The sequence below is a fragment of the Neovison vison genome, chromosome 12 (assembly GCF_020171115.1).
Source record: "Neovison vison isolate M4711 chromosome 12, ASM_NN_V1, whole genome shotgun sequence".
NCBI classification, from domain to species: Eukaryota; Metazoa; Chordata; class Mammalia; order Carnivora; family Mustelidae; genus Neogale; species Neogale vison.
In genome coordinates, this window is record NC_058102.1 from 53,969,203 (window position 1) to 54,020,740 (window position 51,538).

Consider the following 51,538-nt stretch of genomic DNA (forward strand, 5'->3'; position numbering starts at 1 on the left):
GATGGAGAATAACAAGGTCAAGAATAGCAAAAATATCAAACAAATTCTATTTTTTCCCCTTGTCATCCAATCTGCCCTACACTGCACTTATATAGGATGCCAGGGGTCAACACAATGTGTGTCATGTCCCTATTTACAACTTAGTCCACAAAGTCATTTGACTTTCCTCTGGTTAACCACATTTTCTTCCTGTTGTAACAAGACTTACATTACATTTAACTGCTTAGCTGAAGTCCTCATCCACACTTCCTATTACATCCTTATTATATTAACTTGCATCCATTAAATATTTGTACTGACTATAGAAAATATTTGGTAATATCCACAGCCTTCCAATGTAAATGCCTCTTTACAATTTACTAAAGAATACAGGTCTCTAAAAAAAAGGTTGTTTTTGTTTGTTTGTGTTCCCCTATTAAAAAAATTACTAAATCCTTTTTTTACATATTTTTAATATCTTTTACATTTTATATTGCAATTTGGATTATAAAACTAATTTCACATTTACTTCATTTCAGCTAACAACAGCACCATGAGAAAATTATGAACATTTACACTTTATACTTAATGAAATAAGCTTAGTGAAATAAAGTGATTCACCCAATAATAGATCAAAACATGAGATTTAAAACTCTTATGACCACAAAGACAGTCTTTGTGCATGACACAATGAATCAACACAAAATCTGTTCAACACTGAAGAAATTTCATAATCAACAGAAAATCAAAAGGAAAATTCATAAGGAAGAAATGCGCAAGTAGTGATTGCTAAGTAACACAGTCTTATGAAAATGAATACAGAAATGTTCTTATCATATGTTTGCTAACTTAATGTCATTTCACCGTGTGATAGGTGTTTACTGAAAATAAAACCGAAGCACCCTAGTTTTCATTGCTGAAAGATATAAAGATTTATACTAGATGATCCTCACTAGCATTAAACCCCTGAAACTCATTTATCTATAAATCAACAAACTCACTGGATGTGATGGTGTTATTGGCAGTAACCCCTATTCAAATTGTGCATATTGGCATCATGAGCAAAGGGGCACAACACAATAAACCAATGATGTGTGCAGATGTCACAGTCTCTCTTCCATTTTCCATGCCCTTATTGGATAGTTCACCCTACTGAGATTTTATTTACTCATCTTTAGCTATGTGTTGATGGCAAACTAGCCTCAAAGGATTTCATCTCAGGAAACTGTTAAAATCATCATCTTGAAGACAGCAAGTCTTTCTTAAAGATTTATCTTCCTCAAGTAATCAGTACTGTTGTAGAATCCCTACAAATTCTCTGTAAGGCACAAACAACCAAAACACAGATTGCTATCATTTTTGAAAAGCATCTCTACGCTGAAATTGTCCCCAAATCACAAATCTATTCTCCAATCACACACATTTCACATTATTTACATTTATTATTATTAAATATCCAGTACCTGAAAGGCATAAACACGGATCAAATGGAAAAAAAAAAATAGGAGCTGAAACCAAACTATTATAGACCCACATAAAGAGACTGACTTTTGCTCTGGTCTTCAATCTTTCTGAAGGAAACATCAGGGACAGTAATTTGGATATGGAACTGAGATGAGGATATTTATTTCCTGGAAGAATTTCCTAGGGAAAGGACAGAATCATTGGAGTACTTTTTTTTTTTTTTTTTTTTTTTCTTTTGAGCAAGAGGTCATGAGTGGGGAGGGGCAGAGAAAGAGGGAGAGGGAGAGAAGAAATCTTAAGCAAGTTCCACTCAGCAAAGAGCCTAATACAGGGTTTGATTCCAGAACCCTCAGGTCATGACCTGAAACTGAAATCAAGAATCGACGCCTGACTGAGCCACCTAGGTGCCCCAGCTGTTGGATTCTTCAATGGATATGGGGAGGTAAGTTTAGAAGAAGTTAAGATTTTAATAAAGAGAATTATCCCAGTAGGAAGCAGGTCATAGACATTGCAGATAGGGGCTTTATTGAGAGACTGGAAAGGAAAAGTATGGTGTGAGGCAAACAAAGAATTAATTATGTATTTAGGATCATGGTATAGAAAATGATTGTTAATTTCTTACAGACTACTTGACATTTGGGGCAAACAATGTTATGCACATTTATTTCCCCTACTTCAATAAGTTTCTCCCTTCTCCATATATGAAGGAAGACATGGAAACAGGAAGATGATACTAGATATTGAGAAGGAAGAACACTAGAAAGTGTTCTAGAACACTAGAAAGTCAAGAAAGTGAATTACAATTTTGCAAGATTCTGGGACTGGTTGTTGGCACATGGAATTTCTTTGTGACTAAATACATGCATGAACCCAAGCTCAGAAGTGCTGGGGATCATGGAAATCCCTCTTGCACCAGTCAGAAAAATTGCCTTTCCTATTTTTTTTTCCATGTTCCAAGATCTCAAATATCATTTGCATTGACTTTGCTTGACTCAACCTTTTTGTTGAATTGTATAAATATGAACCACATGGGAGAAAATAGGAACTGAAACCAAACTCTTAGAGTTGCACGTAAACAGACTGACTTCTGTTCTGATCTTCCGTCTCCTTGAAGGGACCTTGGCGTTGCAATTATGGTGGGAGAGTCCATGGCTCAGGGAAGCTAATGGAAGCTCTCGGGCTTCACTATGGCCGCCTTTCTTTCACAGGCACATCGCCTCAACTCTTTGCAGTCCTTCGAGAAAGCCTTTCCATTGAGGATGGTCATACAGTCTCTGCTTCTTAGGCTGGTAAAATCTACTATAATCTCAAACCTTAAAGAAAAAAAAAGTTTCACTGAATCATAATTTACTTCTAAAATGAAATGTTAAATACCCTGAAAGTACATAGGGAGTACTCCTAATGTGATAAAATTATAGACTAGATACACAGAATGAATTTACTGGAGAGATGGAGTCACCAAGCTCTTTCTTTTCAGTCCCTCAATTTTCATACTTGTTCCTAGAAGCATCAGCTCATCTAAAACAAAAAAACTGTTTGTAACTAAAACTAAGATACATACTATAATCCAAATTTGTTATATTTTGTCATCATCTGAAAAATCAGCTACTTTCTCAGTGACTCCATTTAATTAACTATAAAATAAAAATGATTACATTGATTATGTCTTATCTCTTGGGAGAATAAATCCCATATAATTTATATAGAGAGAGAAGAAAGATGTCTGTCCAAACATGGTTTCAAATTGTAATATATTTTACAACAGATATTATATTGACCTATTTCAAAAGATATCATGCACAATCTCATCTAATACTCACATAAGTAAAACCAATTTTTGGATAATTTTGCTCCTTATAGCCTCAGTCAATCTATTCTCAAGACTGTATTTTTAAAAATTTTATTTATTCATTTATTTGAGAGAGAAAGAGAGAGAGCATAAGTGGGGGCAGGAATGGAGGGAGAGGGACAAGGAGACTCCACACTGAGTACAGGACCATTAGATCCTAACCTGAGCCAAAACCAAGAGTCAGATGCTTAACTGACTGGACCACCCAGGTGCCCCTCAGAAACTGTACTTTTAAAAATGTGCTCCCTATTACACTGCACAGAAAGCCAAGAATTCTGAGGTCTTATATTATCTCTGGGTATTGATAAGTTGTGAGGTTGTGTGGTCTTAGCCAAGTTACCATCTTAACCTGGGTTTCAGCTTATTCATACATAAAATCTCTCTTCCCCTCTTCCTCTTCTTCCTCCTCTTCCTTCTTTTCTCTCTCTGTGTCTCTGTCTCTCTCTCCCCCACTCAGCGAATCCCAAATACTTAATAATGCTCCAAGATATATCAGAGGCTGAAATGAAAACTCTGAAAGCATCCAGACAGAGAACTGTCCTTACTATTTTACTAACATTTTGTATGTCTCCTTTACTGGTTTATAAGTCAGTCTAAAGCAAGCACTATGCTTTATTGTTATACATCCCTGTACATCCTCCTACAAACATAGTATCCAATACAAAGTGGAGGTTTGATTTATGCTTATTGAAGCAAGTTTCTGAACTGGGTCACTCAAGCTAAGTTCTCTACTAAATTCTTTTCCCACCAAATGTTCTGAAGTCTTACAGTTCGGGGGAGTAAAGGGCTCCATCAGTCCACAGCCAGACTTTGCCACTGCCGTTGCGAGATAGCCCTGTCCAATAAGAGTAGAAAAACTCAGAGTAGCTCTGAGGCATGGCAAACTCCTGTGAAGGCACACAAGAAGATCTTTAGCTTTAGAGATGTTATACCGTGTAGATAGAGAGATGCGTAGGGCCAGCAAGCACTTTTAATAGGAAAATAGGACAAGAGTCCTGCCCCACGTAGGTGATAGTATACTTGAGGGAAAAAGTGTCCATGCTCAGGTCAGTTTGTTCAAGCTGAAGAATTTATCTTGTCTTACTAAGCCTGAATATATACTAAAACCAAGAATATATTCTAAATAAATATAAATATCTTCTAAAACCAAGAATCACATCAACGAAAATTTATAAATGACCTATTATTTTCAAGTCACAGGTAAATGCTAAGACTTATATAAAAAAAGACGGGGGCGGATTTACAAAGAGATGTGAGTTGACTATGAAATGGGAGAATATGGAAAGAAAAGTGTAAAAATGGATAAAGTAATCTTTATAAATACCTGCAAAGGGACTGACCAGGAAGAAGAGAACAATGAATATAATTTAATGCAAAAAGAGGTAAGAGAAAATTTGGAGGGATGACTTATGTCTCAGACAAGGAACAAAAAAAGAGAAAAAATTTTTTCATATATATATGTGTATTTATATTTTTGTATAGTATTTATATACACACATATATATAATTCCTTTTCTAATATTTATATTGAAATTTTTTTGAAAAATTTTAAAGATTTTATTATTTATTTATTTATTTATTTGAGGTGGGGAAGAGGGACAAGCAGACTCTATGCTGAGCAGGGAGCCCAACTTGGGGCTTGATCTCATGACCCTGAGATCTGACCTGAGCTGAAATCAAGAGTGAGACACAGGGCACCTGGGTAGCTCAGTGGGTTAAGCCACTGCCTTCGCCTCAGGTCATGATCTCAGGGTCCTGGGATCGAGTCCCGCATCAGGCTCTCTGCTCGACAGGGAGCCTGCTTCCTCCTCTCTCTCTGCCTGCCTCTCTGACTACTTGTGATCTCTCTCTGTCAAATAAATAAATAAAATCTTTTTAAAAAAGAAAAAAAAAGCGTGAGACACAACTGACTCTTCGCTATACTATAAGTTCTTTAAGGATACATACCTTGTTTTATGTCCTCAACCCTTCAGATAATTATTGAACCCTAGTTTGGTTCAATAAAAGATCTTTGGAAGTAGATATGAAACTATCACTAAGCAATAGTCATCTCTTAGACATATCAAAGGAAGTGCAGTTGAAAATACTTCCGGTTTATGGTAGACACCTCAAATTAAAAGTTCTAAAAATAAGTCATGTGAAAATGACTTAAATGTATATAAATCTTTGAAGTGCATGAGACAAAAGCACTATATAACTTTTACAATATCTCCTACCATTGTATATAGTACAATTCAATTATAATAAACCTGTGTCCTTGGTTTGTGCTAGAGGTGGAGGAAAAGAAGAGAATAAGAAAAATTAGGTGGGCTTACAGTAGGACACATTGTCTCAGTCAAATAAATTACCTCCTTTTCTGCCTAAATTGAGCTGCTGAGAAAGGATAAAAAATGTTATTTTAGTAGAGAGACATTTCAGAGTTACATTCACCACAGATTTCAGAAAAGTGGGTAGGAATTCCGATGTAACTAGAAGAATGACAAGAATTTGCATAGTGAGCTAAGCATTTATTTCAATTAAATAATCCTTTGTTGATAAATTACTCTGTGCCAAGACTTCTGCTAAAACAGTGATAAATAAAAAGTGGTCACAATGCTTAAGGGATTAAATACAAAGGCAATAATAAATATTTTTTTAAAGAGTGGGAAAAATTACATGATTTTACAGTTTGTCTTAGTTGCATATACTTAATACATGTTATTTATAATTTTACTTTCATATTTGCCTCAACTAGTCTATTTTAGGTTATAATTTCTGGAGGACAAGATATTTATCTGCAGATTATAGTAATGATTTAATTAAATGTTTTTTCAATTAAAAGCTTTGTCCTTTTATAACAAAAGAACAGGAAATGCTATTTTCATCTTTCTAACATTGCCTCAATATAGTGCCCTTCTTGCCCAAAACAAAAAAGGTAAGAAATTAAGGAATTTTTAATTTGATTCCTGACTGGTAGGGATTTTGAAGAACTTCCTCTTATGGGTTTTTGTTTTGGTTTGGTTTGGTTTGTTTTATTTTGTTTGTGGAGAGCAGAACAGTTTTTATATACTCAAAGAATCACTCAAAACAATAGGAGTAAGAGATTGCAGTAAGGGCAAAAGTCTGGGGACACTGACTCCTTAATACTCTTGTATAGCTCTTTTAAGGACCTCGTTTTAAGAATAATTCAAGCACTGATCAGGATCTTACCAGCACTTCCTGTGTGTTTATTTTCAGCATGGTCGCATTCTCGGAAATGCAGAAATATTCACAGTCTTGCCAATTCTTGCTCTCTCTATAGAATCGGTAGCATTTGTCCCCATGCCACTTCCATTCTTCTGGACAAGGGCTGCATCTGTGCTCTTGGAAAGAAAACAATTTTAATACTATTTTCTATCCAGGTCTGCCATTATTCCTGTCCTAGAATTATACAGTATTTGATGACTCAAGTATTCTTAATATTTAGAGTACTTTCTTTTAGATATTTAATTGCCCAGGAATGGTAATGACAAATGCTTATAAAATACTCTCCATATGCCAGAAACTATAATTAATACTGAGTGTATGGTAAAAATTAAAACAGATACTACCTGCTTTCATGGAATTTGGAATCTAGCAATGAATGATTAGAACTTCCTTGATTCTTGCCCTATATAATTCAACCCACAGAGGATATTCAATTTCATAAAGAACTTCTCATATGTTCAAAAACTCATTATGGCTTATATTTAAGAAAGAACTGAAGCTTCCACAATTTTCTTCTTCAAAATCCTCTTATATAATTATAAAAGGATTTCTGTAATTCAACATATACCAATAAGATATGGTCCTTTTTCTTATTCTAAACACAAATAAATAAAATTATAGAAGAAAAAGACACAAATACTAAGCAAAGTATGATTTAGAATGATAAATCTCCATTGTCAGAAATTAAGGTGGTCACCAAAGTCAGCAAAGTAAGTGCAGAAGTCAAGGGTGAGATGGACTACCGAGGTAGAGGTCATAAGTATAAGAACTAGTCCCTGAGAGCCATGGTTTTAACTTTGATGAGGATACTTGAGCCCTTGAGAGTTGTCACTTGTAATCAGCTCCCTGATGGTGGGATGGGAACTCAATCATTCCATAAAAACGTCTTTATTTTAAGAACAATCCAGTGTCAAAATGTTAACATGCTAAAAGTTGAATGGTCAACATGCACTTGGATATTACGTTATTGTTTTCATTTTTTCTGTATATTGGAAATCTTCCTTAAGGTAAAACAGTTTAAAATAAATAAATAATTGAGGAGATGCCTTTGTATGTCAGTTCATATTTCTGGCCCAGACCTTATACCAAACTACTTATTCAGATCTCTACTTAAACATGCCCCAAATAGCACTCCTGCTCCCTAAATGTCCCCATTCATAACCACAGAATTCTTCCCCATTTCATTTGATCACATCTCTCTAATTGCTTTGCCCCAAAACTCTGGAACCATCCTTGACCCCTTTATTTCTCTCATGTCCCCTTTTATTCCATCATGCATTCATCTCCTCTGATAATATCCTAGTTTGAGGCACCATCAGCTCTCTCCTGGGTTACTGACAAAAGCCATCTCTTAGGTGATTTCTCTGTTTTCACTCTTCCTCATTCCAGGGTATTTTCAACATATTTGCAGTATGAGCCTTAAAATGCTCATGTCAGATCTATTATTTCTTCTGCTCAAGATCCTGTAATGAATCCTTACTTTGCTCAAAATAGAAGCCAAATCCCTGGTAACGTCACCTAATGCTATATATAATCACTACCACATCTGTTAGTCCTCCCCTCCCTCCCTCTGCTCCAGGCACACAGACGCCATATTGTTCCCTGAATATGCACCTCCATTCACACTTCAGGGCACTTCTTGTTTTCTCTACCTGGCTTATTCTTTCTCCATATGCTTACATAGCTAACTCCCCTAACTCTTCAAATCTTTGCTCCTATACCCTTATCTTAATTAGGAATTTATGGTATCCCTATGTAATTAGCAACCCACCATCCCAGAATCCTGATGCCTCGTACTTTATCTACTTCATTTTCCGTAGGATTGATTACCTTCTTATATATTATATTTAGTTTGGCCAACCATTCTTGCATGCCTGAAACCTAGGCTTTCCCAAATTGCAGGACTTTTAATACTAAAACTGGAGAAGATTTGAGCAAACTGGGACGAGTTGATCATCTTATTTTACCTTTTTAAATTGATTTTTACCATCAAAGTAATAGAATAAGAGGTCTATGAGGGCAGAAATCTGTATATGTTTTGCATGATATGCAACAGTATGTGCTCAGTAAATCTTACCTTGTGTGGCAGAGTAGATGGATGTTTGGATAATGGGAAAGAAATGGAGAGCAGAAGAATAACACTGAGAACTAACATCAAACCAAAGCTTTATGAACATTTTCATGGGAACAGGAATATCATGAATACATTTGCATAGATTTTATATTAAAACAAAATATAGTTTATTTGTATACACAGTTTTCTTTTTGTCTTTATGCAGCTAGACGTAAATTCCCAAGGCCACTGGTTTCAGAGAAACTTGGATTATCTTTTGATGACATGGCCCCCAACAAACACACAGTGGGTTTTCAGAAACATAAGAAGAGAAAACAAAACTATGCAAAGTGGTAGATATATTAATTATCTTGAACTTGATAATCATTGTATAATGTGTTTGTATGTCAAATCATCACGTTGTACATTTTAAATACATTCAATTCCGTGTGTCCATCCTCACTAAAGTTAAAAAAGAAAAGAAAAAAAAACTGTGACCGATGAGATCCTTAATCATGTGGGGAAGAATCACTTAGAGAAGTGGTAATGTGCTTGTGGGTGTTATTTCACTGGGTAACCACGCAATCTGGCCTTCTGGTTAGTGTGGGAAGTGGAAGAGGAAGACGTCATCCTAATTTAAAGTCCCCAAAAGAAAAATAAAAAGTCGTGACTTAGAATGTATATTGTTTCCTATACATGCAAGATGAGTGGAAGAGAAGGGAAGGCTAACTTGAAGAGTTAGAAGCTACAAAACCCCAAAAAAGATGGGAGGGAAAGGTACAAGAATGAAGTGATGCTTCCTGTCTTGTCCAGACATGATTATCAAAGCATGGTTCATCCCCACTGGCATTGTCATTATTACTGAAATGCTGAATTATGGTACCCAGACAAGGCGCAGTGGATTTAAATAACTGTAATTTGATTCCGCCCTTCAACATTTTTAAACTGATCCCCGTATGATTCTTGAAATGTGAGAAATTTTATGAGCTTGTTAAATTCTTAAGGAGAAAAATGTATAAACACATTATGAAATGTAGACTACTGGTAGGTCTTTAGGTGCTGAGGTAAACTGAGGAATAACGCTGTGTTATATATTTGCTGTGTTATTTTGGTTATTGGACATTAATTGCTTTTATTGTTTAAAATATCTGAGTTTGAAGAATCCCTTTATGTATTACAACACAGACGTATCCAAACTACACAATCCCAATGGTGGGGGATGACCCAGGTGCCTAAATTCTTCATGAAGCTTACCAGACAATTAACTATATGACACGTGACTCCCAGGCACCCGGATAGGAAGGTCAGCTGTGTAATGACAACTAGCCTGAGGGAGCCAACTGGCAGAGGGAGCTTAGCGATCCCTACTCACCTCCACTTTTGTTATAGAGCTCACGACACAGTTTTTCAGCCACACGCTGCAGGATTTCCGCAAGCTTCCTGTTCCTGGTTTGGAGAGACTGCAGCTGTCGGGAGAGATTCCCCAATCGTTCTTCCTTGTGAGAAATGCTGTCTTGCTGGGAATTGGAAAGCTGGTAGAACTGAAAAACTAACCCAAGTTACCAAGTCAGACTGGACAGGCCACTTTTTCATTTCTATTTCTACTTTTTCATGTGGGGAAGACAAAACGTCGCATTGTTTAGATCTCATGCTCTGAGATTTCATATTGCCTGTGTTCAAGTGGAACTGTAGCACATGATAAACTGCATCGTCTCAGACAAATTAACATCTCTGAATCCATCTTTTTATCTGAAAATGTAGAATCATAGTAACAGTTTCTAACTTCAGGACTCAATTCCTTAACCATATCTATTGCTCAATAAATAGTATGTATATACTCTTAAACCACTGCTCAAACTAAAACCACAAATCCATTTATCTATTGATTATTATATTGAGTATTGAGAATGTACCACATATAGTTATCTCATTCATTCATAAAATAGTCATATCATCATTTCCATTATCTTATAGCTTCCAACCAGGATCAGTGAGGACAAGCAACTTCCTTAGTATCACTTGGCTAGAAAATTTCAACACTTAGGTATAAACTCCAGATTTCTAAATCTAAGTAGAGAAATCCTTCATCAATTCTAAATCTAAGTAGAGAAATCCTTCATCAATCATGAGAGTTGCTTTACATCCCTAAAAAGAATGGTGATTGTGAAACAAATTATATCAAAATGAAGTAATAATTGGGGGGCCATGAAAGAAACACTAAGAAATATATATTTTTTTTAATTTTAAAAAGCTACAATAATGAAGGAAAGTTCAAACATTTCTTAGAAAAAACAAATGTTTGACCTGCTCTTCAATGTAACCTTTTACCTTAAGCCACCTTCTTCAACTGATCAGGAAACATTACGGTAGGGTTTCAATCTCATGAAGCAAGTTCACCCACTTTCTCTCTCTCTCTCTCTATCTCTCTCTCTCTTTTTTATTTTTTTTTTTACTTTTTGAGCTTGTCTTCAATGTTTGAAAATAAAAGATTTTTTCATATGCATTTTTCCTTTTTCAGTTTTCACAAGATTTTGCAAAATGATTCTATAATTTCCTGAATTTATTCTTCTCTCCTTATAGGAGGAGAGGAGTAGCTCTAAGTAAAATCTCCTCTCTGTTTTAGCTGCTGAGCCATGCATACTAAGAGCAAAAACCACAGCCTGTACTGTTTAGTAGAATGAAATAGAGCTAAATCATACATTCATTAAAAATTGTTGATTTTGGAGGCTCAGTCGGTTGAGCATGGGACTCTGGATCTCGCCTCAGGTCGTGATCTCAGGGTCAAGACCCTGGTGCAGCTCTGCCCTCATCCTGATGCCTGCTTAAGATTTTCTCTCTCCCACTCCCTCTGCTCCTCCCCATCTAGAGACCTCCCCTGCCCCACTCAAAAAAAAAAAAAAAAAATTGCTGATTTTAAATATTGGCATGTAGACAAACAGATAAAACCTGCTTATCTCAAACAGAATGTAAAAGTCTAGCTGTCGAGTGATTGCTATATTTTAATGCTGCTTTCGCTGCTCATCATCTCAATGAGCGCTTTAGAAAAAGGTACATTGAGGGGCGCCTGGGTGGCTCAGTCTCTAAGTATCTGCCTTCGGCTCAGGTCCTGATCCCAGGGTCTTGGGATGCCGTCCCTCATTAGGCTCCTTGCTCAGTGGAGAGTCTGCTTCTCCCTCTTCCACTTACCCTGCTTGTGTTCCCTCTCTCCATGTCTCTCTCTATGTCAAATAAATAAATAAAATCTTTAAAAAAAAATAGAATAAGATGCATTGAATTATCCACAGGCTCCAGAATTAAAGTAAAAAAAAAAAAAAATCCTTAACAAATATTTCTCATCCTAGACAAACCTTAGAACCACCGTCCTCCCCCTAGTCAGAGCACAGACTTACACACAAGCCCCAGGGCTAACAGGCCAATCAGCAGCACCAAACACAAAGTCAGCAGGGTCAGGGCCACTGGACGCCAAACTGAAGAGGGAGGCCAGCGCCCTGCAGGGAACAGAGAGGAAAAGGCAGGATTTCGATTTGTCTTTCTCTTGGATTCATTCCACCAGCAAGTCAGAAGAGCTGGTTCTGGAGAAGAGCAACAGTAAGCAGAGGCTGGATAACACTCCCTCTGTCCTCGGAACCGCTGTCAGAAGGCTCAGTGCCAAGCCTCCCTTCCACAGCAGGGTTCCCTCACGCACCCTGCCCATTTCCATGACCCTGACACCCTCATTTCTACTTAGCACCAAGTCAAGTTATGCATTGCCCTTATCATTATAAGGTTGTGTGCATTACCTTCTTTTTGTCAAAATTCGAGTTTTGAAAGACATGTGAATGCCTGAACAGGGAACAATTTTTCACATCATCAGAGAAGAGATGAAATTAATTTGTTGTTACTTTTGCAAAACACCTTGCCACTGAGTTCCATCTGTGCTTCCACTGAAAAGAAAATTGCATATCGGTAATGAGAAATGATCATTTTACTCTTTCCCTTTTGGGATTTCTTTATTGAAAGTCTCTCTTTTAGTTCATTGGATTTCTGTCTCTGGAAAAATAGATTATAAAGAGACATGATCATCAGTTTATCGAGGACGGATCTAAGCTAACTCAATTTTGAGCAGTTAAATAATAAATACTATGCCTCCACCGGTTTGCCTGCTGTTAATTACAGTTCTACTGAGTCAACAGTAAATTCATTATCTAGTGAAGTTAGCCATTATTCTAAAAGACCTGTGATATCACACAAGGAAGACCCTCCCATCCCCCAACCTCTTAGTTACATGTAGCATCTAGCATTGTGATTAAAATGAAACAAAGGGAGAGCCACAACCCCAATAAAACTTCCATCAGTCTCCAAGACCTGTGTTTCCCTTCATTAGGACTTGAATTTAAAGACATACAAATTCATTTCATTTTTAGCAAAGTCCTCTGCATAATGTAGTCTAGGTATAGAGATTTGTGTTACACATTATTTTCAAGTGGGGAATGATAAGTGGGAAAGATAGAAATGGAAAATGTGATTACTTTCCTTTGGAATTTACAGTCTAGTAGAAAGATAAAGAAAAATCATGGAGCAGACACTGAGATTGATATATTTTAAAAAGTGAATCTTATTTTCCCTTAATAATCATGTCTGTGAAAAATTTTCAGTGGAGGGGCGCCTGGGTGGCTCAGTGGGTTAAAGCCTCTGCCTTCGGCTGGGGTCATGATCCCAGAGTCCTGGGATCAAGCCCCGCATCCCGATCTCTGCTCAGCAGGGAGCCTGCTTCCTCCCCTTTCCCACCCCCGCCTGTCTCTCTGCCTAATACTTGTGGTCTCTGTCTGTCAAATAAATACATAAAAATCTTAAAAAAAAAAATTCAGTGGATTGCATTACAGTTAGAATAAAATCCAAATCACTCCTCATGAAGATTCAGATTTCTCTTTTTAACAAAATTGAAATTTGATTATGTTAGTTCCCAACTTAAAAACTTCCAATAACTTAAAATTCTACAAGAGTCTTTTTCTTCTGGACCCCATCTATTTCTTCCATCCTTTCCTGAACTACTCTCCCTTCATTCAAGTGTTCTACATACAATGGCCTCTGTTTGTCCTTGAAACAAACAAGCTTGTCTCAGTTCTAGTACCTTTGGAGTTAGGGCTGCCTCTGCTCACTGTTAATTAAGCTTCAACAAGTTGTTGGTAGGTTTTTTTCCCCTGCTACTCAGCTTTCCATTTAACTGTGCATCCTTTAAAAAAATAAAAATTAAAAAAAAAAATGTGCATCCTTGGAAGAGCTCCATGAGTTCATTTTTAATACTAACCCCATTACATATGTTTCTTAAAAATGAGATTATTAATATTTTCATGGTTTTCATGTGTTTGTTTTCCTCTATATCCTCCCTCTTGTGGAAGGTACATTCCATGAAAATGGTAACCTTTTATTTTTTTAAGGTTTTATTTATTTATTTGACAGAAAGAGACATAGTGAGAGAGGGAACACAACCAATGGAAGTGGGAGAGGGAGAAGCAAGGAGCCTGATGCGGGGCTAGATCCCAAGACCTTGGGATCATGACCTGAGCCAAAGGCAGACGCTTAACAACTGAGCCACCCAGGTGCCCCTGAAAACAGTAATTTTGTCTGTCTTGTTCACAGTGTATTTCCAGTACTGAAAGTAGTACCCGCCACGTAAGGGCTAAATATGTACTTGAATGAGTAAATGGGCTTAAGTGGGTAGGAGAAGAATCCATGAAACAAGATGGGATAGGGAGGGAGAGAAACCATAAGTGACTCTTAATCTCACGAAACAAACTATGGGTTGCTGGGGGGAGGGGGGTTGGGAGAAGGGGGGTAGGGTTATGGACATTGGGGAGGGTATGTGCTTTTGGGTAAATTGGAAGGGGAGGTGAACCATGAGAGACTATGGACTCTGAAAAACAATCTGAGGGGTTTGAAGTGGCGGGGGGGTGGGAGGTTGGGGTACCAGGTGGTGGGTATTATAGAGGGCACAGCTTGCATGGAGCACTGGGTGTGGTGAAAAAATAATGAATACTGTTTTTCTGAAAATAAATAAATTGGAAAAAAAAAAAGAATGAAACTGTAAAAACTTAATATGACTTTAACTATGTAATTTTTATAGAGGCACAGAGGATTATCTAAAGTTACACTTCACTGATTTTTTTTTAAAACTCTGTTGACTCTTTAGCAGTATTCTGACAGCAGAAGTTGGATTCCACTAAATTCATCTTCTAGCCCTACTGGTCTCTATTCAGACTTGTGTGAGATTCTGAAACATGAACAGATATTGGAGAGGTTTGTTTTCTTTTGTATTTCCTTCAATTAGCTTGCCTAAGTAGATTGGTCTAAATTTTCCTGGAAATTGTTGGCTTCTCAATGCATTGACCTTAAGAGTATCTCAAGTCACCAGAACATAAAAGAACCAGATCAGAGGACAGAATACAGTTTAAGCTAAACATCCTCTCCAAACCCTAAGTCTCTTGAAAGTTCTGTGTAACTCAAGAAGCTTAAGTAGGTAGATAGTTCTAGATTTCAGAAATACCGGCGATGGCTTTATCTTTCTCCATAAATCTTATTACCATCAAGAATATGATATACCTTATTCATTTCTTTTGGTTTATAGTTGTAGAAAGTAAGCTCCTTTTGGAAAGGGTTATTATAGTCTGTTTATTCACTAGAAGAACATCAATTTTAGCACCTAGAACATCAGATGGGAGAAGCCCAATTAACATTGAATGAATGAGTGAGTCACTTATATATAAATATCTGTTATATGCCTGTCTATCCCTGCTCAAACCTATTTCTATTAGTACACATCTGAAAGGCATAAACTATTTTTAGAAGTATTTTATTTATTTATTTATTTATTTATCTGAGAGAGAGAGCAACCATGAGCAGGAGGGGCAGAGGGAGAGGGAAAGAGAGAATCTCGAGCAGACTCTATGCTGAGCAGAGCCAGACACGGGGCTTGATCTCAAGACCCTGAGAGCATGACACGAACTGACAGCAAGAATCTGTCACTTAACCAACTGAGCCAACCAGGCGCCCCAGGCATAAACTATTTTTTAAATGTTGTTCCTTCTTATAGTTGATATTTCCCTGGCCAAAATTATCTTACTATTTAATAAGAGGGTAAATGAAAAGAGCAACTGTGGAAATCAACCAAATGATCCCTTAAGAACCTATTATTCCTTGTATAATACTCAGGCACCAGAAGTGCTGATCTTCTGCCCAAAGGATCAAAAAGAATAATCTTAAATCCTTACTGTAGAATGAGGGCATGGACTTAAGGATTAGAATATTATTTAATAATAGTTATATCTGTGTAAACAGATCATCCTTCCTAAGGTTGTCTCTAAGACAGAAGATGAAAGTATAAGGTATCTTCTGCTAAGGAACAAAGTTTTAAGAATTCTCTTCCAATGAGTCATCTCTCCCTGGTCATTTGGAAATGTTTCTACTCCTGATTCTTATCTCTCTCTTTCTTTCTCTCCCTTCCTCCTCCTTCCTTTTTTTTTTTTTTTTCTCCTTGCCTCCCTTTCTCAACATTCACAATCTCTTTGTTTTATCTCAGGATCGAGAAAAACACAACCCCAGGGAGTTTCTATAGCGCACATGGCAATTTCCTAGGAACCTGGCTTCCATGATGGAAAGACCATGGAGCTGAAAGTTTCATTTTTATTTTTAAGATTTTATTTATTTATTTGACACAGAGAGAGGGAACATAGGCAGGGGCAGGAGGAGAGGAGAAGCAGGCTTCCCCCTGAGCAGGGAGTCTCATGCCATGCTTCATCCAGGACTCTGGGATCATGACCTGAGCCACCCAGGCGCTCCTTCATTTTTTTTTTTTTTTTTTTAAACTATGGAGAAGAAATTGAGGATTGTTGGAGGGGAGTAGAGTGGAGGGATGGGCTAAGTGCGTGATGAGGAGGGCTCTTGTGATGAGCACTGGATGGTATATGGAAGTGATGAATCACTAAATTCTATACCCGAAACAAAAGAAAAAAAAAAGTGAAACATTTTTATGCCATTTTTCTCTCTATTTTTCTAACTTTAGGTTTAATATCCCTAAATTTTATCCCAATTGCCTTGATCAGAATGAGGTCTCTCTCTAGGGACCACACCCACCTTAAAAGAAGAAAAATAAACTGCCTGGGAGGTGCTTCAGTTTGGCTTGGCTTTATTGTGGTTTATTTTTTGGAAGAGAACCCCTATTCTGTCTCCTGAGGCATGTTTAGAAAAAGGTGTGGACAGGGCAAGGAATGATATAAACATCCTTAGGAATAATAAAATATATATAGAAAAAAAAAACAAAAACCCTTTCCTGTATCCTTTTACTATAACTATACTATAAAAGGCTACAGTGCTAAGGTCAAGTTTTGAACACAACTTCCTTTGTAAATATAAGAAACTTTGGTAGATGAAGAGCTTTCATACTTGACCAGTTACTCTTCCACAAGCATCAGAAAGGGGACATTTTATACACCTCCATTCCCAGAGCTTACAAGAAATGAAACATATATTGCCAGATGTAATCTATTAGCATGACTCTGAAATAGAAAGCATAATAAAATCTGGGAAAGACACAGAGGCTTTTTTTTTTTTTTTTTTAAGATTTTATTTGTTTATTTGACAGAGATCACAAATAGGCAGAGAGGCAGGCAGAGAGAGAGGAGGAAGCAGGCTCCACACAGAGCAGAGAGCCCGATTCGGGGCTCGATCCCACGACCTGGGATCATGACCTGAGCCGAAGGCAGAGGCTTTAACCCACTGAGCCACCCAGGCGCCCCAATTTTTTTTTAATATTTTCTTTATTTGGCAGTGAGCGAGAGAAAGCCTACAAACATGGGGGAGGGGCAGAGGGAGAGAGAGATGCAGACTCCCTGCTAATCAGAGAGCCTGCTGGGGGACTCCATCCTAGGACTAGGACCCCAGGATAATGACCTGAGTCATCCAGGTGCCCTAGGAAAAACAAAGGGACTTTAAATAATTTGTGCAAAACTACAAGGCAATCCAGGGGCGGAACCAGGATTAAATTGTCGTGCTTAACCTCACACATTGTATATTTCCTCTTGACCACAACTCACAGACAAATGGGGAATACACTGGTGACAAAGTGCATAATATTTCAGAAATTACTTTTAATATATTTTAATCATGAGAATTGCTCATTGGATATCTGACTTTTGGATATATTTTTAAAATTGTAAATGTTGTCTTTTTAGCAACTTCTTTTTGTTTCCTTAAGCACGTACAGCACATAATAGATCTCATCATGGGAGAATGGTCAAGGTTCCATGAGTTAAGAGTATTTTTCAGTGTTTTTGAAAATGCATATTTTCTTTATCTTATGAGTCTATTTCAAATATTCGATATTTTCATTCTTTCTAAAAGTAAATGGGTGTTGGTCTTCCTATAATTTCAAAGGAATATACATCCAAAAATGTATAAACTATTTCCAGATTATCATCAAGTTTTCAACTCACGGCAATTAGAAAGTCAAATATAGATAGATAGATAGATAGAGATTGGTATATATACTAAAATTTAGCTGAGTCAATTTTATATCCCAGTTAAGGACTTTCACTTATGAAATATAATTTAAAAATAGCATCACTATTAATAACAATTGCTAACACTCCTGGAGTTACTAAGATAAAGGCTTTGAATGCATTATTTCATATCATATAACAGCTTATGAATAGATACTATTATGGACTCCATTTTATACGTAGGTAACTGAGTCCTAGGGAGGTGAGTTATCTTACTCACGGACACACAGCTTCTGAGAACAACTCCTGAGTATATTATGTATGCTGTAATGTTTCATTTGGCTCATCCAAATATTTTTTAAGATGGAACAATTCTTAACCCTTATTTGGATTTTTAGTATTTAAGAATTGCCTAATCTGCTTTAGTCTGCACAGGTGTTAAGTGATGGAGCCAGAAGTACTAATACTCTCCCTCCAGATTTGAATATTTTAAATCATTTTCTTATTCTCCCAACAAATCCCACATTAATCTTTGTGCTTATATGGCAGTTCCTTATGAAATGGTAGAAAGACTCTACTGCTTACTACTTTTCACTTCTTTATTATGAAATATCTCAGGAATAGCCACCTTAAATTATACATTCTCCACTCTACCCCCAAGGAGAACTTTCTCAAATATAAATTTAATCTCTTCCTTAAAGGAAAAAAAAAAGTTTCTTAGCATGCTATATAAAACCCTGCATAGTAGAATCTCGTCCTACTTTTTAGCCTCATCTGACCACATGCCCCCTCATATACCCTCCCTTTGAGGACTAACCATTCCTCTACCCAATAATCTACCTTGTCACTGTGTTTGAATCATTTGCTGATGATTCCCGAATGATCATATCCTGTTCTAAATTCCAAGCCAAAAATCAAAAAATTCAAAAATTCATAATCTCTGCACATGTAGTCCTCGCAACTAGTTTCCATCTTGCTCTACCTGGAAAACTTGGATTCTGCCTTACAGACAAGAGCAAATGTCATCTCATTCAAAAATACCCACATGAGGGGAGCCTGGGTGGCTCAGTGGGTTAAAGCCTTTGCCTTTGGCTCAGTTCAAGATCTCAGGGTCCTAGGATTGAGTCCCGAATCGGGCTCTCTGCTCTGTGTGGAGCCTGCTTCCTCCTCTCTCTCTGCCTACTTGTGATCTCACTCTGTCAAATAAATAAATAATATCTTAAAAAAAAAATACCCACATGAGTAAATGCAATCAGTAACTTATTCATCCCTATTGACTTCTGCGGTCTCCTACATATATCCAATAGCACTACATAACGTTTCCTTATAATTGATTCAAATTGTTCCTTCCACTTCTTCAAGCACCTAAAAATAGGGTCTCCCCATAAATACAGAAAACAAATGGATGGTTGCAAAGAGGAGGCAGGTTGGAGGATGGACAAAATGAGTGAAGGGGAGTGGGAAGTACAGACTTCCAGCTACGGAATGAATAAGTCAAGGGAAAGAAGGAACAGCATAAGAAATGTAATGGATGGTATTGTAATAGTGCTGTATGGTGGTAGATGGTAGCTCCTCTTGTGCAAAATGTAATGCATGAACTTGTCAAACCACTTTACTGCACGCCTGAAACTAATGTAGCATTTTTCCTCAAATATACTTCAACAGGAAAAAAAAAAAAGGGTGTCCTATGCCTACCAATCACACCACTTGATATTAAGTATATGTGCACTAAAGATTTGTAGAATCAATTAGATGTGATGTGAATCAATTTATGCTTTGACACTTCAATGAAGATTTATGCTTTAGCTGGGGAAATGAAGCTAAAAAGCTAGAGAATTTTGAGAATATTATAATTAATATCGGTAGGGGAAAGTAGAACTTGAATTTATCACTAAAGTGTTTTTATTTTTTTCTTAAATCCAAATAAGTTATCATATTCTTTTGATAAGTTTATATTTAATCTTATGTAAGAATTCTAGTTCATCAGTGATTTTATTCTCTCCCTGGTATATTAGAACTGTGATTTGCTTTTGCTGCACTTCTTTTCAAGCTACAATTGAGTTAGAATCTCCCATCTTTAAAAAAAAAATAAATTTAAAATGCATTCATGCAAACTCATGATACCTCAGATCTCACACTTTATCTTTTCTCTTTATAGCTGGCTTCTCCGAAAAGAGAGAAATTTTTAAAAAAAGCAAAGTGACAAAGTATTTATTTTCCTGTTTAACTATGGTCCTTTTAAACCCCTGCTATTAAAAATTACCAATAATCTATTTTTCTCCTTACTGCTGAAACAACAAATTGTTTTTAACCTTCCATTTACTTGAACTTTCTGCAGTATTTATTGCTTATTATTTTTTATATTTACTATTTATTACCATTGACTTTGCTGTCTTGCAGGAGGGTATTGTTTTGTGGCTTCCTTAATGTCTCTCTCTCTCCACTTCTACTGCTGCCTATCATTCATTTTTAGTACTTTTATTGAAATCTCTCAGTCATCCCTCCCCTCACTTGGTATATTGCCCAAGATTCTCTCCTTGGTACTCTATTCCTTTGGGCTTTTCATCTTTTCATTTTCCTTTCTCATCCTCAGTGATATAGCTCATCCTCAGAAAGTTTAGTTCCTACCAAAATGTTGACAATTCTCACATACAAATGGAGCTCAGAATCCTTATTTGGCACCCTCCATGCAGCATATACAAGGGTCTTTGGGCAACTCCAACCGCATGTTCTTTCTCTCCCAGCCATCTTGAACTCAAATTGGATTCAACATCATTCCTATTCCTCCTGTAGCTTCTATCTTAGTTATCAGCAGCACCATTTACATAACATCCGACGGGACCTATGCTCTTTCTTTCCTTGTCTTCCCACTCAGAACCAGTCATCAAGTCTTTAAACTCTACCTCCTCAGCTTCTGATTCCTCCTCCTCATTCTCATGCTACTTCAGTTCAGGTTTCTCTAATCTCCTGCTTAGACTAGTGCAAAATACCTACCTATTAGCTCATCACGTTTCCTACTCCTTCAAATCATCTTCCTCATTGCAGCCAAAATGGTCTTCTAAGAACACAAAACTCATTATGTTACTCCCTGTTTAAATCCTTCCATGAGCTTATTTTAGAGACTTAGAATCAAAATTCTTGAGTATAATATAATAGGACCTTTATAACTTTCCATACTGCTTGTATTGCTTATTGTTCTCCAAAAACACAAAGTTACTTAAGACCTCCAAAGCTTTTCTCTCATGGATCTGTCTGACTATAGCAGCCCAGGCCTTTAAACCCTCCCATTTTTGCTTTCATATAATGTGGAACCTCTTCAAGTCAACTCAACTCCATGGCAATTTCCTCCTTCAAACCTTTCCCAATCTCCTCTACCCCTACCAAATAGAAGTGACCAGGCTTTTCATTGTATCATGTATATACTTCCATTGTGGCACCTTATCATACTTATTGCATAACCAATAGTTGTATTAGACTTTTAAGTTTCCTTATAAACAGGGATCATATCATATTTGGCATTATTCCTGTAGTACTTTGCAATATACCAGGCATAACGTGAACCTGAGCATGACCTGAACATGAACTTTCTTTTGGAAAGATGGTATGAGGACAATGTCTTTCACTTTTCCTTTTTATCTTCTTAATTGTTTAGCATTTTAAGGATGAACATAACTTTTATATTGAAAAATGAAAATCAAGAAAATAAATGAGTATACATAATTTATCTTTATTAATTCTAAAGAAAAAAAATTAACTTTCCATTCATAATGATGCCACAATATTATGTTGAATTTAAATTCTGCATTGCCAAAATATTCTTGGAACAATTTTTGCTCTGTTATTCTTAAAAGAAAAATGATATCAAATAATTTTTTTAAGACATAACTAAACTTCTGTAGGGACATTCCTCTACATATTTGCATTATCATAAGACGAAAACAAGGTATCATATGTGTAGGGTAAGATAACTGTTTACAGAAGTTTGCCTTTAAGACACTTTGTAACCTCTATTCCTACTGTTTCAGTTTCCACTTCTATGGAAAGATTGCCAGATGTTTCGCTAAGTGTTTCATCCTGCCCCACCTACCTCTTACCCTTGAGTTCAGTAGAACTTATTTGTACACTCTGTTCCTGATTATGCTGATCACCAATCCTTGTGAGAGTTCCTGGTTCTAGTCAAAGGTGAAAAATGAAGTTATACACAAGCCACTTAAAACCACAGCCCTGAGAGCTGATTATTCACAGGATTTGTTGGAGGAAAATATAACGTATCTTATTACACACATCCAGTGGCCACAGAAACTGACATGTTGTCATTTGCTTCTCATCAAGGAGGCTGCAAATCCCCAGTATCTTCTTACAGCTTAGTAGAGGGTTTAGTAAAAAGAAAAAAATAACATCACATCAGGGGGTCTTGGGTGATAATCACTCCGTGAATAGAAAGGGAATGGAAAGGTTTAACAGGTTTAACAAAGGAAGAAAACCTAAAAACTATGTGATAAAGGAGAAGTGGAAGAGAAGAGTGAAAATGTATGTGCCCAGATTTATAGAGGTAAAGGAAATCTGACTGTCAAAAGAGAAAGGACATACTAAAATACAGTCACTGAGTGAAAATCACTCTGCTGTCAACTGACACAAAAATGTTAAACAGAACACTTGGGAATTCTCAAGGAATTTTATATTGAAAAAAAATGCACATTTCTGGTGTGTCTGCAATATGCCAAGATCTTTACATAACTTATCAACCTTATACCCCAACCGCCTTATAAGAGAAGTGTTTGAATTGAATTATAAAATACTTAATTTGTTACATTTAGCTTCCAACTTATACTTTAATTTCCAATAATTCACCTTCTGACATAGTAATAAAAATATTCTTTTTCAGTACCTACAAAAGAGAATTCACATAAATAGAGAAGGATCTTTTTCCTTGGGCAACTCAGCCAAAGTAAGGCAGAAATGTGACTTGAGTTCTAGTGGAAAGACCTCACAGTAGAACACAAACAGGACTAGGATTTAATAGCAGGTGTGCTGCTTACAAACTTTGATATTGGGGATGCCTGGGTGGCTCAGTGGGTTAAGCACCTGCCTTCAGCACAGGTCGTGATCCCAGGGTCCTGGGATCAAGACCCGCATCAGTCTGCCTGCTCAGTGGGTATCCTGCTTCTTCCTCTGCCTGCTATTACCCCTATTTGTGCTCTCTCTCTCTCTGACAAATAAATAAATAAAATCTTAAAAAAAAAAAAAACTGTGATATTGGACAAATTACTTAAGTATTCTGGGTTCTCAATTTCTTCATTTATAAAATGTTTCTGACAGTAAACATGTATATAGTGAGTATGATGTGCCTGAAATTATTTTAAGCACTTGTATATATAAAGCACTTCTCTTATAAGATGGTTGGAGTATAAGGTTAATAAGTTCTGTTTTATATATATATGTGTGTGTGTGTGTGTGTGCATATATATATATATATATATAAATATACTGAGTTGCCCAGGAAATAAGATCCCTCTCTATGTATGGGAATTCTCTCTTCCATGGACTGAAAAATAATAAAAGGGAATGAGACGGGATATAATTGCATCTGAGTCCACTATTTAATCAGCAAATCACAGAATTTGAGAGCTAAAGGAACTTAGAAGACATTTACTTTAATCCCCCGTCATTTCACAGATGATAAAACCCAATATGACTCTCCAAAGGCCTCACAACTTCAAGATGCAGAATTATGACAACAGAACACCAGGGTTGATGTGCCTGCTTGGAAACCTCCCTCTAAAGCCTGAGCTCAAAACTAGCAAAAAGATAGCCTTCATAAATCCAAGTTTCCAGATCAAATCACAGTTGGCAAACAAAACAGCATTGGATCTGGCCTTCACAGGAAGCCAGGAAGAGACACTGCTTGAATTCTACATACAATCTCACTTTTGTACACTATACCAACTTGTTAAAAACAACATACCCTTGACTGCAAACCACTGTGCCAACAACAAAGTTGTAAAAAACCAAACATCTGTGCATCTACTAGAGTTTAATTTTTCCAATGTTCTTATACATGGCACACAAGTTAAGGAAAACCCACAGTTATCACACAGAACTGTAAGTCACGAAAACACTTTCTCTTTCCCTCACTTTGCACATTCCTCAGAGACATAGTTCATCTCACGTACTGCTCAAGAGTGACCAGTTTGGACAGCTGGAGACCGAGTACCTGTGTGCCCAGCCTCTGGCTGCTGGGTCGTAGAGGAGGCTCGAGATGGCACACTCATGATGGTGTCCCTATCAAAGTCCAGCATGTCCCTCGTGCTGCTGTACTTGGCCTGCATCTGGACTCCTGCAGGGGTGAGGCTGAGCTGCAGTTTGATTGCCCTGAAGCTGTGTAGCTACTGGGAGATAGTGCAGGAGCTACGGCGCTGAAAGTCATTCCTAATGTTCTTCTCTCCCAGCGAGTAGCGGGGGAAGCCTCTGACTCCAGTTCCTGCTTGGACAGGCCCAGCCCCTCTCCTGGGAAATTGTACTCTGAAGGCCAAGTTGGTCAGGCAGGGAGGAAATAGCATGTGTTTTCTATTTGGGCGGTCTCTGTCTGAACAATTACTGAAGGGTTGTCCTCAGATCCCTTTTGTTCATTTTTTTGTAATTCCTGTGTAAGTACAGTGTAAAAAAGGCAGACCATACAATCACACAGAGATTCCTTCAGGCTCTGCAGAGCAAGAAACAGGCAAAGGAATACATATTATCCAGTCTCTTACATACCAGACACTCATAGTGTCACTTAGATGAGGTTTAACTTCTCAAAAGAGGACATCATAGAACCAGCTTCTTCCTTTCTCCAAGGGCATAGTTTAAAGCATCATATCCATGAAATGTCAGCCCAGAGTCTTTTTGAGACTCTCTATGGATTCTACATTTTCATTTTTACAAAAAAGGAGATTGAAGCCCAGTTAGATGAAGTGGTTGTTTTAATGACAGTATGAGCTTCAAAAGTGTTCTCCTGTTGAACTTCTCCAGGAACAAAGGAGCTGTCAGGTGTTGGTACCCTTCCCTGCCCCTCAGCATAAATAGCAATCAACTGCAGAAATCAGTGTGGTGCCTAATTTGTTAATACACACACCCCTAACCCCCCAACACCCCACTCCACACACACTGCTTCAGAAGACCTGCTCTTTCTAGTTATGCTTGCCTAGTCTCCTCACCCAGGAGACAGGCATAAACCAGGCCAACACCCAGTCTCCTACCCCCACACACTTTTCCGGACCCTGGGCAGTGAGCAGAAGACATGAACAGACATTTCTCCAAGGAAGACATTCAGATGGCCAACAGACACATGAAAAGATGCACAATCACTCTCATCATCAGGGAGATGCACATCAAAACCATAGTGAGCTATCATCTCACACCTGCCAGAATGGCTAAAATCCCAAAATCAAGAAACAGCAAGTGTTGACAAGGATGCGGAGAAAAAGGAAACTTCTTGTCCTGTTGGTGGGAATGCAATCAGTGCAGCCACTGTACCCATTGATAGATGAATAGAGATACATATATATCTCATATATATATATATATATATATATATATATGAATGAGTATTATTCAGCCATTAAAAAAGAATGAAATCTTGCCAGTTACAATGATATGGTAGAGCTAAAGAGTATAATTCTAAGTGAAATAAAACAGACAGAAAAAGACAAATACCGTATGATTTCATTCATATGTGGAATGTAAGGGAAAAAACAATGATCAGAGAAAAAAAGAGACAAACCAGAAAAGAGATTCTTAACTACAGAGAATAAACAAATGGTTACCAGAGGGGAGGTGGGGTGATAGGTAAAGGGGATTAAGACTTTAAAGGGGATTAAGAGGGATTAAGATTATCCGATGAGCACTGAGTAATGTGTGGAAGTGTAGAAGCACTGTCACCGGAAACTAATGGGACAGTGTATGTTAACTACGCTGGATTTTTTTTAAAGTGTTCTTCTATTGTCAATTCAATGATCTGTCCTCTTACAGTGTATGAACTCAATTTAACATTTTGTAGACCATGGTCATGAACAAATTACACATTTAACTGGAAGTCAGGACTTTTAGAATTATTGCTAACTACACGTGATGTTACATGTGACTCCAGGAAAGCAGGTAATAGTTTTTACCTAAATTTCCCAAACTGAGAAGGAAATGAAAAGACTGTTTTAGATAATGTCCAAAAATCCTTCTTGAATCAGTAAAATATAATTGTATTATTTCATCAATACTTTCCCATGTTTTGGTTATTAGCTTCGCTAAATCAAGCATACCAAATAAAAAGACATGGAGAAGATGCTTGGGTGGGAACATGCAGACCCAGGAGGGGTGGATTAAGAAGCACATATTGTTGATTTATTATATGTCTCAAACTATGTATTGTTTATCAGGTCATTCTAAATAAAACAAACCCAAAGAGACGTTTCTTTTGCATCAGGCCTTGTAAAAAGTAGTGAATAAAAAATTATTTGGTAATTTGCATTGGATTGTTGTATTAGAAAATGTTACAGGAGATAAGACAGTTAAAAAAAAAAAAACTTGAAGGAAGAGGTAAGTGAAACACATAGGAGATAGGAGAGAGAAGATCAAATATCAGAAATTGCAACAGCTGGGGCCTGAAAGAATACATTTAGAGGGTGCTGACGATGATGATTCTCATGAAAAGCAATTAAAACTAACATCATTGATTCAAGTAGATCCTTGATACTTTTCACCAAATAACTTACACTAATATTTTTCCTACTCGTCCTTAAACACTTATTTTTTTTAACAATGACAAAAATATCTTTTGACAGAACACTTGCTTTTTTTTTTAAAGATTTTATTTATTTATTTGACAGAGAGAAATCACAAGTAGATGGAGAGGCAGGCAGAGAGAGAGAGAGGGAAGCAGGCTCCCTGCTGAGCAGAGAGCCAGATGCAGGACTCCATCCCAGGACCCTGAGATCATGACCTGAGCCGAAGGCAGCGGCCCAACCCACTGAGCCACCCAGGCGCCCAGAACACCTACTTTATTTCAGGTACTATTCTCAGATTCTAGGATGCATCAGTGTAAAACAAAACTTTCTGTCTTTTAGATCCTATATTTTATGGAAGAAGCCAGATAACATGAAAGATAGTAAGTGAATAATAGAGCATGTGAGAGTATAATAAGACGTATGAATATATGAGGAAGGTATGGGAGATTAAGAATATACAAAAAGGAGGGGCACCTGGGTGGCTCGGGTATCTGGGTGACTGACTAGATTTAGGCTTCGGTCATGATCACACAGTTGTAAGATTGAGCCCTGCATCAGGCTCTAGACTCACTGGGAAGTCTGCTTGAGATGCTCTCTCCCTCTGCCTCCCCTCTCTAAAATAAATAGATAAATCTTAAAAGTAAAGAAAAAGAATATACAAAAAGGAGGGTCAGTAATTATAAATATGGTAGTCAGACTCAGCCTCATTAAGAAAATGCTCTATATGCAGAGACTTTAAAGAAGTGAAAGAACAGGTCCTGCAGTATCTAGGGTAAAAATCATTCAGGTGAAGAGAACAGAAAGCTCAAAGGCCCTGAGGTGGAAGCATGCAGGTCATTATGAAACAAGAGAGAAACCAGATGGAATGAACAAAGAGGAGAAAAGTAGATTAGGTCAAAAGAGTGGCCCACAGACAACTGAAAAGGTCTCTTCCTTTTCATTTCAATTTATCTATATTTGGTTTTACTCTGAGGTACGTGGGAAGTCAAGGGGATTTTGAGTAGAGGGCTGACATGATTTGTTTTAAATTTAAAAGAATCACTCCACTATTTTTAAAAAATTAGCTTAGGAGGACAAAGGTGGACACTGGGAGATTACTTTGAAAATTACTGCAATACTTCAGGCCAGAGAAGATGGTGGTCCTCCAGTAAGTGTTTCCTCTAGCATGATTGTTACTCAGCCTTTTACCCTTTAGACAGAAGTTCGGCTAGTAGCTATTTTCCCTTTTCTGTCCCTTGGAAAAAAGGATGTTTCCTGTTCATTCCCATGTACATGGCCATGTAAACTGTGGTATAAACAGGTATTAACAAGTCAGGTGTAATATGCATGGACAACCTAGAGCATCTTACGTTATACCATCATTTTGTAATAGTCACATTTTTATCTTTAAATCATAAATATTTAAAAAACAAATATTGTTGTCTGTTCTAAGTACAGCTGGAAATCCCTCATCCAGAATTATTTTTGATCATTATGACTTCTCAAATCATTCACGCCATCCTAAGAACCCAGGAGGAACTGATCAATCCAAAAACAAAATTGAAAGACGTGATATCTCTTCAAAATCTTGCCTTATACCTTAATTTAACTCTCAAATTATCTTTGCCTTTTCCACATGTCTTTTCATGTCATGACAATACACGTGTGTATATTAAAAAGCATTAGGAATCTTCATCAAAAAGGTCTGTGTCTTCTTTTCAATTTTTAAATACTTAAGATCCCAAATTTATTCTTCAACATAAAACTATTACTAAACTACCTCTTCCCAAGTGCCAAGTTCACCATTATTTTCTTATGAGGAGAAGGCATATTGCCATAATGTTTACTACACACAACATTTGGAAGCCAAAGTTTCTTTGATTATCATTTCTTTATTACAGTGAAATTCACATAACAACTTGATGTAATTTCCATTCACATGTTAATAACCATAGGAAGGATGTAACTCCCTCTCCAATAATATGGAAGTCCTCTTTGGAAATAAAAACAGGACCGGGGGAAAATTTAAGAGAAAATAAGAAAAAGACAAATTATCACTTAAGAAAACATGTTCCAATAATACCCTCTAATGGTAATTACTGAAAAATTTATAAAAACTGCAAAGCAGTAATCATAAAAAAATAGTAAGACAGGTTTTGCCTTCCAGAATGTTAATACCTCAGTGATAGGATTGTTGTTTTTTTAAAAGATTTTATCATGCATGAGCAGGTAGAGGGACAGATAGAGAGGAAGAGAGAGCATCTTAAGCAGACTCTGAGCTGAGTGTGGAGCTTGACACAGGGCTCAATTTCAGATCCTGAAATCACCACCCAAGGTGAAATATAGAGTTGGATGCTCAACCAACTGAGCCACCCAGGCCCCCTGGATTATTGTTTTTGTTGTTGTTGTTGTTCTATATTCATTACCAGATCTTTTTTGATTAATAGTATTTACAAAGGAGAATACTTTTTTGTAACTATTTCACATTATACAAGATCCTACTTGGATATGGGGCAGACATATTTCCTGAGCTATGTGAGGATAAAAAAGAGATGGAGTTTCTTGGTTCTTTTCATAAATTTTTTATCATAGCCATATTGATGATCAAAATAATAAAATAACTCTGATTGTAGTGAAGATATTTTTTTCATTTCCTTTTGCTGTTCAGAGATACATCCTTCCTTCTACCTGCGTCTGATACACTATTAGAGATGGAGAAACACGTCATGGAAACACAACATATGTACTCCAAGGACAATTTTTAAGGACAAAAAGCAACCCTAGTAGACCCAGAAATAATTATCTTATTGAAACACCAAGGATTTATGGCAAATTCCATGTTAATATTAAATCAAAAGATATAAGTTCAGCTGACCTGACTCCATTTCTAGGGCTGTATTAACTAGAACCTAATACTGGTCTTTCAATTCATTTGGCAAGTGCAGAATTATAGCTTCTCCATTCTCATCTAAGATTAAAGTTGGCTGAGCTCTCTTGATATTTTTAGCTGTTATTTTGACCTCAAATATCTCTTTTCTGTTTTGTTTTCTGCCCTTCTTATTATTTTACATACTTCTCTCTGGTCTTCCACAGTGACACCCCAATCATTTTATTGACAACTTCTTCTCACAAATACTGTATGAGGGCACACTACAAAGTTGATCATAAATTATTGACAGGTGAATCCACACACAGCTGTGAGATGAGCTTTCTTGGGTTTCTGTGCTTCTGATTTGAAACCTGTTAAAGTATAATAAAGCAATTAGAACAAATATAAGAAATACTATCTACTATGTACACAATGATAAAATAAATTAGCAAGGATATGGGCAAGGATATTGTTGAAAAAATTTCCTAAGTGGTTATGTTATTGGAAAAGGAAATTTGAACTTAGGTTGCATTAGTTCTCAAATGGGAACAGAAGAGCCTTTATTATTAAGACATAAAAATGACTCAAAAATTTGTTAAGAAAAATACTGTTAGTCACATAAAATTAAATAAAGCTTCTCACAAATAAAAAAAAACATTTACTATTCTATTTTTTTTTTAAGATTTTATTTATTTATTTGACAGAGAGAAATCACAAGTAGACGGAGAGGCAGGCAGAGAGAGAGAGAGGGAAGCAGGCTCCCTGCCGAACAGAGAGCCAGATGCGGGACTCGATCCCAGGACCCTGAGATCATGAACTGAGCCGAAGGCAGCGGCTTAACCCACTGAGCCACCCAGGCGCCCCAACATTTACTATTCTATAGACAGACTTCCCCACTGAATAGGGAGCCCAAAGTGAGACTTAATCCCAGGACCCTGGGATCATGACCTGAGCTGAAGGCAGATACTTAAATGACTGAGCCACCCAGGCACCCCTATGATTCTTCATCTAGTTCTAGATTCTTCTCAATAATAACTCTTCTGCTTGGTCTACTCACTAAATATACACAAAGATAATTTCATGAACTTGTTGTTTTATTTGATAGATATACTTAGGTTACAGTTCTTTTTCTTTCAACCAGTCATTTAAGTATCTGCCTTCAGCTCAGGTCATGATCCCAGGGTCCTGGGATTAAGTCTCACTTTGGGCTCCCTATTCAGTGGGGAAGTCTATTTCTTCCTCTACCCCTCCCCCCTGCTTGTGATCTCCCTCTCTCATACTCTCTTTCTCTCAACTAAATAAATAAAATCTTGGGAAAAAAATAAATGAAGAATCATAGATATCAAGGCCATTTAAAGACAGGGAAAACAGCATTATATATATATTTTTCAGCATTATATATTTTAATGCATTCTGAAGATAGAATTCTATTACAGTACAGTGATAGACAATTATGATCATTATCCTGGGTAAGTGAGAGTATGACTCTGTTCTATTTGCTCTTCAGTCTCCTGAAGGAGCCGTGATAATTAGTCAAACTTAAAAGGTAACGCTGAGCTTCACTGTAAAGGCTATAGACTAGTACTCTTCATCTTGTGTATCTAGCTCTAAAGAGGCCCTGGGACTGGAGGATCGAGAGAATTCTTTTGTAGAAATGGCTAGGCTAAAAGTGTGAGACAACTTTGATTCAGGCCTCAGAGAGAATTTTGACTGGTGTTCTCCAAAACTTTCCTTGATGTTGAAGAGTTTTTTTGAGTATGGACAGAGCTACATTAAGTTACTGCCACCAGGAAACCAAAGCATTGTAACATATCAAAGTGTCAATTTGGGTCCATTTTTGTGATTTTAGAAAGTGTCCACTAGTCATATGTTTAAATAGCAAAAGAAAACCCAAAGACAAACAAATGCTATTTAAAAAGTAGGACACATACTTTGTTAAGATTGTTAGTAAATTCACTGTGCTTGGGCTGGTGGAAGTGAAATAGTTAAAAATCAAAATGTGATCATACTAGGAATTTGTATTATTCACCCTCAAATAATGCCTACCAGAAGCAAATAAAAAGCCACTCTGTAAATTTAAAATCTACAAACATTTAAGATATAATGTTAAGCACACTATCAAAAATAATCAGGCATAAAAACAACAATCCAATTAAAAAATGGGAAGAAGACATGAGCAGACATTTCTCCAAGGAAGATATTCAGATGGCCAACAGGCACATGAAAAGATGCTCAATAACTCTCATCATCAGGAAAATCCAAATCAAAACCACAGTGAGCTATAACCTCATACCTGTCAGAATGGCTAAAATATAAAATTCAGGAAACAAGCGTTGAAGATGTGGAGAAAAAAGGAACCTTTTTACACTGTTGGTAGGAATACAACTGGTGCAGCCACTGTGGAAAATAGAATGGAGTTTCTCAAAAAATTAAAAATAGAACTACACTAAGATCCAGGAATCACACTACAGTTATTTACTTAAAGAATATGAAAGTACTAATTCAAAGGGACACATGCACTCCTATGTTTAGTGGAGTTTTACCTACAGGAGTCAAATTATGGAAGCAGCCTAAGTGGCCAACAATAGATGAATAGATAAAGAAGAGGACATATATTTATATGGATCAAGAAGAGGATATATAGTGGAATATTATTTAGTCATAAAAAGAATGAAATCTTGACATTTGCAATGGCATGGATGGAGCTAAAGAGACAAACCAAAAAACAGACTCTTAACTATAGAGCACAAATGGTTACTAGAGAGAATGTGAGTTGCAAAAAGGTAATATAGGTGATTGGGATTAAAGAGTTTACTTTATCATGAGGAGCAGTGAATAATGCATAGAATTAATGAATCACAATATTGCACACCTGAAACTAATATAACACTACACGTTAATTGTACTGGAAGTAAAATTTAAAAAATAGTAACAAAATAATCAGACATATAAGAAAAATCAACATGAACAAAAAATAGGAGTAAAACAATACAAACAGACATACATGAGTATAAGGCATTGGAATTACCAAACACAAATGTTTAAACAGCTAAATTCAGGATATTCTAGGAGTTAAAAGATAAATTCAAGAATGTTGGAAGAAAGCTAGAAATTATAAATAGTGACAAAGTAGACCTGACAAAGAGCCAAGTTTCAGTTATAGAACTGAAAAAATCCACTAAACAAAATTAAAAACTTAATGAAGGCTTTTAACACCAAATTAGTCACAGATGAGAAAAAAATTGTGAAATGGAAGATAAATGAGAAGTAAATATATAAAGAAAAAAGGATGAAGGATTAAGCAAACAAGACAGACAAAATGTTGTGAATGGGTCTATAATGTATATAACTGGAATCCCAGAAGGGAAGAAAGATAGGATAGAAGCAACATCTGAAGCAATCTGGCTGAGAATTTTCCAAAGCTGAAAAAAGGCACCAGATTTAAAACATATATTACCTTCAAACATCTGACCTTTCAAAAATAGTAATAAAAAATGGGAAGGCATTAGAAAAACATCTTTGAGTGATGGGAGAAACAAACTACATATTTCCAATTTTATCATCAAAGAAAAGTTGAAATAAAAATAGTATTAGAGGGGCGCCTGGGTGGCTCAGTGGGTTGGGGCCTCTGTCTTCGGCTCAGGTCATGGTCCCAGGGTCCTGGGATCGAGCCCTGCATCGGACTCTCGGCTCAGCAGGGAACCTGCTTCCCTCTCTCTCTCTCTCTCTCTCTCTCTGCCTGCCTCTCTGCCTACTTGTGATCTGTCTCTCTGTCAAATAAATAAATGAAATCTTTAAAAAAAATAGTATTAGATACAGAACTAAACTCTAAAGGAAATAGTAGAGAGTATTCTTCAGGTTTAAGGAAAATGGTTGAAATGGAAGGTAGGAGAGACAGAAATAAATAAGAACTAATGCAAATCATAAATATGTGGGAAAATCTAGATGAATTGTATATAAATCTATGTATCTACTGTTTTCTAGGACTATATTTTTACTGAATCTGAGGTGCCATCAATTGTGAAGAGATCATTTATTTAACTAATACTGTGAAATAAATTCATCCAGAATGGAATTTAGTAGAAAACCCTGCAGAACAAAGGACAATTCTTGTGTAGGAGTAAATGAAAACTAAAATTACAACCAGAAAAGAGGAACCATGAGACGTGCCTGTCTCAATCTTGCCCCCAAGTGGAGGATGGGAGAAAAAAATTACATCCCCTGAGAAGCTGAACCACAAGCTGGTACTTACAGGTCTTCTATTTGAATCCATAATACCAGTGTATTTAAAACAAAACAAAACAACAACAACAACAAAAACAGGCAGAGTGTTTTAGTACTCTCGGGTTTGTGGTGCCTTTCATTGACTGGCAGAAGCAAACACTAATCCTTCTTGACAGGGCTCGACTTCAGTTCAGACCTACAGTGATGATAAAAGACCAGCAGCTGTAAGGTGCCAAATGTAGAGATTTAAAATGTGGGAAAAGATGTGAAAGCATTAAAGTACACAAAAATAATAATATGTAAATTGGGGAGGGAGGAAAGAGAGTAAAGAAATATTCTAATATATTTTTAAATTGCCCAGGAAGAACATTATAAAACAATTACTATTAGACTTTGATGAGTGAAGAATATGTGTTATAATATTTAGAGCAACTTCAAAAATTAGTAAGAGTAAATTCTAAATTACTGTAAGAAAAAATGGAGTCATAAAATTATTAAACATTTCAAAGAGAAGAAAGACAAGGAAAAGTACTTTGAATGGTCTGTGTACTGTACAGTATAAAAATTCTAAATCTGTATGTGCCTAATAGTACACCATCAGCCAAACAAAATCGTTACAGAATTGTAAGTAGAGTCACAGTGGGAGATTTTAATCCACTTTTCTCAGCAAGGAAGGAAGAAGCAGATAAAAGTCAAAGGATTGGAATCACATGTACTATGTTCTCCGACCTGAAGCAAAGGGACAATTATAAACACAGAGATATTTATAAATTAAGAAGTGCATTTGGGGGGCACCTGGGTGGCTCAGCGGGTTAAAGCCTCTGCCTGCCTTCCGCTCAGGTCATGATCTCAGAGTCCTGGGATTGAGCCCCACATGGGGCTCTCTGCTCAGCGGGGAGCCTGTTTCCCCCTCTCTCTGCCTGCCTCTTTGCCTACTTATAATCTCTGTCAAATAAATAAATAAAATCTTAAAAAAAAAAAAAGAAGGAAGTGCATTTGGAAGGAACTCATATGTCAAAGAACAACTCACAATGGAAATTAAAAAGTATGATAATAATAAAAATACATTGAAATTATGGCCTTAAATAAACATACTTTAGAAAAAGAAATTAGAAATTAGAAATAAAAGAAATTAGAAAGAGAATAGCAAATAAAACACAAAGAAATTGAATGGGAAAAAGTAATAAATATGAGAATGGAAATAAATATATTTTTTTAAAGGACACAGAGGAAAGCGAGAAAGAATCAACAAAACCTAAAATTCTTTTTTTGAAGAGAGAAATTGAGTTGGAAAATAAACCTATTGAGAATAATGGGAAAACAAACAAATGAACAAAAAAACAGACATTTGCATATTGTAATTTACAATTACAATGAGGAGGACCTCAATATTTTGCTATGGTTAATTTTCTGTGTTAACTTGACTAGCCACACCCAGATTCCACATTATTTCTAGTTATATCTTGAGGGTGTTTCTGGGTGAAATTAGCCTTTGAATCAGTGGACATAGGAAAGTAGACTGCCCACCCCGTGTGGGTGGGTATTATCCAATCCACTGAGGGCTTAAATAGAACAAAAAAGTCCTCAGGAGGAAGACTTTGTCTTTTCCTGCCTCACTGTGTGAACTGAAGCATGTCAGTGTAGTTCATCTTTTTTCTTTCTACCTGAGCCCTGAGTTTTACATCATGAGCTTCCCTGGTTCCCAGCCCCTCATGCTTGAAGGGACTTTATAGCCCCAGGCTATCCTGGGTACCAGCTTGCAAATGGCAGGTTATTAGCTTCCATCTGAAAGCTTCCATATGGAAGATTCTTAGCTTCCATAATCTTGTGAGCCATTTCCTCATAAGAAATCTCCATGTAGGGTGCCTGGGTGGCTCAGTGGGTTAAGCCGCTTCCTTCAGCTCAGGTCATGATCTCAGGGTCCTGGGATCGAGTCCCACATCGGGCTCTGCTCAGCAGGGTACCTGCTTCCCTTCCTCTCTCTCTATCTGCCTCTCTGCCTACTTGTGATCTCTTGTCTGTCAAATAAATAAATAAATAAAATCTTTAAAAAAAAAAAAGAAGAAAGAAAGAGAAATCTCCATGTATCAGTTATTCCTCATTGTGTGGATCAGTCAGGGGTCTTCAGAACCAATAGATCTGTACAGATCTTCTTCTCTAAGGAACCCTAGCTGATCCACACACAGTAAGGGAGAATTTATAATGTAAATGAGAAATGTGTTTAAAATAAATTTATAGAGTCTGAAATATGGTTGCTTTCAAAATTAATAGTAACGTGTCACAAATTTACTAGGTATTGGATGCTATGCTAAGTGATTTGACTTTTATCTCCTTTATCTTAAAATCCTAATAAAAAGGTTTTATTTTTATTCTTGTTTACAGATGAGGAAAGAGGGGCTCAGGTAGGTCAAGCAACTTATTCAGTTTCACACAGAGAGTGGGCCAATCATTGTCTCAAGCTGAGAACTGACTCCAAAGCCCATGCTCTTCACCACAATTTTACACTAACAGTGATGACTTCTAACTGAACTACTTCAGACAGGTGCCAGGTGTGCCCCTTGTAAGAAAGCTGAGGAACATTTGTGCTGCACTAGATGACCACTCAACTCATTTTGACTGGAAGGTTCTCCTCTACCTTGTTTTCTTTCTTTCTTTCTTCCTTTCTTTCTCTTTCTTCCTTCCTTCCTTTCTTTCTTTCTTTCTTTCTTTCTTTCCTTCTTTCTTTCTTTGATTCTTTCTTTCTTTTTTTTTTCCTGATTCACTCTTTTTCTCTCTATCACCATTTCTCTTTCTCTCATTCTCATAAGTGGCCCACAGATCAGGTCCTTAACTGCTTGGCATGCTCTTATCCTTCTGAGAAAGGGTATGAAGTATTGTCCTTCAGGTACTTACAAGTTAGAAGAGAACACTGAGCCATCCTCCCAGAGCCATGGTCCTTCAGTCTGATGGCGAGAAAGTCCTATCCAGAATGAATTATCAGGTTGAGAAGACATGTGCTTTACTATAAATTCCTGTAGGAAAACACAAATATAAATACATGTCAAAGAGTCATGGAGAGAGTGAGACAGACAGAGATGATAGAGTCAAAAAAATGGAGAGAGACTCTCACAGACATTGAAAGAGACAACAGATTGAATCGCCTTGGTGAAGAACGCAGGCATACACTGGCATCAACTGAAAGAGAAGTACCAATTATTGATTGTCTTTGAGTGTCTCAAAAAGTATATTTCATTTCTTCAAAGTCATTATTGTTTAGTTTTCCAATAAAAAAGAGACCTATAATGTCAAAATTATAATGCCTCCATGCAACCTGCTTGACAAGACCCATGAATGACAGACCCCCGAGGCCATTTTCATGGAAAAGAGGCCACTATCTTCTCCAATTGAATATATGAATTTGGTAACACTTTTGTCAAGAAATGCTTTGCAGAGTTAGATAAAAATATAAAAATAACTCCGTTCCACTGCATGTTCTATGAGTAAGTAATTTGAGGTTTAATGCTAACATTTGACAAACAACGGGAACATGGAAAAGCCAGACAGACTTCCAGTATCATTCCTTTTCTTTGCCACGTTCTACTTCCGTTCATTTTCATGCGAACTACGACTGTTGGGTAACACAGGATGGAAACACAGAAGTTGAAAGGAAATGAAAGTAAATGTAGGAGTTACAGAGTGTTTAGATTTACAGTGTAGAGTGTTTTCTGACTATTAATGCCTTTTCCTAGCCCAAGTGAATTCTACCCTTCATTCAAGATGCATTATAACTCTCATTTTTTCTGTAAAACTTTATGTATCTGGACATCTCTCTCTGGATTCCTATGTCATTGATTGCCAAAAGCAGATATTTAACTATTAGCAACTGTTGACTTGTTTCTTTCTTCTTAGAAACTATGTAAGCATTGAATTAGCAAGGTTACTTTTTAAACCTCTTTGCCTTTCCCAGTATCTTGCAAGGAGTAAATGATTTATAAATGTATATTATTATTGCTACTTTTTCCCTTGATAATAATGATGACAAGGGGGAGAATTTTCTATTTTACTCAACCAAATTTAAGAATTGAAATCCAAACCCACAAAAATGAGTAGTGGCCTGATTGTCATAGTCATGCAACTTGTAGTGTGTTTGGATAGATTTGTTTTAAAGTAAAACACATTGGGGCCCATGGGTGGTGCAGTTGGATAAGCGTCCAACTCTTGGTTTTGGCTCAGGTCCATATCTCAGGGTCATGAGATCAAGACCTGCATCAGGCTCTGTGCTCAGTACAGAATCTTCTTGAGACACTCTCTTTGCTTCTGCCCCACTCTCTGCCTCATGCACACACACTCTCTCTCTAAAATAAAACAAATAAAACCTTTAAAAAAATAAAGTGAAAGTATTTATTTATTTATTTTTTTCTTTTTCCAATTTTTTTATTTTCAGAAAAACAGTATTCATTATTATTTCACCACACCCAGTGCTCCATGCAAGCCGTGAAAGTATTTATTTTTTGAATTAATTAAAAAACCATATATTTTACCCATTTAATACATGCTGTTTTAATTATGGAGGATATTAAGTGTGACTTTCTCTTAGGGAAATTTTTAAAAATATTTTATTTATTTATTTGAGAGAGACAGAGAGAGAGTGCTAGAGATAGAGAGCATCAGCAGGGGGAGGGGCAAAGAGGGGGGATAACTCCTCACTGAGCAGGGAGCCAGATGTGAGGCTCCATCCCAGGACCTTGGGATCATGACCTGAGCAGAAGGCAGACACTTAAGTGACTATGCCACCCAGGTGCCCTCTCTTAGGAAAAATTATCTTTACCTGGAATTATGTATTTTTCTGCTCAATATTGACTACAGATAATTATAACTGAAGTCCACACTCACCAGTTCTTCTGCACTGTCTATCTTCAGGAGGTTAGAGTATAGTTGAGAACACTGACTTTTACTTCTATTCCAGGAAGTTAATGATGTGCTAAATAGATAACAGTTGTTCTTATGTATGATCCAATTAGGAGGACAAGAGCTGGAAAAATCTCCTGGAAATAAAATGTAAATAAAATGAGGTTCATAACAGTTCATAACAATAGGGATGTGATTTTTATAGAAGAGACCACATTGAAATCCCCTCATTCATTTAAAATTTAAAAATGAATTAACCATAAACAGTTTTAGACAGTCCACCCTCCTTTCCTTCTTGGCCTCTCCTCCATTCTTTCACCTTCAGTCCAGAACTCCCTTTCCTCATGATAATTTTTAAAGTAAATCAGTTCAAAATCAATCTTCAAGATACACAGACACTTCATGTTAACTTATTTTAGAGTTGTGAGATCCATTTAAGAATGCAATTTTCCAAATGAAAAACATATAAGAGCAATTGTTCACATTACAGAATATATCTACTTTCTATTTTTACTTGATATAAATAGTGAGAAAGTATGGGTCCAGAGATGGAAAATTGAAATAAAAATATTGTTGTACTCAATTTTGATACAATGAGAATAAAAAGGTCCTTTATATGAAGTTGCAATAAAATTAATGAAATTGTATGATCAAAGAAAAACAAATATAACTAGAGTTTTCAGGACTATATCTATTAGGTCTATGTCTTTTGTGTATGTTTAACTCACATACAATTCTTATTTCTTGGCACATTTTCCCTTCTTTCCTTTCCTCTCCCTTTCTTCCTTTCTGACATCCAATTTCCTATTCTATCTCTGTTACTTTAAAATGTCATTTCTCAAGGGGGGAGAACATATTTCTTTTCTTTGCATCAAATTATAGAGCCTCATATGGGTCTAATTATGTAGAGAGTGATATATTTGTTGCTGATTTGAAAAAAAAAATCCAACTTAAAAATGGTTGGCCAAATGCATAGGATATTTATATGACTTTATTGCATATATGACAGGGACATACTATATACTGAGGTAATACTTATGTGTGCTTTCAAGAATACGCAATTCTTGCCTATAAAAGTATTGTCTTTACCCACCCTGCTCCAGGTCTTAGCCCCAGTTATTAACCTTCCTGGATTAAGTATTCCATTCATCTTTTAACCCTGTCCTTGCCTGTGGTTCGGAGAGACTTGGTAGGAGTCACGTGGTCTTCTAAAGATGATTGTGAGGGTAGACTGTGGTTCTCTTTATTTCTTGATGGAAAGGTATCATTCTTCAATGGGTTGCTCCCTGAATTGGATTTCCAAATAGCTTCATATACCAACAACGATTATAGTGACAGAAAAAAGAAAAGTCATTCTACTATTATTTGAAATTATAATTCCAAGATCCATATTTTTGTTGGAATACAAAGGGGTATATTCTTATTAACAATAAACAGATAACACATTGCTGATTGAGAGGTAAAAATAGATAGTAGATAGAGAGATAGATAAGTGATATGTTATAGAATAGATAATAGATAAATAGATGGAAAAAAAAATTACTTCCATGAAGGTGTAGTAAAAATGAGAAGAAAAACAAAGCAGATAAAGAAAGAATATGAAAGAGAAAGCAAGAGGCACATGAAATACCATCAACTAGACCCATGATAGATTTGAAATAGTAATATATCTTCTATCTTTCTTCTGTTATTTAAAAATGAGAGCTTCTTGAGGAGACTCCAACGGCACAATAATATCTTATTGACAATAGAACATGTAAGATACAAAATCTAAAGGAATTCTTTCACCCATCACAAAGTATCTATTTAGTAAGTTCCTCAGGTAATCCCTGGTATTATTCAGAAGAGTTTAGATTAAAGATTAGGTATAAAATAATTTCCTTAGATCATGAGATTCATAAATAGTTTATAGTCTTATTAGGGAATTTATTTCATTAAGAAGATAAGCACCTTATGTACTTCCTTCTTCACTTCCCCTGGTTTACTACCATTAACATATCTTGGGAATTTCACACCTTTAAAACAAGCTATTCAAGGAAAAGCTATTCAATAGAGCAATATAGTTAAGAGTATGCATTTTTTAGGAGTGCCTAAGTGCTTCAGTTGGTTAAGCCTCAGACTCTTAATTTCAGCTCAGATCATGATCTCAGGGTCATCAGATGGAGCCCTGTGTCAGGCTCTGTAATGAGTATGGAGCCTGCTCCAGAATCTTTTTCCCTCCTTCCCTTTCCCACTCACACTGGGATCTCTCCACCAGGAGAAGGAGGGGGAGGAGGAGGAGGAAGAGGAGGGAAAGGGGGAGGAGGGGTAGGAGGGGGAGGAAGAGAAAGGGGGAAAAGAAAAAAGAATATGCATTTTTTCAGTCTAATCATGGTCTTACCACTAACTAGTTTATGGCCCTAAAAAATAAAATGCACCTCCCCCACCTCTCATTTCTCTTATAAGTAAAATGAGAATGTGTAGCACTGATTCAATCAGGGTAATATACAGATTCTGTATGTCAAGCTCTTAAGAGTATCTGACACATAATAAATGCTTATCGAATGTCTGTTATAGTTGTTGTTGTTGTTGATCTCCCTCACCAATACTCACCCATGGTACCCAAGAGCACAGCTATGACCAGTTTTAGCAAGCATAGGATTCCCAAAGTCAGAGCAATGGAACGCCAATGAGGAGATGTAGCACAAGTTACTAAGAAAAGAGAGGGAAGAGAAATCAAAATGAAGAAATATGATAAATCATAGAGAACTTCAGTTTTACAGTGCATCAAAATCTGGAAAATTCTAAAGTGAATTACTAATCACTGACATACAGATAATCCAGTCACCTAGGATTATCTGAATTTTTCCTTACATTTGGCATACCTCCTTAAGCTCTGGAACTGCAATTTCAACACAGTGCCCTGATATCTGTACACTCTTAATTTCAGGTTCACACTGATGGTCCTGACATTACCAGAGTTTCTGAAATCCCACTCATTTTTATAGAAGACAGCTGACTGTCTTCTAAAAAAATAGAAGATAGCTCTGGTTACTGAGGACAACTTTCTCTTTTCACTTATTTATTGCACAGCCTGGGGTAAATTACTCTCTCTGTTTATTCATTTCTCTTTGTGAAAAACTGAGGTATTAATACTCCAGAGTTTTGTTGTGGGAACCAAATGAGCTAACACATAAAAGCACCTAGTCTAGAGGCTACTAGCACATTATACATAACTCACTATTTGTCAACAAATACATAGAAATATACATCTGCCTCCCTACCTCTTGCATCATCCAGTTTTTCTAGTCCTCCTCAACTGGTTGAGCAAGAAAAGAATTGCATACGTGGTAAAGGGAAAATGATTGTGCAATGTGGGTTACCACAAAGCAGAAGAGAGCAAATTCTCATGTCAAGACGTAGGAATAATCTTTCTCCTGATAATAGGGAACTCATTTTATGTTAATACCATTGCACCAAGGATATAGTTCTCCCTTTGAGAATAAGCATTACAAGCATTTCAGAGAATTGTCAAATAGGAGAGCCATGACTCATGGCTCATTCTATTAAAGGAAAGAGCTTGTAATGCCTTTCTCCGTATTTTATTCCTTTTCTATTATGTTTAAGACTCATGTTCTGCAAATGGAATCTATTAATCCAGCATATATATTTTCCTTCACTAGTATACAAAAGACTCCAATTTGATTAAGAAAAACATCCAAATCAGTGTCTTACCTCAAAAAACACATTTTGTGATTCCAAACCCTATGACTTCTGAAGTCCCTTTGGCCTTTACCACAAAATCACAAATCTGTTTCTTTCCTCACCTATCTCCTCTCTTTTCATTCTTCTCTTTCTTATCTCCAATATCCTGGTGTTGTTCACATATATTTCTTTAAGTTTCCATGACTTCCATTCTATGAGTTACTCCTTGCTACCATAAAGCAACAAGTCACTCCTATTGGAATTCTTACATCTTTGCATTTCATCACACTTATTTACTGTTTCTTACTGCTGAAGGGTCTATTTCTACAGAAAAGAGAAATTTTATGTTCTTTTTTTTTCTTAGATTTTATTTATTCATGAGAGAGAGAGAGAGAGAGAAGCAGAGAGAGACTCAATCCCAGGACCCTGGGATCATGACCTGAGCCAAAGGCAGAAACTTAACTGACTGAGCCACCCAGACACCCAAGAAATTGTATTTTCTGCTATGATAATAATTAATTTAAATACTGATAGTCACCAAATGCTTGTAATGAAGAAAGATATTTCAAAATATCTTCAGTGAATTCTGAAAATCTTTTCAAAGGTTTTCAGCCTACATATCATAAATCTCTCAAATTTTCTCCATGTAAGTGTTTTCATTGATGAGAACAAGAACATTGAAGGTAGAAAGAAAAGATACCTTTCTCTAACACCACACGTCTCCCAGTGATGCCTTGAGAGTGGAAGTCTAATTGAGTGTAACCATCTTCATCCAAATTTTCTACCTCAGCATGGGATTCCATTGTTCTACTGAGTTCCTGAATTGACACAGCATTTGAGAGTTCTCCTTTTCTTTTCTAAAGACAACTGTCTGTGGACAAAAGAGGATGTATGGGTCAAATCATGTGGGGTAGGCATTTACTGAGTTTTAACAAGTTGAGTTCAAGTAAGTAGTCCAACCAGATATAGCCAAAGGCAAGAAATGAAAACTATGCTGTGATAAGTTCCCATTTGTAACTTTAGATTTTGTTTCTAAGACGGAGGAGTCTTAAGAAAACTATAAGGCAGCACAATAGACAAATCTTTGTTTCAGACCAAATATAAGAAAAATAAAACGTGAATTCATACATGCATTCATTTGTTCATGTACTTGCTCATCCACTAAACATTTATCAAATGCCCATCTTTTGAAATGGCAGAGCTGAGGAGCTGAGGATATAGGGATAAAAGATATCTGTGAAGAAGCTCATTGTGTAATAGAGGAAACCTACAGACAAATATGTAAAGGATGCCATAAGGAGGCATTGTAACAACAGAGAGGAGAAACAAATTTCTTTAGAATCTGTCAGGGATTGATAATTCAAAGTAGTAATTATTTATTGAAAATTACTCTGAGCTAGGTACACCTATTGCTCATATTTTCTCACTCAATCTCAATTTTCCAATAAGTCCATATGGTATATATTTATTTTATTTTTTAAAGGGTTTATTTATTTATAGTTTGAGAGAGAGAGATCACCGAGGGAGAGGGAGAAGCAGACTTGTCACTGAGCCTGATGCCAGGACCCCAAGTTCATGACCTGAGCCAAAGGCAGAAGCTTAGTTCATTGAGTCACCCAGGTGCCCCTTTATTTAATTTTCAAATGAAAACAATGAGATATAGAAATTTTAGTCCCTTACCCACTTTTAAGAAGCTAATAAAAATATTGGAGCAAAAACTCAAACCAAAGCGCACTTTTGTTGCAAAATGCATGATCTTTTCATACACTTATAAGTACATAGTCCCCCCATTTAATTGTGGTTTTTGCTTTGCATGGTTTCAATTACCCCCAGGCAACTGCGGTCACAAAGAAGATGATCCTCCTGATGTATCATCAGAAAGTCAGTAGCAGCCTAAACCTACCTCACAAGGCCTATCACATGGTACTTATGTACAAGAAGAAGAAAAAAAAAAAAAAAAACAGTGTATATGTAAGATTCAGTACTGTCCTTGGGGCAGGCCTCCATGGGGGATCTTGGAACAAATCCCCTAGAGAGATAAGAAAAAATGAGTGTGACAACTTATGGAGAATTCTGGGACGAAAATATTATGCAAAATACCCAAATTAATGACATATGGAAAACACTGATCTTGATTGGAAACCAGAAAGGTACTCAATCCACTTACAAGACTATGAAGCAAGCAGAATGAAGGAGACATCTGAAACAAACCCAGACACTCATTAAAGCAGTGAGGACAGATTTCATTCAGTAATACAATTACAGTGAAGAAGAGGGACCAGCATGAAGGAACTCAACTTCTCCAAAACAAAGTATTAAAGACTTTCTTTTTAAAGGCATGCAAAACGAGAGACACTGGGTGGTATTAAGGAGTCTTTTTTTTTTTTTTTTAAGATTTTATTTATTTATTTGAGAGAGAGAGACAGTGAGAGAGAGCACGAGCGAGGAGAAGGTCAGAGAGCGAAGCAGACTCCCCATGGAGCGGGGAGTCTGATGCGGGACTCGATCCGGGGACTCCAGGATCACGCCCTGAGCCGAAGGCAGTCGTCCAACCAACCGAGCCACCCAGGCGTCCCGGTATTAAGGAGTCTTAATTCATGTGAAGATTTGTTAGTTGGTGCTTATCTCGGAGAGAAATAAACTTCTCCGGTCTTTATGATGGTGGCAGCCATACATGTCAAAGCAAGATGGTGCTCCTGGTGAAATGAGATCTTTATGCTCCCACAGGGACAGGGAGAATGAGAGTCCTCTTTCTTAACTCCCTGGATGTTTGCATTTCAGAGAGATGGCTCTCAGTTCCTTGAAGAAATAGCTTCAATTACTTTTCAAAGGTCAGAGAAAAGAATTACAGTTGCAAGATTTCTAAGGTAACTGCTCTAAGAGGGAATTAGAGGCCTGTCCATCACCAAGTTTTGACTGGAACAAACAGTAAATTTTCCTGGAAGCACTGAGCTTTCTCAGGCAAGCATTTCAGGGGACGGGGGTTGGGGGGGTGAGGGGGCAGGGTTTCAATATCATCCGAGGGATATTAAGGGGCCAGATGATGTCAAGTCTGTTAGTGCAGAAGTTTGGATGGACATACAGCCAAGAGCTCTGAGGTTCTTTCTAACACATATCAAAATGGAAGAGCTCAGGGGCGCCTGGTGGCTCAGTGGGTTAAAGCCTCTTCCTTCGTCTCAGGTCATGATCCCAGAGTCCTGGGATCAAGTCCCACATTGGGCTCTCTGCTCATCAGGAAGCCTGCTTCCTCCTCTCTCTCTCTGCCTGCCTCTCTGCCTACTTGTGATCTCTGTCTGTCAAATAAATAAATAAAAATCTAAAAAAAAAAAAAATAAGGAATAGTTCAAGGGAGAGTAAATAAGTGAGTTTCTCCCCCTCACTTAACCTGCCATGAAAGTTTTGCTAACTTTTTGTAGATACCTTGCAAAGTAGTCATGTGGATCTTAATTTCAACATCCATCAGCCTCCCTGTTCTATAATGCAGTCTTTGCAAAACAGGGGATTTTTCACAGATTGCTTATCTGGTTCAAGGAAAAAAGGTCAGCCTGTTAACAGAACAGAAATGAGGCAAGCACCTTCCAGGCAATAATAAGAAACTGGCTTTCTACTATCAATCCATTGGGTGAATTTTGTATGATAACTTTAATTTTCTAGGAATCTCTTCCTCTAATCACAATCCTACAATAAGGAGAATGGGCAGTGTACATAAATAGATAAACAGAGTTATAAAACTTAATAATAATAGCAAAAATGATTCAAAACCAAGGACAGCAAAAGGTATTTTCAGGGAATATTTGATGATTGGCATTGTTAAATAATGCTGATGATTAAAAAAAAAAAAGACTAACTTTTTAAAAAAAATATTTATTTATTTATTCTTTTTCTTTTCAGGGTCCCAGAATTCATTGTTTATGCACTACACCCAGTGTTCCATGCAATACGTGCTCTCCTTAATACTCACCACCAGGCTCACCCAATCTCCCACTCCTTCCCCTCCAAAACCCTCAGTTTGTTTCTCAGAGCCCACAGTCTCTCATGGTTTGTCTCCCCCAACTCACTTCTCCTCTCCAGCCTTACTGGTCTTTTTTTTTTTTTTTTTTTTTTTTTTTTATCACTCAAATACACCGATTTGCTCCTGTCTGAGAGACTTGGCCCTTCCACTTTGGCTACGTGCTTTGCCTTCAGAACTTTGCATGTGGGATTCTTCTGCACAATCAGTTCTCTTTTCAAACATCATTTTCTCTGGGCAGCCTTCCCTGATTCCTCAGTCTGAAGCAGAATACATCCAGGGAGTCCTCCCATCAATCTGAGTCAAATTGTTATTTACTTTTTTTTTTTTCAAAGCACTTCATGCTATTTGAAAATCATTCATCTGTTTATAATTATTCTCCCCCTATTCACAGGTCTGTAAGCTCCATGAATAAAGAATTTTGTTTGTCTTGTTCACAGAACTATCTCAAGAACCTACACTAGCTTCTGATTCATGGTGCATTAGCATTAAATACTCATTGGTCAATGTATAAATAATTAAAAACCTTTGAAAGTAATAATATATGTGCAAAATATATACATTTCCCTTCATATATTATAGCCTAAAATTATCCAATTCTATTGTCTTATCCAGTTTATAAACTCCAAAAAGACAGGGATTCTGTCTCTATGGGTATTCTGGGTCCAATGTCTACTACAGTGCTCCAGAGTTGTGTCTAATTGGAGGTTGGGGATAGAAAACAAGCAATTATAAGAACCAAACTACTGGCAATTCTAATTTCTAGTTCTGAATCACAGCCAAGCTGTCTTTAAATTTCCTTTGGAGAGCAGAGGAAAACAAAGGGCAGTGGGTATCATTTTCAAGTGGGAAGGTTTTTTTCTGTGTTTATTCATTTGTGATGACTGTGGCATTGTCCCTCTCTCTTCCACACATGGTGGCTCTTCTTTCTCCATTGTGTTTACTTTTACATTGCTACATTGTAATGTACATTTGCTACATGTAATTACATTGCTACACTGGGCATTCATGTTTTAGTCAAACATGTCTGCATTGACTGTTTTTTCACTTTCTCCTGTACCCTTGAACTCATCTTCTTTAATAGGGAGAAAGATACAGCAAAGTGTGATACAGGGGAGGGCAAATGGGGAAATCTCTAGACTGCCCCAGTATTGATACAACCAGAGTATCTCTGATTTTGCTTGTGGTTGTTGTTTAACTAGTTCAAGTCTCATGACCAGCAATGGGACTTGAACTCAGGACCCTAAGATCAAGAGTTACATGTTCTACTGCCTGAGCCAGCCAGGTGCCCTTGATTTTGATTGTATTATATGTAGGAATTTCATACATAATTTCATTTAGAAGAAAAGCAATTGAACCCACAAAATACTTAGAAGCTCTTCACCTGATATATCTTATTTATTTCTTTATTTATTTATTTTGAAGAGAGGAAATAACCCAAGGTAGGGGACTAGAATCGCATAGGAGGAAAAAAAATCTCTCTCAGAAATTCCTATTTGCAGAATCTTCTTATTCGTCTGGTCACTCCTGTTTCTGTCACTGATTGACTTTAGTATTTTGTTTAACTTTTTTTTTTTTTTTTAATCTGCTTTTTTCACCAGTAAAATGGGTATGATGGGTCTGCAGGGCGGCCCTGCAGACCTGTGGCACCCGAAGCATTTTCGGGCCAATTCTCACCAGCGTTCTGCCCAAACCGGGACTGGTTAGGGCAGAACGCCCCTGAGAATTGGCCGGAGTTGGGCAGCTCTGCGGACCACCCTGCCCACCCCCAACCCCGCAGTGGCCGAGGACCATTTCTCACGGAAAACATGCCGAGAGGACGCGGCCCAGCCGGGGCCGGCACAGTGGAGTTTTGCCGGAGCAGAGTTGAGGGAAGGGTTGTGGCCAGGCGTCCGTCTCCGACTTTTCGGGGGACTGGGGCGCCGATAGTTGGGGCTTGCCTCAGTGGGTCATGAAGGTTTCTCTCATTCCGAGGTTTTTTCTCAGCTCTGAAAGACACCGTTTCCGCTTGCGTGGCCTATGGTCTCGTGGGGTTGGCCTAGAAGTCCCAATCTGGAAGGACAATGTCAGTGTGGCTTTTGGACATTTGGAGGGTTTTCCCAGATGGATTAGTAGTCTGTGGAAGGCTCGGCAGTGCAGATTCATGCCACTGGAGGGCGTGGTGAGCTGTGGTGCCTGAGAGCATGGTAGGGTGCAATGCTGCCTGTCACCACTGGGGGCAGCGGCGAGCTGCTGTGGCAAACACACCAGATCAGGAGCCTACTGGCTCTGAGCGCAGTCTTGATGTGCTGGGTGAGAGACTCGGAAACAGGCACTGCAGCTTGTTCTTCCATGACAGTGTGTTGAGCTGAAGACTCTGTCTCACCAGGCTCAAGAGTGGTGGTAAGAATTGCTGGAGCCAGGCCCCGACTCAGTCAGCACTGTGCCCCGTTGCCCCAGGCTGGATGGGAATGTGTTGTCACGATGGCTCAGGAGGGTCCTCCCAGTGGGGGTCTGGAGCCGGGGAAACCAAATTCAACCCATGGTGCCTGTTTGGGTGTCTGTTTGGAAGAGTATATTTGCTTCTCCAAAAAGGACAAGAGCATTGGTCAGCTTGATACGGAAGTGAATGACCACTTAAGAAACAAGCATGTGTCTCTCCTTCTCCCAGGAATCGGAGCAGTGTGTAGGCTTTAGGTGGGAGGTGCCTGCTTATCTGCACCTGACAACCCTTCTTCACTCTGGCTCCACGAGACCTGTAGTTTGGAAATCAGCGTCTGAATTCTTCATGCAGCTTGTCCCAGGACATCAACATTCAGAGAAAACAGCAGGCCCGTGGGGCACAGTGGCACATTCACGCCAGCATGGGAGGTAAAACTTCTCTTCCACCCCAAACATCCTGGGTTTTCTCTCATCTCCAGTGGAGCCAAAAAGTTACACGAATGCATCTGTCAGCAATGGAGCATGGGTGCTAGGGTTCCTGAGTTTCCTTGCAGGGAGCACCTGGCAGGGCATCTCATTTTCTCTGCTTATTTCTGGCTCACAGAGGTATTTGGAACATCTCTTTCCCAAGCAATCCCTTGGGTTCGAAAAGGAAGATGAGATGGACTCAGTGTGTGTTTGGAACCTAGAATGCTTTCCTTCATGGAACAGTGTTGATTTCATGGGTCCTAGGCTGTGGTGGAACGGCCGGCATCTACAGTGAGGTGGCTGTTTGTGGTCAGATAGAGGCTTGGAGGATGGCTTCTCCTTTGTCCAAGGGGATGGATCCTAATGGATTTGTCTTTTTTATCCAAAGAGTTCTGATGAGGGCAGAGGGAACATTCAAAAGGATTCCAAGGAGCCTTGGGCGATTGAAAAGGGAAACTTGGCTTTCTAGTTTTACTTGGTGGACCATCTAGAGAGTTGGCCATGGCATCCTTTCTCTGCAGTTTCTTGGGCGGTGAAGTCAGAAGGAGAGTCTTTGGGAATTCCACTGGATAGAGGCATTCTGATGGCTTCCCAGGGCATGGCGTCAGGAAACCTGGGGTGAATTTCTGGGGCTGCTTGCCCGACTCTATCTGAGTCATGTTATCCCCTAGGTTTTCTGTTTCCTCCTTAGGAAATTGCTGGCAGGTAATGTTCTGCTTCCAGTGGAACCCTCCTGCACTGTCGGTGGGCATGCGTATCGTTGCAGCCACTCTGGAAAAGAGGATGGTGGTTCCTCCAAAAGCTAAGAACTGAACAACCCTAGGATCCAGCAGTTCCCCTCCTGGGTATTTCCCTCAAGGTCACAAAAATGCACATTCAATGGGGTACAAGCACCGTGATATGGACACCAGCATTATCAACCATAGCGAAACAATGGAGGGAGTCCCAATGTCCATTCGCTGGTGAGCGATATGTGTGTATGTATGTATATAAATGTTTATATATGAACATAGATATCTAATATCCCACATATTCTCAATGGAATAGGAGCCAGGTTCAGAAAGAATGAAACCTTACCATTTGCAAGGAAGTAGATGGATCTAGTGGATTTAGCTGAGCAAAATCAGTAAGAAATGACCAATTGCCTATAATTTGTCTTCTATGGAATTTCAGAAAGAAAACATGAACATAATGAGGGGAGAAAGATAGGTCAATAAGGAAAGAGACTCAAACTTAGAGCACCAACCGAGGGCGGCTAGAGAGCAGGGGTGTGGAGGGAAGGGTTCAATGGGTGACGGCTATTAGGGAGGGCACTCATTGTGATGAGTTCTGGGTGTTCTGTGTAGGCGAGGAATCATGAAATCCTACCCCTGAAGCAAAGGAATGAACACTGCATGGAAACAAATTAGAATGGAAGTCAAGGAAGAAAAGAAGAAGACCAGGTTCTGCTTCATGAAGTGTGAGATAAAAATGGAGTGACTTTCTCTCTCTTGTTCTCTTGATGATCATTTGCAAACACAATGTGGTACGATACACTAGATTCGGTTTGCCTAAGAAGCCCTCAGAAAGCTGCCAGGAAGATTCAGGTGTCAGAACACGTCCGTGTTCCATGGATATGTTCCTTCCAGTTTGCCCAGGTACAAAGGTAAGTGGAGAGAAATAGGGCAGAAGAGGAAAGGAGGTGTTAAGCACTCAGGAGGTAGCCTTTCCCCTTTGTCAAGAAAGCCATGGGCCGGTGTCAGTCAAGAAGAAGGAGAGGGGAATCCCAGAGCTTTGCGGCAGGCAGGGGAGTTCCAGGTCTCCCTAGAGCTGACAGGGGTCCCTGAGGAGAGCTGAGGTAGGGGTGCGGCATGCCTGAACTGCTGGTCTGGAGGTGCGCTCCCGGAGAAGCCGAGTTGAGGATGGTGGACAGGCGGTGGCGCATGATGCTTATGGGACTGCAGAACGTGGGGGAGTACTCATGGAAACATGCAATTTTTCACCGGTTCCGAATGTCCTGTGCAGCTCCAAGCAGACTGATTACCTGCTGGGTGGCAGGAGGATTCCTATGGTGTGACTCCAGGGTTCCCAAGCCAGAGAGTTTGTGGGAAAGGCCCTTGTAGGAGGAAGCCTGAAATGCAAATTAGGGTTAGGGCCATGGCCTTGGGGAATGGCTGCTCAGATTTGCCAGCACCAAGGCGGGCTCCCACTGGAGT

General features: G+C 37.8%; 2 protein-coding genes across 3 annotated transcripts; both read right to left on the reverse strand.

Moving 5' to 3' along the window:
* Positions 1-422: 422 nt before the first annotated feature.
* CLEC1A (C-type lectin domain family 1 member A) lies at positions 423-24,533 on the reverse strand. Its single transcript, XM_044228076.1, has 6 exons — positions 24,258-24,533; positions 11,960-12,058; positions 9,943-10,119; positions 6,482-6,633; positions 4,061-4,179; positions 423-2,756 (listed from the first exon to the last, which is right to left on the reverse strand). The coding sequence occupies exons 1-6, from the start codon at positions 24,370-24,372 to the stop codon at positions 2,606-2,608; spliced, it is 813 nt and encodes a 270-aa protein (XP_044084011.1). The 5' UTR covers positions 24,373-24,533; the 3' UTR covers positions 423-2,605.
* Positions 24,534-29,413: 4,880 nt separating this feature from the next.
* CLEC7A (C-type lectin domain containing 7A) lies at positions 29,414-43,279 on the reverse strand. 2 transcript variants are annotated; one of them, XM_044227120.1, is made up of 6 exons: positions 43,146-43,279; positions 41,354-41,452; positions 39,931-40,068; positions 38,747-38,898; positions 36,767-36,885; positions 29,414-30,021 (listed from the first exon to the last, which is right to left on the reverse strand). In XM_044227120.1, exons 1-6 carry the CDS (start codon positions 43,246-43,248, stop codon positions 29,886-29,888), a joined length of 747 nt encoding a protein of 248 aa, XP_044083055.1. In that variant the 5' UTR covers positions 43,249-43,279; the 3' UTR covers positions 29,414-29,885. The 2 variants fall into 2 exon arrangements, with proteins under 2 accessions (XP_044083055.1, XP_044083057.1); XM_044227122.1 differs by lacking the exon at positions 36,767-36,885.
* Between the last annotated feature and the right edge of the window lie 8,259 nt (positions 43,280-51,538).

What these genes read in the sequence shown, in the direction of transcription:
- CLEC1A (XM_044228076.1), bottom strand. Translation starts at nt 24,372, where the DNA reads ATGCAGGCCAAGTACAGCAGCACGAGGGACATGCTGGACTTTGATAGG. An exon ending in GTTAGCCCTGGGGCTTGTGT is followed by an intron (nt 10,120 to 11,959) that starts GTAAGTCTGTGC and finishes AACTTGGGTTAG; the next exon opens with TTTTTCAGTTCTACCAGCTT. An exon ending in GCTCTATAACAAAAGTGGAG is followed by an intron (nt 6,634 to 9,942) that starts GTGAGTAGGGAT and finishes TTTCTTTCCAAG; the next exon opens with AGCACAGATGCAGCCCTTGT.
- CLEC7A (XM_044227120.1), bottom strand. Translation starts at nt 43,248, where the DNA reads ATGGAATCCCATGCTGAGGTAGAAAATTTGGATGAAGATGGTTACACT. An exon ending in ACGTGTGGTGTTAGAGAAAG is followed by an intron (nt 41,453 to 43,145) that starts GTATCTTTTCTT and finishes CTCTTTTCTTAG; the next exon opens with TAACTTGTGCTACATCTCCT. An exon ending in TAGACAGTGCAGAAGAACTG is followed by an intron (nt 36,886 to 38,746) that starts GTGAGTGTGGAC and finishes GTTTTCCTACAG; the next exon opens with GAATTTATAGTAAAGCACAT.